This window comes from Lepisma saccharinum, chromosome 2 (assembly GCF_977018435.1).
Source record: "Lepisma saccharinum chromosome 2, izLepSacc3.1, whole genome shotgun sequence".
Lineage (NCBI taxonomy): Eukaryota > Metazoa > Arthropoda > Insecta > Zygentoma > Lepismatidae > Lepisma > Lepisma saccharinum.
The window spans coordinates 157,822,929-157,883,876 of record NC_139230.1 but is presented as its reverse complement, the minus strand read 5'-3'; the positions used below and the strand labels follow the sequence as shown (position 1 = coordinate 157,883,876).

General features: G+C 38.4%; 1 protein-coding gene across 1 annotated transcript; it reads right to left on the bottom strand.

The window, feature by feature from the left end:
• Positions 1-13,357: 13,357 nt before the first annotated feature.
• Positions 13,358-18,556, bottom strand: LOC145983724 (uncharacterized). Its single transcript, XM_083116776.1, has one exon. The coding sequence runs from the start codon at positions 18,554-18,556 to the stop codon at positions 13,358-13,360; it is 5,199 nt and encodes a 1,732-aa protein (XP_082972902.1).
• Between the last annotated feature and the right edge of the window lie 42,392 nt (positions 18,557-60,948).

Sequence of the window (60,948 nt, the reverse complement as noted above, 5' to 3'; positions counted from 1 at the left end):
AATAGATAAATTCTGCTACATTTGAGCTTGAACCGCCTTCTCAAATATGAATCTATCTCTAGTCCTATAGATGGTAATAATTACTTATAAAACAGCGAAATCAATGTTTATAAATTGTAGTATTGAGAAAGATCTGCAGGCAGGCCCGTGGTCTGGATTGGTCTATTAAACAGATTCTGTCCGGGAGAATGAAGTAACATGTATGTTTTTCATTTTAGTAGATACAAAATACATGATGATTACTGCATTTTTTGGGCGATCAGGACACATTCGTATGTTAATTAGTTTATCCATTTGATCCCCAAAATTCTCCTACAACATCACATTTCGAAGGGATCCAATCTTTTCCTTTCATGCGTTTGCTTTTATAGGTAGTGTACATCATCCTACGGTCAAATCTTTGTTGTTAGATCTTAATAATATTTTTTCTAGTAAAATGTATTTTTACCTGTGCAATTCTACTTGTGATCTCTTTCATGCATGTTCCATTCGTTCTGAGCAGATAGCAGAATTCTTCCACTTCTATAAAGCGTCCATTTCGATCTTCAGCCGAGAGATCGGGAGAAGCGTGGGGGCGGCGCTGACGGAGATGCCGACATTTGCGGCCTGTAATGCCCGCTTATTTTTATGGATATATCCAGACATCCTTTAGAGAACATTTTTTTTACTGCTACATTTTACACTTATTGTTAGCAATTCTTGTGAATTTCTTCTATTTAATTCACGATTCTGTTAAGCCCTGTAGCCAGGATTTCTTTCGGGGGGGGGGGATCATCCCTTAGCAGAGGCATCCACAGAAATATTTGCAGAGGGAGGCAGGCCATTGATAAAACCTGATTGGTGGAAATAATAATGACAATAAAAATTATTACCACTGTCATAATTGTCATTTTACAATAACTATTATAAGTTATTAAAAATAAACAAATTATATATAAAAATATTATACACTAACCTTTTTTCGATCTAATACTTAATCTTGCTAAGGAAGTAAAATTAATTACCACTATACACTATTTAAATTAGATATTTGTAGGATTTCAGGGGGGCTTCAGCCCCCTTAGCCCTCCCCCTGACTACGTGCCTGCCTTGTCTCATCTTCACATATTGTCTAAAAATTCGAGTATTGGGATGTTTGTAGGGTGCTGCCATTCAAGGGATCTAGTTTGTAGTAGCTAAATGCAAAATAGTTTCTTTTGTCTACATTAAATCCCTATACAAAAGAATGAAACACACTCTGAACCTATTACATGCTACACTATGGTACTAATTACCTCACTTGATTTGTGGTTTTGGAAAACATTATATGAAGTAAAGGCTGTTTAAAGATGAGTGCAAAACTATGGCATGAAGCCTAGAGCTCATATATTCTTGAATTGTGTATGTTTTTTAAAATAACTATTAAAAACTAGATTGAAAATAGCCATTAACATTTGTAAAAATATCAAAATTATTAATAATGCAATAAAAGGATAGTGCAAATTTTATTTTAAAAATGGAGAGCTATGACTCACGTTCTAAAATAAGAAGAAACTATACATACTGACACCCATACTCAAACACAAACAACAATTCAATATGTGTGTGTGTTTGTGTGTGTGTGTGTGTGGAGGTTGAACTTTATATCTGCCCAACCTTCTTGCTCCATTGGACAAGATTGTATGGTTTCTTAAGTTCGTCGTTTTCTTTGTGGGAAAAAAAGAAGACTGTGACTTCAGAAGTCGCAAGTGCGTGCTTCGGGCTATTATTCTCTTACTAACTGGGGTGGACGTTCATGAAAAACACCCGAAGGCTCTGGAAGAATGCAGACAAAAAAGTTAGGACACCATTCTGGCAGTGGGCACAGACGCCTGATAGAAACCGTTAAATGTGAACCGCAAGGAATGTTCCTCCATTTTGCGCTTCACTTCACATTTGAGCGAGCAGCCTTTCTAATATGATACTTATTTCAGGGTCAAGTTCTCTTTTCTCATTGACTTTTTTTTTTAGCCAGCGCCTAACCACATTAACTGGTAAGAACCTGGAAGATGATAACGAATTGTGTAATGAGAAAGTGGACGAAATCGCAAGTTGAAATCTACAGTCACAGAACGTATTTCATCACACTGATGGGAAGATTACATTTAGAGATCCCACGGCCCCTTCTCGGAATTGTCAGTCACAAACATCTTAAGGCAACAGTCAGAAAGAATTGTCGTCTCAATCGCTATGTGACACTATATTTTGGAACTATGCGAGTTAAAAGAACAGCACGACCGAGGGAGCTTTCAGACCGAAACGACAAGCGACAGGTGGCAAGCAACACGAGTCCCTTCAGTCTATAAGCAAGCATTCACCTTGAACAACAGATCGAGGTGGCAGGCGACAAGCGACACGAACCTCTCTGGTCTAACGGAGGTTTCATACCGACAGTCACGTGTCGATTGAGGATTTTACCAATCGAACGCAGGCTTGTGCTGCTTGTCATGTCGCTGCGGTGTGAAATGTTGGTGTTGATTGGTTCGTTCTCAAGCGACATGTGTCGAGTGTTGCTTCTGTCTGAAAGCTGCCTACAAGCAAACATTTGCCATGCATGTGAGAACAACAGCCCGAGGCGACACAATGCACGCCATTTAGAAAACGGCTCAATCCAAGTGACATACAAGCGACACATACAAATTGTCGTGTCGCTTCGGTTCGAAAGATTGCATTGATTACTGGGGGTTCCCTTCCAAACGACACTTGTCGCCGTCTCGTCTGGCTTGTCGTTTCGGTTTGAAATTTCCCTTTAAATAATAAATCTGGAAATTTTCGTTCATTTGTCTGTGTTGGTCAACATTCGATAACACACGAGGTGTCAATGTCGGTGGCAGAGTGGGTCGAGTGCTTGATCTCCCCAAGGACGATACCAGGTTCGAATCCTTGTCCTGGTATAGTCATGGGTGCTTTTATGTGAGTGTCAGTTCATCATTATCATTCATTCTCATCGTCGCGATATCTAAAGAGGCAGAAAAGCGAACTGCAATACAATATTACGAGCAAGTCACAAAGTTCTTGTGGGTCAATAGTAATGCTTTTGTTATATCCATCTTATGCATAAACGCTGTAGGGGATTTTAACTACAGCGAGTGATGTGGCGTAGACTATTAATTTACAAGTAGTCGACATAGCTTGCATAGTCTACGAAGATAATATATTATAGTATAGAAAAATCTACGTAGAGTACAAAACTGTATTCTACTATTAAAAAAAAACGAAATTTCATTGCCGAACATAAGTAGTTCTCTATCATCTTGTAATCTGAGTCCCAGATTCAATACTCGGTGGGGGCACATGGCGGTTCGAATCCCACTTTAAACTCTAGCTCCAGTTCCGATTTACTTATCTGTGCATACATTTTTAATATGAATTTAAATTTTGGGTGCGTCAACACTTAGGCTAATTTGCACCCGTCACATTATACGGGGTCCAGCCCCTTACTATAACTTAAATAGCATAATTTCAGTGTCGTGTTACTAAAATATTAAAATATTCTGACTTTCGTTAAAAGCTGAGGCTGTAAAGGGACACTCAGCACACACAAGGACCAAAAACAGGATAACACACACAAAATTATACTGGCCATAGTGCCAGTCGCCAGAGCCTCGTTCGTCTGCAAAATGCAGTGCAGGGTGTACTACGTAGAAGAGAGGTTGACATTTGTGTCTTCTGAAACGGTTACCCTTCACACCCTTCAACAGAAAATAATTGAGAGCTGTAAAGAAAGATGCAATATAATGAATGTATTCAATGCTATGCGATTACTGCATCAATAAATTCGAAGACCACTTCATCGAAACATATTTCTTTTATGCAGTTGCCTGCAATTTACTTGATTCTGTGACCTCATACATTCTGTATTGGCGTCAGAAGGGAGAGGCCCTCCGCTGTTGCTCCAGAATCTGCTTCTACCACAAATACTGCAGCAGTCTGTCTTTGCGTAGGCTGTCTTGTAGGTGCTGCAAGGCCGGAACTGTATTATTTCTTCCCCATGCTAGAGAGAACACTAATAATTGCGTAGCGGAACTTGTGTTTCTGGAGAGTTATTCCCACGACAATATAAACGTCTTCACAGTCTATGGTTTTTCACTCGCGTTGACAACACAATGCCTGACCTTGAGCACGTCCATCTTGGACCGGCAAGCCTCGCAATTACTGCGGTTGAAGAATTTCCTTAATCGAATGCGTTACATCAATGCGTTCTGCCCAATGGACGCTAGAGTGGTCTTCAGGTGTTCAGATGAAGGCTGAAGTTATCCTTACCAAGACATACTCTTAAGGGCGTACCGAGGGACGGCGTGTTGGGTCCGCAGACCCCAACCACACGCACACAAAATGAAAGGGCCAAAAATATGATAAAAGGGGAATATAAGAATCCAGGTATCTTGGAAAATACGAAATTAACACCTAAAATGTTTTTTTTCACAGCAAACATGTTGTTCTAATTAAATTATTCAACTTATAAATTGCTGGGAAAATTGAGGACTAAAAGTGATAAACGTTGTAAGTGTCAAAAGCGAAAGTGTTGGGAAATCGCATCGTTCCGCACATCGGCCCGTAAGAACGTGCACACTAGTGACCTCTTTACACGCCCTTTGAACTACTTAGAGGGCTACCAGCCACTTTTCACGTTTACCACATTATAAAACATGGCAGATTTCACAGTTAAACGTGGAAAACGGTGTTTGAATTATTGTGGCACTTACAGCGTTTACCAATTTTAGTCTTCAATTACTTTCTCGCAATTAACTTATTATCAACCCTTATAATTCGCATCAACCTGGTGTGTAGCTTTCTTCTGTGACAGAGTGATCGACTCACCATATAGTCATCAGATTCTGGGTTCGAGTCGTGGCCTGTGCATGGCCTTGTGAAAATTCCATCTAATAATAATTTATCCTTGTCGTCGCGATTAGCCAAAAGTAGCATAAAAACGATGCAAAATAAGAAAAATACAAAGACCTTTTTTTGTTCTACGATGTCACATTGCCGACTTTCTCTTTCACTTCAAAACTAGATTTTAAATGTTTTCCCCTCAGATAAACTTATGGAATCTCACCATCGTTATTACTTAATTTCAAATCCACAGGGGGCAAATTTATTTACACTTGAAAATTTTGCTAACGTTTAGATATGATCCGCTCCAGGTTTGGTTCCCCAAAATAAAATCCTGTCTTTGCTATTGACCTGGACGCAATCTACGGGTTGACAAAGCAACATTCATTTTTCCAATTTATTTTCCCTTTTTCTATATTTAACTTCATTATCTTTCTATGGCCTCCTCAATTGCGTAGTGGCAACGTAGTCACCTCATATTCAAAGGATCCTGGATTCGATACTCGATAAAGGCACATAAGTTGCGTGCCCAAGGGGGGTTTATTGGGGTTATAACCCCCCTTTGGCCTAGTATTCCTAAAAAAGAACGTTAAAAATAGGAAAAGATGACAAGATGAGGGCCAACTACCCAAAAATATGTGTACGTAAACCCTCCCTTTTGAAAATTCTGGGCACGCCACTGCACATAGTGGTTCGGATCCCGCTTTAAACTGTAGGTTCAGTCCCGACTACCCTATCTGTGCATAAATTGGACCTGAAAAAACCCTCAAAATTCATTATCCTTCTATTTTTATTTGGACTTGGTCACCGTATTCAATCCCCCACATGTCACGGTCTTCATATGTGCTTGACAAGTCAAACGGACGTTTCTCGTTGTCACTTCTGTATCTGCCTTCAAAACCTGGAAACACCAAATCAACAACGGAAAGCCTTGACAAAAACAATGCAATTATTTCTGGTTAAATTGGACAATATATTTCTGGTCAGTTAGCAGCGCCCATTTAGAACCTGGAGTGGGATTTTTTTTTTAAAAAAAAAAGTCACGTTTTGCCACACACGTTATTACTATTTACTTCTTCCGCCCCTTCGGGGTTTACAAGTGTATTACGCTAACCACTCCGTCACGGAGGCCGGCTGATTTGAAGATTAAGTATATAATGTAATCATAATAATGATTTAATTGAACAGTTATAAGCTGCCTCGGTATCCAAGCGCACTGAGTTGACGACTTACGATTTCGACACTAAAGGTTCGAGTGCCGACTTGAGCATGAGTATACTGTATATCCTCTGGTTTGTTTGTGATACTTAACAGATTTAATCTGATCATTCTTATTGTTGCGATTAACCTATACTCTGTCCCAGCTAACTGTGGAGCAGGCAAACGAAAACAAGTCTCTGCGCAAGTAGTGACGTGGGATGGCTCCACCAATGAACATGTAAGAGGAACGCAATTGATTGGAGTGGGGGAAAGCGGCTGCAGTTACCAGCCTTCCCAGCAGCGCGTACTGCTTCGCTCTGGCCAATAGATTTCCTTCGCTTCTCTGACGCGCGGTCTTGCTCCACAGTTAGCTGGGACAGGGTATAAAGAGTCAGAAAACCGACGTAACATAAGGAAAAATAACAGCAAGCAATTTGTCCATCATGAGGCTCATTCACTATGTTTTCCGCAACGTGAGGTTCAAGAATTGAGACAAAAACTTTAATAAGGTTGGTTTGTTGATTTGGTGTTCTAAGTCCACTTTATGCACACACAGGCTAATCGGGACTGGATCTACAGTTTCAAGTGGGATCCGAACCACTATGTGCCTCCACCGAAAAACCTTAATAAGGAGAGAACAGTGTTCCAGCATATGTAAAATTCTATTCCTAAAAGAAAAGTATGTAGGAAAAAAATAATGAAAATAGCGATGGACAGTTTGTCTACAATTAATATTACTAGTCACCGGTTGAAGGCCTGGAAATCCACTATGCAGGCTGCTGGAAGATCTAGCCTTTTCTCAGGCATAATGACGTTGCTTCCAGTTGGTTGTTGTTTCCGGCTGACCTTCAAGGCCGCGTGGCACCTTCTGCCGTAATGACACTTATCTCGCTTGTCGCTTGACTGCCTTCATTCAATTGCAGCTTTGTGGACTTGCATAATATTTTGTGCCATCTGCATTTGTATTCACGCAGGCAGAATCTTTAATTAACCTCACTTCGGTAACCCGTTACTTGTTTGGTACTTGCATTAGTAACGCCTTACAGAAATTATAAATGGTAATTGTAACTGCATTTCGTTACTTTGGTTAGTTTTATGAATTCAGAACTGGAAGATATATTTGCCAAGGCGATGTGAAGTTTAAGTCTACTTTATGCAAACAGAGACTAATCGGGACTGGACCTACAGTTTCTAAATTGGGATCCGAACCACTACATGAATCCACCGGATATCGAATCCCGGACCCCTTGATTTCAAGGCGACGACGTTTACCACTACACCGTCGGTGAGGCCATTTGCCAGGACGAAATACGCTTTGTTGTGTTGTTTTGGGGAGCTTTCAGACCGAAGGGATCACCGACATGTGTCACTCGGAAATCAACCTTCAGAAATAAGTGCAACTTTTCACACCGAAATGGCACGACTGTCTCCACATGTCGCTTGTCGCTCGGACTGGACTGTTCTTCAATATCGTGTCGGCTCGGTCTAGTGGTTGCGCATGCGCAGTGGATTTTTCTTTACATATTGAAGGTGTGCGTGAAGTTCCATATTCATTGTAGTTCATTTTACGTTGTGAAACTATAAAATACGGTGTCTTCCCGTTCCATCGCTTCCCGATCCATCGCTTCTCGAAAAGTGGGCGTGGTTTGTCCCGATCCATCGCCCCAGAATCGTCAGTTGTGTTTGCAGACTTCTTGAGACGACAAGTTTAGTATCGCTGTGTGGTGTCGTGTGTTGCAAGATTCTGTTCTCGTTGAAAGCAATTAAGTAAGTAAGCTTAATAGGCCATGGCCTATGCACGTACATATATATTTTGCGCACGCGCGCGTGTGTATATGTGTGTGAGATTCTTTCCGGTTTACTGGTTTAATAATAATAATGATAATGATGATAACAACAATAATAATAGTAATATGACCACTATGAGTATGTTGAAGGAGGAATTTGGTTAGGTTAGGTTAGGGATCACTTTTATTGTGTACGTACAGTACTGTTCATTTATATATTTATTTAAGTATTATTTGTTTATTATTTGCATATATTATTGCGAAATGCTCAGTTGTTTATTTACTTCTTTTAACATATTTATGTGTGTAACAACGTTTGTTAGTTTTGTTTGTGCGTGTGGCACAGATTTTTATATACATTCTGTAAGTGTTCATTTCCTTATTTTCGGAAGCGATGGATCGGGAACATCTGACCCGGAAAAACTACTTTCGTATCAGCGATGGATCGGGACAAACCACGCTCAGTTTTGGAGAAGCGATGAAACGGGAGTAAATCCAAAATACTCTTCCTTGAAAAGGATCTTGGCATGATAATCCAGCTTGTATTATCTTCAATTAATTAATTTGTATCGCGGGTCCCCCCGATGGCGCAGTGGTAGCGTGGTCGCGTTCCAATCAAGGGGTCCCGGGTTCGATGCATAGTGGTTCGGATCCCACTTTAAACTGTAGGTCCAGTCCCGATTAGCCTTACTGTGCATAAAGTGGACTTAAAGAACACCAAATCAATCAATCAATCAATAATTTGTATCGACACGGTACTAAAAAGAGCATTTTGTTTCTTCCAAACACGCATGGAAAACTTCTATATAATTCTTAAGTTTTGTTTGATTACATTCGAAGAGTTAAATTCTGAATTTTGAAGCAATCCAATTAAACGTTGAGAGTAACGTGAAATTAAGTTTTCTTGACACTTGTAACTGAAATGCAGTACAATTTTACCAACTCTTTACCCACTGCACAATTTACTTTGCATTGAATAGACGAGCTATGACCTTCTAAACTGCCACTGCTACTTCTGGGGTATTAGCTTTCCGTCACGACTTACAATTATTTCTCTCTATAATTAATAAGATGAAATTAATGAGAATGAAGTATTAAAATTACTTGTCACTTAAACATGTGTTGTTGTAGTAGCAAGATCTAAGGACACTAGTGTTTAAGAACTGTGTAAGGTTGGAAAGATTAATAATGAAGAATTGATGAATGAAGGTTTTTGTCCCTATATAACCATGCTTTGTACTTTTACTATTCACTATTGTGATTATTTATTGTCCATAGCTCAGAAGCTAAAATAAGAAAATAGAAACATGAATAAGTAAAATAATATGGAGAGGCGATGCACTAAAGAGGACATTTCGAAGACATGGAAGAAAAACGAAATTACTTCGTTTTCTGGCTGTTATTGCATTAATAAGGTCTCTACCGTATCATCCTTACAAGGTCCTATTACCTTTTGGAACTTAAAAACTCGTTTTATGTGTCAAGAACACAGATCTATCCCTGTTGAATCACGTTAAGCCAAAATTCATAAAAATTATCACCAATTGGAAACAGTAAATGGTGTTTTTTTTTTTTTTTAAGGACAAAAACTGATAACGATAACCGGCCGTGGAGAAATATAAGAAGCACATCAGCCAAGCCATTTCCTGTCGTAATAAAAAAACAGCATGAACCGCGGCTGTTTTCTTGAAAATTGCTACGCAACTTAAGACCATTACGTAAGACCATTATAGTCTTTAGTTAGATAAGACTGTGCGTAGACAGCAAATCCTATTCTTCCCATCCTTTAGACACGTTTAACACGTAGCTATTTTGGTTTCTAGTGTTCACAAGCCTACTCGAGCTAAAAAAAAACAATACAAACTTAAAATATTAATTAAAAATGAATGAATTCATAATGGTCAGAAAATTCTAAACGCCCACTTCCGTGTTTTATATGAAAAAGCTGTACGAGGTACGCTACTGCTGATGTTCTTGTCAGTTGAAACAACACCAACAGTTGACTCATATATGTTACATATGTTTCCAAAGTTTGTTCAGCGGGCCTAGAGTGTATCAATTGTCGGTCGTGATTCCTTCAGCTTTCCACATCAGTTATTGATGAAGCGGTCATCACCATGTTTTACTTATTCCATGATTCAAGGTCTTGATGGTACTCATCATCTTAAACAGTTCACGAACAATCATTATTCTGTACACTGGCTTGTAGTATACATATTCGTAACAGTGAACACACACTCCCACACGCACGCTAGAGACAATAATGTAGATAGTGAAAGCAGGTTGCTCATGCACTAGCTTAGCAAAATAGAAAACAACAAAATAAAAATCTGCTAATCAACCTCGTCACAGCACTGCTATACATAGTACACAGAACTACATATAGTGCCAATAATGATGATGATATTATAATCACAGCGTGTATGGCAGTACGGAAATGATAATATCCATAACGGTAGCAAGATTATGAAAGTGATTTGTACTCTAGTGTACAACATATTGATGGTATGACTAACGACATGACAAGATTACGGCAAATAACGGTAATCAAAATTATGTTATGAAGCGCTACACCTACAAACTATGCCGATAGTGTACTTGCAAACAACGTCACAGGCCACCCCGGTGGCGTAGTGGTAGCGTTGTTGCTTGTAATCAAAGGTTTGTTTGATTGATTGAGTTGGTATTTTAAGTCCACTTTATGCACAGTAAGGTTAATTGGGACTGGACCTACAGTTTAAAGTGCGATCCGAACCACTATGTGCCTCTACCGGGTATCGATCCCAGGATCCCTTGATTGCAATGCGACGACGATACCACTACGCAATCGAGGAGGCCCTTGTAATCTAGATGTCTCAGGTTCGATGCTAGGTGGAGGCACATAGTGGTTCGGATCCCTCCAGTCCCGATTAAACTCTGTACATATAGTGGACTTAAAACAAAACACTCAGTGTCACATTGATATCAGGGGGTCACGAGTTCGATTCCCGGTGAAGGCACATTCTACAGTGGTTTGGAACCCACTTATGACTCCACCGGGTATCGAGCCCGGGATCCCTGGAATACAAAGCGACCACGTTACCATTACGCCATAGGGGAAGCCCTCGTATGGGATAGAAAGAGCCGCTCTTGTTGTTTACCGTCGATGAACTTTGAAAGATTTATCAACAATCACAATTAGCTCTATTATATGAGTCAACATGTGCCACAAATAACTTCAAAACGCGTTTCTTTTTTATGCTAGATGAACGGTCACAGGTTAGATTCCCGGTGAGGGACATAGGATAGATTCATAGACTACACTAAACTATAAATCTAGTTCCTACCCTATAAAGTGGACGTATATCCAAAACAAACTAATAAAAAACATATTGCAAACTATAGAAATTGATTGTCGAGAGCTTGTAGGGTTACTTTCATCCGTATTGGTGTGCATTCTCCCAACCGACCTCCGTGGCGGAGTGGTTAGCATAGCACCCTATCCCGGCAAGGGTGTTCTTTGCGAGTTTTCCTTCATCAATTTCATCATATCATCATCACTCATCCTCCAAAAGTGGTAGAAAATCGACGCTAAATAACAAAAATGAAATATGTGTGTATTCTCTCTCTCCATTTTGAATAAAATGCATTACGAAGAGTGAAATTTAGGGGAAGGGGACAAAATAGTACTTTGGAGGAGCAGAAAGTGCCTTGCCCCTCCCAAGGTTGGCTTCTATGTTGTAGCTATTATGTTCATGAAACCTTCAAGTTCTCCGCTTAGGAATTCTCAGTAATTAGTTTCTAACAATTAGACGTATCTAATATTTGAGGTTCCGTTTATAATTTTAAACAGTAATGTGACCACTGCATCATTTCTGTCTTGTTACTTTTTTATCACGTGGTAGAGCTTAGGTTAAAAATGTCATTTGATTATATCATCTTCTCTTAATCCCAAGGAGGAAGGAGACAAAAGTGGATGGTTCTACTCAAGGCCCCTACAATAATAATTCAGGAAATGGTACAAGGTTAAGGGAGCTACAAACGTACCGTAGCATTACATCTTTTCTTTGACTCACACATTAATTATTCCAAGCTCAAATCGTCTTTTTTGATGATGCCATCTTGTTGAAGGTCAGAGCGGTAGAATAATTTATTTTATGGCTTAAATTGAGCTGAACCGTTTTTAATGTGGTATAGGTACTCTGCCTTTTTATATATAACTTTCGAGCTGCCTTGATCTCAATTGCAGGGGTTCAAACTATTATTTTTTAAGGGAGGTAACATGTGTTTCCAACTGCATAGATAAGCAGTGGCGGATTAATTACTTTCGCTTGAGGGCAGGCGGGTGGATGACCTTTTGTTAGTGGGTGGGATCTAATTTACTCACATGCTAATCGCTGATGTTTTAGTGTTAGTCGTCTCTGAGAAATATTGTTTAATTTTCGCTGTCCAGTGGAAGATCCCCTTTTTAGACATCAAAAACTCCAGTCTAACATTTTGTCAATTGTTTCGACCGGTGATTTGGCAATCCGTGTGAATAACTCAGCAATCCATTAAGTTGCATTCTGCGCTGCAAGGTGCAGAGATCCTGCGTGTTAAACAAAGGTCTGCATGGCAATCGATGCACCGTGGTGCATTATCCCAGAGGATAGTCTTGTTGCAGGACAATGTTATGGCACATACAGCTAATGTGCATACCTTGGCGAAATTCAATTGGAATATCTTGCAGCACCCTCCTTACATACCGGACCTTTCGCCATGTGACTTTCACGTGTTTAGTGAACAAAAGAGGAAGCTGGAAGGTAGCAGATTTTAAAGTAATACTGATCTGGAAACACGATTGAAACGTGTTGATGCATGATATACGAAAGGGGAGAACTTGTTGGGGTATGTTGCCAACATAGTGGCCATCTTCAAGCCATTTTGGTTTGGCAAGGTGGTCACATGATATATCAAAATGCGCTAAAATTTCACGGAAAACACTATAATGTGCTTCATTTCAAAATAATTTTAACAATTAAGCGTTTGAACGCCAAATGTTTTTTTATTACAGATGACTTGATTGGCAACTCAGGGTGGGCGATGTCAACCCTGGCCCCCTTTGGCTACGGCCCTGAATCGTTCGTTTCCCTCTTTGAATTATGGAAGTGCGATCTTCCCTTTGATATCTAAAGTGAACATCCTTGGGATATCTAAAACTAAGAGTGTTTGCGATTGCCGTAACTGTTTCACCATACTGGTTTTTGTACGGATGCAGTAGACGCTGTTTGTTGTAAATGCTATATTTGAAGAATACACATGATTACATACACAAACTAAGAAGTACAACTAGATTGTGTTCCCGCAACACACACGCACGTCTTCGTAGAATGTTCCACTGCTGCCGACTGAGACTGTCTTGAGGCAGTGTTGCCAACTGTTCACGCCGCTTCACTGGCGTGCTGCAAGTCCCACTAAAATACACTGATTAATGATTAAAACCTGAACATTCTCCCCCCTCCTTGATTTACTAAATCAACATAAAACACTACAACAAATTATTTCTCTGTTGGAAAAGGGATGAGTTTATGAATTGGTCTTTTAAATGTACCCTGAGCAGTGCGAACGTTCACTACTCTCACAAGTTTATCAGATCCTGTATAGACCTCTTCGATGACTCCAGTCCTCCATGTGAGGGGTGGAACATGGTCTTCCTTCATTAGCACCAGCATCCCTGGTCGGAGATTGGGTTTGGTTGTTGTCCATTTGGTTCTCTGCTGCAGGTTGTTGAGATAGTCCCTGGACCACCGCTGCCAGATGTGTTGATAGATCCGTTGAATCCGTTGCCACCGATCCAGACGATTTTCTGCTATATGTGTTACATCAAGCTCGGGAAAGGATGTTAGAGGACTACCTATTAGGAAATGACCTGGGGTGAGATAACTATTGTCAGTAGGATCATTGGACATAGCAGTGATAGGACGTGAATTTAAACAGGCTTCGATTTGACAAATCAAAGTTGAAAGTTCTTCAAATGTGAAGTGCTGATTCCCAGCTGCTCTTCTTAAGTGGTATTTCATTGATTTTACCGCTGCTTCCTGCAGGCCATTGAAATGGGGCGCATGTGGAGGTATGAAATGCCATATGAATTCTTCTGATGCTGCATACTTGTGTATTTCAGTCTTGAATTCTTGCGACTCAAACAGCTGACGCAATTGTTGTAGTTCTCTGTAAGCTCCAACGAAGTTTGTTCCATTATCGCTGTATAAATTTCTACATTTTCTCCTTCTTGAAGTAAATCTCCTTAGAGCTGCGATAAAGGCAGATGATGTTAGATCTGAGACTAATTCTAGATGTATAGCCTTTGTGGTGAGACAGACGAAGACTGCTACATAACGTTTTCTCGAAATCTTGCTTCTTGCGTTTCCTGATTTCACATTAAATGGACCAGCATAATCCACTCCTGCATTGAGGAACGCTCTACCTGGTTGAAGTCTTGTTGATGGTAGTTGACCCATTAGTTGCTCAGACGCAGATGATTTTAACTTGAAACAAGGTAAACAATTATGTATACTCTTCCTGATGACTTGTCTTGCTCTCGGAATCCAGTATTTTTGGCGAAGTGAGGCCAACAGTAGCTGAGAGCCCGTGTGAAGTAATCTCTGATGCTCTGCTAGTATAATGAGTCTTGTTAAATGATGCTCTGATGGCAATATGAGTTGGTGTTTGCTCTCATAGGGTATTTGAGCATTTTGTAGTCTCCCACCTACTCTAAGCATGTTGTTTTCGTCTATGAATGGATAAAGACTTCTTAATGGACTATCCCTTGCCACTTGTCCATTGCGTTGAAGCTCCTGGAATGCTTCTCTGAAAACATCTTGTTGTGTTGCCTTGATTATTGCTGCCAGGCTGAGTCTCAAATCGTTTGCTGTTATCTGCTCTGTTTTCTTGTTCTCACGATTCTTTGTGTTGTGAATGAAACGCTGGCAATAGGCAATGACTCTAACTAGTTTCGATAATGACGAAATTTTGTGGATGAAGGTCGTCGATGGAACTTGAATGACTAGTGATGTGACCCTCTTTCTCTCTTCTGTAACTTCTTCTTTTTCTGCGTGTGATGAAGAATTTGGCCATGATGAAGATTCTTCACTCAAGAATGTTGGTCCATTCCACCACAGTGTATTGTCTTGCAATGTGGCTGGTTCTACACCTCGAGATACAAGGTCCGCAGGATTGTCATGTGATGACACGTGTCTCCATTGTGAAGGACTTGTTGAATCTTGAACTTGTGCCACCCTGTTGGCGATAAAAGTTTTCCACTTGGTTGGCGGCGATGACAGCCATGCTAGGACTATCTTCGAATCTGTCCAAAAATATACTTGACTGATTGCAAGATTGAGTACCGCTAATGCTTTCTTCATTAATTTGGCAAGTAAAACTGCTCCACATAGTTCCAGACGTGGAAGTGTAACCTGTTTTACTGGAGCCACTCTTGATTTGGCGCAAAGAAGTTTAACTGCAACATCACCAGTTATGTTTGTTGACCTAACGTAGACTGCTGCACCGTAAGCCCTTGTACTGGCATCGCAGAACCCATGAAGCTGTATGTCATTGATTTTTCCTTCAATCAAGATGAATCTACTGACTCGTATATCATTGATACGTCGTAGGTTTCTATACAACTGCAACCACTGCTGCAATAACGTCGGTGGTAAGCTCTCGTCCCAATCGATGCGTTGAAACCACAACTGTTGTAGAAATGCCTTGAAACTGATGACTACAGGACTGACCAATCCAAGAGGATCGAATATTGAGGCGATCATTGACGTTACTCTTCTTTTGCTTATTTCTGCTGCGTGTGCAGATGCTGATGCTGCCTTGTTGGCGATTAAGAATTTGTCTGTGCCTGGATCCCAGAGTAGACCAAGAGTTTTGACACCTTTATCCTTATCTAACTGAAGTGGTAGCTGCACTTCTCTGTGGCTATGAGGTACTGCTTCTAAAAGTGCGGGATGGTTAGAACACCATTTTCGAAGATTGAAACCGCCACTTCGTAGAAGATGGATTAATTCTTGTTGTAATTTCAGTGCATCCTCTACACTGTCGCTGCCTGATAAACAATCATCCATGTACATATCTTCCCTTACAGCTCTTGCTCCATTCGGATGCACGTGTTGTTGCTGTTCGGCTAGCATTTGTGTACACGCTGTTGCGAGGAATGAAGCTGGTTTTGTGCCATAAGTCACCGTTAAAAGTTCATAAGTGTCTACTGGGCTGTCTGATGAGTATCTCCAGAATATTCTCTGCAATGGTAAGTCGTCTTCATGCACCATAATTTGGCGGAACATTTTCTCCGTGTCTGCCGTAAATGCTATGCTGTGTGTGCGAAATCGTAGAATGATGGAGTACAGATCTTGTTGCAGAATTGGACCTGCTAGTAAAATGTCGTTAAGTGAGTTTCCAGATGTAGTTTTGGCGCTGGCATCATAGACAACTCTAGTCTTCGTTGTGCTGCTGTCTGGCTTGAATACTGGATGATGAGGCATGTAGAATACTTGTGTGTCATCCTTGACTATGTCTGATTCTAACTTTCTCATATGTCCTAAATTCTCGTATTCCTTCATGAAGTTAGTGTAATCTTCTCTCAGATCTGGCTGCCTCTTCAATCTTCTCTCCAGTTGTTCCAATCTACTCATGGCTTGCTGAGTTGAATCTCCTAAGTGTGGATGATTTGGGCGTTTAGGTAGACGTACTATGAAACGACCAGATTTGGATTGCGTTGTATTTAATTTAAAGTGCTCTTCACATAGCTCTTCTTCCTTAGATCTGTGTGGTGACTCTATTCCTTCCAACTCCCAGAAGCGTGCAAGTTGTTTTTCCAAACTGTCATCTGTTCTTGCAAAACATGCCGTGATTGATGAGTTGCATTCTTGAGGCATGGATCCACCCAGTATCCATCCAAGTTGCGAATCTTGCAGAACAGGGTAATTGCCTTCTCTACTTAGACGTTCTGGCTTCAGTATGGAGTAGAAAAGCTCTGCGCCCAAAAGAATGTCTATCTTGCCAGGTTTGTTGAATGTGGGGTCTGCCAGTGCGATGTCCGTTGGAATATCCCATGTATCGTAGTTTATGTGCTCTGCAGGCATATCTCCAGTGATTTTTGGCAGAACTGAACAAGAGATTGTAGTTGAGAAGTCATTCGCGAGTGATGAAATGTTCACATTCACACTGAAGCGAGTTTCCGACGTTGAGTTATTTATCCCATGAATTGGAATGTACGCCATTTGTTTCTTGAGACGCAGTCTTTGAACGGTTTCCTCCGTTACGATGTTTGATTCACTTCCATTATCTAGTAAGGCACGACATGTGACCAATCTTCCGTCCTTATCCTTCACTTGTACCAAAGCAGTTGAAAGTAGAACATGCGATGTGTGTCTGGTCTTCAAACTGCAGTATGATGCTTGCGTATTCTCCCGATTGTGAGTCTCACTCTCCGCCACTGAGCCTTGGGTGTCGGTGTGTCTGTTCTGTGTTTCCCTTCGAACAGCACCGAGCTTCCGTTGATCATCGTGCAGCAAAGTGTTGTGTTTCTGTGAACATGCTCTGCAATTGCCTGATTTACAGTCCTTGCTTCGATGTGGCTTCAAACAGTTCCAACACAACTTGTTTTCACGCACACACTGTCTCCTTTGATGTACATTTGCACTGAGAAAACCTGGGCATGCATACAGAAAATGAGAAGGCTGTTGTTTACAATACAAACATGCATTTGATGAAGAAGCCAAATATGAATGTGACTGTTGTGTAGTTTTGTTTTGTTTGGTCCTTGCGTCACTGAATTTATTATCCCTAGGTGTCTGGCTTACTTGCGGTTTGATAGTTTCTAGTGCTTGACATTTATGCTCGAGAAACGTAAAGAATTCTGAGAGTGGTGGGAAGTCTTGCTCAGTGTGAGTTAATTCCCAATCACGTCTTGTTTGCATGTCTAATTGAGATACGAAGTGCTGCAATAATACTACATCCTCTAAAGGTTCCGATAACTGTAATGCCTTTAATGCCGAAAGATTGCTAGTAATGGTATTTGCGAAGTGACGCAAATCTGACGCATTTTCCCTACTAACTGAGTAAATGTGCAAGAGTTCCTTTATGTGTGTTGCCGCTATAAGCTTCTTGTGTTCATAGCGCTGAACTAGCTGTTCCCAAGCTACTGTGTAGTTGCCTTCAGTGATTGGCAAATTCTGGATTAAGCGTAGTGCCTGACCCTTCACAGCTGATTTCAAATAATGGAATTTCTGAATTGCAGATAAGGTGTCATTATTGTGCACTAAGGCTACAAATGTATCGGAAAACCCTAACCATTTGTCGTAACTACCATCAAAAGTAGGAAGAGAAATCGAAGGTAGCTTGAGCTGGTTGTCTTTATTTGTAAATTTCTGATCAGCTGATTCTTGACCCTGATTATTGATTGCAGCATGTTTAGAAATTATGTTTTGCATTTGAACCTTTATTTGAAAGTACAACTCTTCAACTTCAATGCGGTAAGTTTCATGTTCTTGTGACTCGTCGTCTTCGAGTTCCAGCTGTGTTTGCACTTCATTGAATTTTGCCCAAACATCTGATAAATACAGAGCACGGCATTTCACCTCCTCAATATTTTGAGTTTCCTCAAAATTCTGAATGAATTCTAACAAACGTGTAAGTTGCCCCTTTACAACTCCGCGCTGTCGTGTTAATTTCTTCCGTGCTTCTTGATTCATTATAAAAGGAAGGGAAAGAAACAAGAGGGAAGGAATTGAGCTTGTGTGGGTGTTGTGTTAGCAGAAATGACTGACCTTTGTACAGCTGATTGCCGCTCCTGACTCCAGACGTCAACAAGGCTGCTCGGAGCTCCGTTGTTGATAGTGGCTGCAACACGACAACACGAGAAGAATTGCTGGCCGCGACGAAATGAACTGCGCGCGAAATGTGCCACGCCCGAAATGTTCACGTAACTTTCTCAGTTCCCGTACTGAGAAATATACGTATGCTGCTATGTTCAATGTATGTAATACACAATAATGATGCTGTTCACTGTGTGTAATACACTAACCGAATGTACAGAGTGTGTTCTTGAAGCGACACGCACATAACTGTACTGCAATGACTATTTTTCACATCACAAACTACGCACTTGATAACGTCCACAATGGCATCCGGCCCGGAGGACCATAAATGTTTGCGATTGCCGTAACTGTTTCACCATACTGGTTTCTGTACGGATGCAGTAGACGCTGTTTGTTGTAAATGCTATATTTGAAGAATACACATGATTACATACACAAACTAAGAAGTACAACTAGATTGTGTTCCCGCAACACACACGCACGTCTTCGTAGAATGTTCCACTGCTGCCGACTGAGACTGTCTTGAGGCAGTGTTGCCAACTGTTCACGCCGCTTCACTGGCGTGCTGCAAGTCCCACTAAAATACACTGATTAATGATTAAAACCTGAACAAAGAGTGATTTGCGTATTAGGATAAGAGTGTATGGCGATCGCCCTAACGACGTCTAAAATTAAGAGATGAGCCCTTCGAAAAGTCTAAAACTAAGTGAGAAAGGGAGAGAGGAAGAAGGGGGTTTCGTGCTGATACTAGCCCTTCAGAACTGAACGAAAAATCCGAGTCTAATAATACAACACTTCGATAACTGCTATCTATCACCCTTGACGCTTGTTTGTTCATTTCTGTTACTGGATGTTATAGGGTATTACAACTTAACACAAGTTTTCTTTACAGTTTCCCAAAATAACTCTAGATGACATATTGCAAAACACGAATCATTGAAACATTGACGCTTTTAACAGAGATTTACTGCCGGTTATGGAAACCAGACTTGTTCAGTTGTTGTCCTTGTGGACAGGAATGCTTGAAGAACATTCAGCACGTTCTATATATCCTCTTCTATTGCATTATTTAACAGGTTTCTCGTTGAACGAACATGCAATCCAGCCATGGCATGTGCATCCTTGTTTACGAGATCTGAAAGTCGCCGCTGAGAGTAGAAGGTCTTCAGCAAGAGGGGAATAAATCTGCGAATCTTCTTAATGGAATCAGTAAGAATCTACGGATATATTGCATTGAAATTTTGGTTGAGACGAGGTAAGACGGACTAGTCTTGGCAGTGTCTCGGTCTAGTCTTGATTTATAAATACCTGTTACGTTCTCGGCCTCTATCTATCTATTTCTGTTATTTGCTTCGCATTTCTACCTCTTTGGTTAATCGTGACCATGAGGATGAAGTGATGAAAGGGTGATGGACAAACACAATGATGCATCAATGCCTTACCAGAGTTCAAACATGTAACCTCTGGATTCGTACAGGATGACCACTTTCACAGAGAACAGGGATCATTAAGAAATATTTTTACATGTAGAAGTTTCCTCTTTACAGTATTGTTTCGAGCTCACGAATAAACGGACTATATCATGAACATACACATTAGTATGTATATGATATATGTATGCAACCACGCAGCACAGATCCATAATAAACAATAATAACAGATTAACTTTGCAATTACTATAAACCAAATATATGCCTTATCTGTAAATAATGAGGTAGATATCCGCTTGGTACGTTGGAAGAAGTCGCATAGTAAAGTAAATTTGATTTTGGTAAGTTTTTAAATATCTTATAAAAGTTTCGGCCTCGTCTCGATAGCATCCTTTATATGTATATAATTTACAAGTGGAAAACAAAATTGTCCCTTCCGCCTTGATGTTCAACTTGCGAACTAGCCACCGAAGATTCCAGGTTCGATTTCTCGTCTCGACATGAGTGCTTCTATTTGAGTATTTGATCTACGTATCAATCATCCTCATCGTCACGACGAGGCATAGAAAGAATGTAAAATAAGAAAGACACGTATACAAATATTCATGAATATCACGAACAGTATATTTATATTCACATTTGTAATTTACAGCTCATCACTTACAATTTTTGGTTTTCTTTCAGGCTCGGATCTCCATCTACTAACGGGTGTTCACTGAAATGACTTTGAAGGTGACCTCAAAATATTAAATAATAGCACACAGGAAATATGACAAAATATTAAAGGAATAGCGTGACATGAGCGTGACAGTTGAAGAAGATGTATAAAGTAATATTGAAATTCCGTGGATATAATTAGCGGGTGAAGGAGGGGGTGGGGGTGGGGGAGGAGCAGACGAAATGGGAAAACGTCAGAATTTACTTCGTGGAACGAAAAGTTTAAACCATCTAGATGATCAGAGTCTGAACGGATATACCGGGTGTCCGAGAAGTTGAAAACAAAAATTAACTGTATCCGCTATATGTAACAAAGACATGAAAAAATGGTACCAAAATGTTCGGAAACTATTCACGTTTTATTGGCAATAGGAAAGAAATCAATAAATCTCCACGTGAGCACCCTTGGTAGCACGGAGTACATCTAGTCGAAATTCAACTTCTCGCCATGCATTAGCCAACATCACAGGAGGGATTGATGTGATGACTTGGGTTATCGGTTATTGCAGAGTTGGAAGATCGGATACAGGAGTTCTGTAGACATTGTCTTTCACATAACCCCATAGAAAAAATCTAAAGGGGTTATGTCGGGAGATCGTGCAGGCCATGCTGTCGGTCCATCTCGACCAATCCATTTTCCAGGAAATGTCTGTTCAAGGTAGGAACGAACCTCCAGACTCCAATGTGGCGGTGCACCGTCTTGTTGAAAGGTAACGTCTGGGTGGTATTCTAGCAATTGAGGAACAGCAAACAATTGCAACATGTCGAGATACACTCCAGATGTTACGGTGTTCTCACAGAAAAAGAATGGTCCGATTATTCTGTCATGCAGCAGCGCGCACCAAACATTCACCTTCGGGCTGCCCATGGTCGACTCCCTCATCTCATGAGGGGGCTCTTTACCCCAGATACGCACGTTGTGTCTATTCACTAAACCACTGACATGAAAGACCGCCTCGTCTGAAAAAGCAACACGTTCCAGTTGCCATTATCAGCGTCAATGCGTGATAACATTTTCAGCGCAAAGTTATACCGACGTTTGCAGTCATTGGGCAACAAAGCCTGCAGGATTTGCACTTTCTATGCACGAAACAGTAAAGGTTTGTGTAACACATCATGAACAGAACCTTTTGGCATTAGTAATTCACGTGAGGCCGTACGCACGGTTTTCTTCGGACTACGCACTCTGACATCTTCCACTCTTTCGTCTGAGGTTGATGGTTGGCCACTTCTCGGTGCGTCAGCAACAGATCCTGTGGTCTTGAATTTGTCATACCACGACTTAATGCTCCTACCATCGGGCGGCACTTTTCCGTACGATGTTTGAAACTGTCTATGCACTGTTTTTTGTGACCTGCTCTCGTGAAACCACAGAACACACTCAGCTTTTTCCTGATTTATGTACATTTCCGGTTTGCTGGACACTGGCACTGCTACACTACAGCAACGTTACAGAAATCTGTAACAAAAAAACAACAAATAAAAACTTGAATAGTTTCCGAACATTTTGGTACCATTTTTTCATGTATATGTTGCAAATAGCGGATACAGTTAATTTTTGTTTTCATACAAAGAATTCTCGGACACACAGTATATAAATCAGAGACGTAGTACATATCAATTGACTTGATGAAATTGGTGAAGGGACAATCGCCTACAAAACACCCATGCCAAGGCTGGGACTCGAACCTGAGACCTTTGGTGGTGATATTGTGACTCGACCTTTCAACGTGCTCGGCCACAGAGGTGGCTGAAAAAGATTCATAAAGCATACCTTATCTTTTCCTTCTAGTTTCCATATTGACCGACAAGACCAAACCAAACATCCTCTCACCTAACAATTTCAATTTCAGGCTCTATCTATTCCGTCGCGAGGACGCTGATAACGATAAATATGATATACATTACAACGTTACAAATCAATGTTTTACCCAGGATTAGAATCCGGGAACCTCAGTTTGAAACCTATAGATTTGTTTCAATCAGTAGCGTACGCAGGATTTTATCAAGGGGGGTTATTTCTAAAACTTTCTCCAAATTCACACTAACATTGTTTTATTATACTTTAATTAAATAATAATACTCATAATTAATTAATAATATTTATAATAAATTAATTTGCTGAATTGCTACTAATAATACTACTAATACCACTATTACTATTAAGTAGTAGGGATTTACATAAATATAGTATTTATGAAAGCAATAGAACGAAATTACTTTCTAGTCATTCGATTTTTATCAAATTCTGGGAGCATTTTTTAGTTTCTTTGTTACTAAATAATTGTCTAGTCAACGAGGTGAGACATTTTAAAGAGAGACATTCAAACGTGCCGTGGTAAACAATGGCGAGGCGGACTGGTGACTGTATTATTGTCCGCCTAGCCTTTGTCTATAAATTAGCCGCTTACAACGAACCAAGAACTTTTATTAGTTAATTATCATTGTACACACAAAAAAATACATGTTCATTGAACACTGGCGTACGTAGAGGGATGGCTGATGGGGTTACAGAAAATAAGAATTTTTAAATAAAAATCCGTTAAGAACTTTAAATCACTCTTTTAAAGCGAGTTCCGATTACCATTTTTGACTTTGAATACAATTTTAAAAGACTGAAAAGCTCCAAAATTGCGAAATATTTTATTATGCCTCCTGCCCTCCAAAATGAAGCCACATTTACCATTCCATCCCCTCCCGAGAAGAAAATCCTGCGTACACCAGTGTATTGAACATTGTTGCAATTGAGATACAAAACAACTTTTTTCTCTTTTAAATCATAGTTGCCCTCATATTTTATTTGCAAGAATTCGTGTTAATTTTCAAGGCATTCACTCTGGAAGACGCGTGTTTTTGAAATGCTGTGCCTTTCTCCGTGCTGCATGGAAATAATAATTCAAATTATTGTTATTATTATTATTAGTAGTAGTAGTTGTAGTAATAGTATTGTCGCAGATCTTTGACTGTGATAAATTGGCCATTTTGAATATTTTCTACAGCATTTTTCATAATATTTCACAAGCTCAAGGGGGGTTTAAACCCCGTAACCCCCCTTGCGTACGCCACTGGTTTCAATGTAATACTAAACTTACTCGCAATTTTCTGGTTTCAGAGGTCACTCGAGAAATACGCATGAGTATTTCCACAGAAGAGTTTGAACCAGGCACCTGGATAACAAGAGGACAGCTGTGCCAAACACTTGGCTGCTTGGAATGTGCCGTATGTTTCTCTGTTGCGCAGGATATTTACTACCTTAAATTGCTCGAAGATACATCGCAGCTTTTTTATTTCTTTATCGATCTCCAAATGTGCACATATTTCCCCTTTCACAATACACGATGCGATGCACGCTACTTAATCCTTCTCACACATTAAAGCTGTTCTTAAAATTAAAATGATCATGAGCACTATCTTTATTTTCAAATTTTTAATTTACAGCTCATCACTCATTATTTTTGCTTTCTTTGCTTTGAAGATTTCTACTCATGATCGGATGTAGAGTAGGGTGGAGGCTTCCACCCTGAGCCTCGATTTTACACATGGGTGTCTACTGGGATGAAGAAATGCCTTAGATAAATGCATACATACATACATACATGCATACATACATACACACATACACACACACATACACACACACACACATACATACATACAGTGTGTATCAGAAGTGATAGCACAAACTGAAGCGGTGAAAAATGCCGATATAAGCAAAAAAGACTCAGTAAACATGGGGTTGCAAGTGAACCCTATGCAAGATAATTGCGATTGTATGGTTACGATTAGCCACTGCCTTGATTGTTTGTACACATCGTATGCTTGTCTCCTTGCGCACTCCGAGGTTTCTTTATTTAAAACTGAACACTGTCGAACATATAACATATACCGTTCAGTACAATAGTCCTTGGTAATAAAAGCAACAGTAATGTCTAGCGAGGTAAACCTCTTAATTCTGTTATTTGTTACTAAGTAGGATTGTGGCACATCACACGTTAAAATGAAATTATCAAGTCAGTGGCGGATCGTAACCATATAGTCGCAGTTATCTCGAAAACGCCTCGTTTGAGACCCTATGTTTACTGAGACTTTTTTGCTTCCACTATCGTGTACTTTTCACCGTTTCAGTTTGGGCTATCATTTCTGGTACACCCTGTATATAGATAGATAGATATGAGAGAGAGAGAGAGCGAACGAGAGAGAGAGAGAAATGGTTCTTAAAATGGTCAGTTAATTTCTTCTTCTAGTATTTTTATTATTTTAGGTTTCTTAATCATTTGAACAAAAGGGCATCCCCCGTGGCGCAGTGGTAGCGTCGTCGCCTTGCAATCAAGGGGTCTCGAGTTCGATACCCGGTCGAGGCACATAGTGGTTCGGATCCCATTTTAAACTGTAGGTCCAGTCCCGATTAGCCATACTGTGCATAAAGTGGACTTAAAACACGCAATCAATCAAAATCATTCAAACAAAAGTTGTAATTTCTTTATTTGTACAGAAGTATGTGTTCTATTTCACGTCATTTTTCTGGCACTTTTTAGCTAATTCCAACTATGAGTATTAAAAATGTTTATGTGAACTGTAGGAATGGATAATCGCAAACAAAGAAAAAATGATTACATTTGCTGGAGCCTTGCTAGTCTGCAAAACTGCAATTTCCAGGATGTTGTACGTAGACTACGTAAAGCTGATAATCATTGTACAACACAAAATTTGTCCTTTAGTTGAGAATGTGTGTTTGAAATGTATTTGTGCATGACGAAAACGAATCTGCAATTTGTTTCCGTGTATCACGTATAATTTAGCCAAAATCACAAAATTTGAAAGTTACATAAGAAACGTAAGGTACAATAGCGGAAAATGTGTTTCTCCTGTGTTACAAAGAATGAATGCTCGAAATTATACATTGGCATTCCATTATACATTAGGATAAGATGTATGCAAGAAGGTTACATTAAATACTGTAAATACTTCCTCTGTGAGTGGGACAGTCGGGGCAGAGATAATCATTATGTCCGTAAACACTGGCCGCTACTACAGGCATCAAGAACATATCACAAGATCTAATTGAGAAGCCCCAAAATGTGGGATGCGGCAACGAGAGAGAAGTTATTTTAATATAATCCATCAACCAGAATGTATTTCTGTCCCATTACACATCAAGCTTGATTTGATGAGAATCTTCGTCAAAGCACTAGGCCGAGAAGGCCAAGCTTTCAGGTACCTCTGGACGAAATTCCCACACTTAAGTGAGGCAAAGGTTAAGGAAGGTGTGTTTGTTGGCACACAGATTACAGCCGTTTGATTCTACACTTTCTGACCCAGCAAATGCAGCATGGCAGGCATTCAAGTTGGTGTGTTCTAGTTTCCTGGGTAATGTCAAAGCGCACAAATATGAATCACTGTTCGTGACATGGTGCACTGATTCCATATCATGGGATGCCTCATGTACCTCAAATTACACTTTCTGGACTCACATGTGGGCTTTTCCCTGAAAAACCTGAGAGAAATCAGCGATGAACATGGGAAAAGTTCCACCAAAACATTGCTGTGTTTGAAAAGTGGCTGGAACGGCAGTATACTTGCTGACTATTGTTGGTCTATCATCAGAAAGACTCCCACAGATATGTACAAGCGTAAATGCTTGTGGTAAAAGCATATGGTTTTCACACTTCAATTCTGTATCCTGTGTTTAGTCACCCGCCTATAAAATCTATCTGCTCTCACTCTCTTTCTACCGTCTTTACAGAACCAGGTGAAGTCTTGCACTTCCTTAGCTCCTTTTCTTCTCATCGAGCATCTGGACCAGACAATATTCCTACTATTTTCCTTCAAAATACAGCTCACTCGCTAGCTACTCCTCTTGCAATGTTATACAATAGGTGCTTCTCTGAAGGCTGCTTTCCCACTCAATGGAAGAAAGCAAATATCATTCCTATTTTTAAATCTGGAAGTGCTAACGATACTACATGTTATAGGCTCATTTCTCTCCTTTCCACACTTGCTATTGTCTGTGAAAAAATTCTGAAAAAAAGACTTCTGAAATTCACATCCCCTTACATTAACCCAGCACAACACGGCTTTCTTCCAAATTCTTCATGCCTTACCAATCTGTCTTGTATGCAATCCTGTGCCATAAACGCAATTACTAATCGTAATCAGTTAGATGTTGTTTACTTTGATCTGTCCAAAGCTTTTGATTCAGTGGATCACCACTATTTACTGCATAAATTATCTAACAGATTTAACATAACTGGAAACACGTTAAAATTAGTGAAAGACTATCTAAGAAATAGACAACAACGCGTTATGCTTTCTGGAACTCATTCTAACTGGCTTCCTGTTATATCTGGTGTGCCGCAAGGAAGCGTTCTTGGCCCTCTGTTATTTGTATTATATCTGGATGATCTCACAGACCTCTTTAATTTCCCCATCTCAAGCACAATTCTAATGTTTGCCGATGATTGCAAGATTATGAGAGAAATAAAACAGCAATCAGACATGCAAATTCTCCAAAATGACATTAACAGATTCTCTGAATGGTGTAAGCGATGGAAACTGCCCACAAACCCTTCTAAATGCTCATACATAACAATTTCATTGAAACAAAACATTCTTGAAGGCAATTATACACTCACCGACCTCCCTCTAGCAAAAGAAGCACAACACCGAGATCTAGGTATCCTCATAGATTCAAAACTAAATTTCGATAATCACATATCAACCATCACAAAAGAGGCAATGCGTATGCTAGGCCTACTTTACAGATTCACCGAAATCAATAACCCGAAAGCACTTTCCATTTACTTCAAGATATTTGTGTCTCCCATTCTAGAATATTGTTCACCAATCTGGAACATGGCTGCCCATTCTCATACCTCCAAGATCGACAGTGTTCTCAGCTTTTTCCTCTCCATCGTTCGATATAGAGTGCCTGCCCTGAGACACCTGCCTAAGAGAGATCTGCTTGTAAAACTGCATATTAATACTCCAGAAACTCGTAGATACATTGCAGATATGAAATTGCTATATAAAATTATAAATGGAAACTTAAGATGCAGCATCCCACAACACGAACTCTCACTCAGAGTGCCTAGACATAAAACACGGAGCAAGGAAACTTTCCACTCTACAACTCCCAGGCTCTCACTCATACAACGATCACTATTCCATAAGCTACCGAAGCAGTTCAATATAATCTCAAACCAAATAGATATATTCACTTTATATTCATTTTTTATCAGCAACATAGAAAAAATTGTACATAAGTAATGCTTTTGTGAAACTGATCTATTTACCTTGGTACTTTTTTTGGCTTGTTTTATTTTTGTTTATTTTATGTTATCCGTTCTTTTGTTTTTAATCTTAGTCTATTGTTTTACTGTTGTTTATTTCTGGTTTAAAATGGCTTCTGCTGTACTGGAAATTTCAATAAATAAATAAATAAATAAATCACATGATTTCATCTAAAGGACAGAAAATGTCTTCAAATTTGATGTGCAATGTTACTTACGTATACGTGTTTATTCTCTATCTGCCCCAAAAATCTAGCCTTAAATTTCTTTACATGTAGATATATACAGGGAAAATAACCATAACGTTTTCAAGCAATAATCGTTTATTGAATTATCAATTTACACTAAAATTACTACTTTTCCTTACAACAGAAATCTTATGATCACCTTGTATCTGTAAGGTGATTGATTGATTGATGGAGTAATTGAAAATGGCACATTGTCTTTGACCTCTACTTTTCTTCAATTTGCATTCAAGGCCTTATTCCAATTCCAAGTACATCACGATACTACACATTAACTCAAGCACTTGAATATGTTGCGTCGAAGCATCTAATATACATAATGACATGGTGGAACAAAGAGTTTGTTGATGAAAAGTAAACATGAATCGGGTGTTGGAATTATGACTTCCTTCATGCCTTTATGATGCTCGCGTACATGGAACATGCACTTAAACGTTATCATAATGCAACATTAATGATATTATTCTAAATGATGGGTTAGAACATGTTCTCTTCATGCGCTTGCAGGTTTTTAAAGAACGCGAAAGTTCAAGGAAGATTTTCATGGGCAATTGGGTGAAAGTAACTGGATATAATAATGAGGTAGGCTCTTAGATATTACTAACGATGGCATTATATTTCAAGAATGCAGTCATGGATGGACTTTTTCGAGATATTTGGATATATTCGTTGCCACATTTTTTAAATGCCATGCCATTTTTCTCCTATCTTAACAGTGATGACGAAAGTTTGGCCAAAGTTTCTTTAAAAATTCACTTTACGCACGGAACATGACCGTAACCGAAACGTAGGATCTGAGCCACAGTAATTTGTTTTTCCTCTGGACGTACAACCAGTGAATCCTTCAAGGGGTTCTCTGTTCGATTCCCAGTGGAGGCATATTCGAATTCTACTTTAAACTGTAGGTAAACTCTAGATTAACCTGTATGAACTTAAAGTAGACCTAAACGAACGTTATTTTATTAAAACGCGATAGGTTGTCGCAGAAATTATACCTCGCCGACTAGATTGAGTGGATGGGTGATAGGCACTAGAGAGCACTGTCCTGGAAATTAAGGTAAAGGTACTATAAAACCTGATGTAACTCACTTGAAATATATGGGGTAGTCTTGGATATTGCTCAACTGTTATTCTCACTTCTTCAGAGAAGAGCACCATGTAACTGAAAGAAAAGTCTATTGCGATTCTTGTTGCAGGAAACAACCATTGATGTTTTATTCTGTGTCTCTTTAGCTCTTCTTTTTCTTCCTTGTTTGTAGTTTGAACCGGCGTCAACGTCGGAATGGTTAGCGTAACACACTACGAAGCCAGAGGTCCTAAATTCGAGTCACGGTTAAGGCATCGCTGTATGATTGTGTTTGTCTTATTATTTATTCCATCAGTTCATCATTCATCCCCATCGTCGTGATTAATCAAAATATGAAGAAAAACAACCCAAAATAACCGAAATAGGAAAGGAGGAGAAATGTTGTATTGTGGCTCTTTAGATCTCATTTAAAAATATTTGAAGAATTTCAGATCGGTATTTTTGTCACACAATGCAAAACATCTTTGACACAAAGTTCTACTGACAATACAATATGTATTCTAAAATCGGCAACCAGCCGCAGCTGAATTCATCAAAATTCTTATTTACACTGCGAGTTAACTTTCTGTAAAGAAATAATGCTGAAACTTCGCAGTTCTCTAAGTACTTAATTCAAATATGCTCTGAAAAAGTCTTGCATATCTACTATTATTTACCAAGCGGATACTATTTTTAAAACGTTAATATGCTTTACATGTAGCATATAGTCCAGTTTTGTAAGTGGCGTTCAAAATTTCCCTTATAAAGCAAAACAGATATGATTCGGAACTCGTAATCCCCTGTTCTGATAGCCTTGATAGGTTATTCATGAAAACAATCTATAAAAAAGTGTCCATTTCGGCCATGGTTTTGGCCATCTGTTGCGCTGTGCGCTGGCGTGGAAAAGTTTGGGAAAAGTTACTAAACAAAGAGAGAATTAATTGAGTGAATTGACTTAACTTTTGAACTGCTTGAAAAGGATCCGGTCATTCCTTATTAGTCAGTCGAAGATCCTTGTAGCAAACGCCAGCTCATCAAATATGAGTAACGAAGCGTTATCTGATAATGCCCTATAAAAGGCAGCAAGTCCGATACCTGTAACTGCACTTTTTGCTGCTTTCTGCACCTGCTTCATCTCGCGAAGACGCAGCATCATTTTCAACTACGCCTTCGGTCGAAATAAGCACGCACGACCAAGGTGAACAATCACCTCAGGCTATAATGCAAAATTCATCAACGCTGCAGGATGCTTTCTCCCACGAAATCTTCACCTACTTAGTCTCAGAAGATGTGGAAAAATGACTGCAGACCGTAGCCTGCAACCAAACCAAACTAGCTCTGTAATCTGTATTGATTTCTTATTTAAATTTCATACAGGTTATTTTTGCGCAATTTGGAATGAAACAAAGAGTGAGTTGTAGGACGAGGAAAGGCAATGCATTGCCTGTGACCTTCACCAATACCCTGCGGGATGAGGAAGTAATATTTTTCAACATGCACATTTATATGCTGAGATTTGGGAATGTTTTCCCATCATCGACAAGTATCAAGCATGTCGGTAATAGACTGCTTTCTCCCAATATCGAAATGGTGAGGATATCTGACTTCTACCATTTCACAACAGTGAACAAAGTCCCATTTTGACCACTTCTAATAACACGTTCCCATAAGCGGAATCAAATTCAATTCCAGTATGATTTTATCTCGGAAACTGCCGAATAGGTCAGGATATTTGTCCACACTTTTTTCCTTTTTAATAATATCAACTTGGCTTCAAAATTGAATTAGCATCCAATGTTAATTATTATACATTGTCTAGTGCTTTAAATTATACTTATTGTAACACTACGTTTCGAGAGAGTTGCACTACCATAGGCGTGCGCACGGGGGGGGGGGGCAAGTGTGGGCAGTTACCCTTCCTAATACTCTCACTTAGAAATTTAGAGAAATCTTATTGTCGTTATTTAACAATAGCTATTATTCTCTTTAATAAATAAAGTATTTTCAAGCCGACGAAAGTTCCAAGCAAACTAAGGCGGGTTTATTTCTTATGTAATTGAACTATCTCACTTCGATGTCCCGCAAATTACTTGTTATTAAAACTCGCGCACATTATTCGTTAGTCTACTTTTGCTACACCTATGTGGTCGAATAAATTGGTCACACATTGGAAGTGAATAAATTATGTGTAGATGTTTTTAATATGCTGTACGAAATCAAGTTTATATGTAAATTAGTCTCAACCACAGAGAAGAAAAAATAAAGGGGAAGGGAACAGAGAACGTCTGTACATACCATGGAAGCTGGAATATTTCTAATAGAGTAATTTTCGGTTGGTCGGGGCACACTATATACGCCCCTGTTTAGTATCCATCAATACAATAAAACTGTGAGATGGAATGAGGTTTTTCTTTCTTCGACTGAACTTTCATCAAGGCTTTTGCCTCCCCAACATAATCATAGGGTCTACGCACGCCTATGTGCACTACGTATGTATCTCATCTTCAGGTAAACAAATTTCTTTTGCCTGTGGTGGTAACCAAACCTACGACAGACCTGTGATTTTAATACAAATACGCTGCTATAAGTCATTTTCTCGGCGAGTTCTGAAAATCTGTGGTAAATAGTCTAGTTGGCTGCACTTTTTGACTCGCTTTGACCCTCTTTGCACCGAAGCGTCTAGTTGGTTACACGGTGCAGCACCGAGTCGTCTAGTTAATTGATTTGGAGTCAAGTAGTGTATTTGGTGTCTGCACCGTCTGCACTACCTTCCGGACCGGTGTATGTTTGGTGTATGGTCACGTGGTGCGTGCTAAATAATCAAATGACCGTTTAAAGCAGCAGACAGGCATTTGTTGAATCTTCTGAACTTGAACACCGCTTTCCGTCTAGTTGGTTGAAAGTAATTTCCTTACACCACTCTAGGGCCTCCCCGATGGCGCAGTGGTAGCGTCCTAGCCTTGTAATCAAGGGGTCCCGGGTTCGATACCCGGTGGAGGCACATAGTGGTTCGGATCCCACTTTAAACTGTAGGTCCAGTCGCGATTAGCCTTACTGTGCATAAAGTGGACTTAAAACACCAAATCAATCCAATCCTTACACCACTCTGACACTGGATACACCTGCACTGCACCGAGTGTCAAAAAGCGCAGCCAACTAGACGGGGCTAGTCTGTCATTTTATAAGGTTACGTCTTTTCCGAATATTTAATAAAATCCGTTTCATGTACTGAAAGTTGTGACTTGTGAGTTTTGTTCGATTACTCTAAGGCCTTGACCATTTCGGTTGAAAACACACGTATGACAGATACAGCCATCTAATTATTGTCCACTGCATAAACCATGTGTTAGCGCATGAGCACTTTCGCTGTCAGTGCTGTCGGTAGGAGAAAGACGGAGTCCACAGGCAGTTCGTTTCGTCAACATGCTGTCGTGGAAATTCTTGTAAGTGAAACCATTGGAGGATGCAAAAATTCATCAGCGTTTAGAGAACTTCTATGAGGATGCCTGTATGGGTTACAGTGCAGTGAAAACGTGGGTGAAACGTTTTAGAGATGGTAACACAAACATTGTTGATAAGCCTCGTAGTGGCAGACCGAAAACAGCTTCCACGCGCAACATCACGGACCGGATTGACTGGCTTATCCAAGGTGACAGGGGGATAACTGTACGAGATATTGCACATTATGTGAACATTGGACACAGTGCTACACAGGACATCATAAAGACTCTTGGTTATCACAAATGTCATTTTGGTACATGATAACTCCCGTCCCCATACAGCTGGGTGCACAGTACAGGTAATTGAATGCATGGGCAGTGAGTTAATGCCCCACCTTCCTTACAACCCAGACCTAGCCCCATCCGACTTTCACTTTTTTGCTGCGTTGAAGAACAGCATTCGGGGTACCAAGTTTGACAATGATGACGAGGTGAAGGATGAGGGTGGTCTGTGCCGAAACGGACTTCTACAAGAGTGGCATTTTCCAGCTGCCGTTAAGGTGTCGCAAATATGTTGAACGATCTGCGTGTCATGTGGAAAAGTAACAGCAAGGTCCAAATGATGTCTTACCATAGGTAGAATAAAAATAGTGGTTTCTGACTTTGAGTAATATCACTTGGCTCATTACTTTCAGTAGGTTTCCGAAGAATGAATAATTGTACGGACTTCTTAGCAATGTATTACTTTTGGAACACTACAAGAAAAAACTTAAAATGCATGCTTAGACAAGCTTAAATGTTTTACACCTGGATCTAAAAATAGCACGTTAAGTCATAGCTTCTTGTTATGTTTGTATTTTTAGAGGCGAGTGACGGCATGCACTAATAGACAGAGTTATGGCAACAACATTCACACCTTGGAAGATGAAAGCGTGCCTGTGAGCATTACAGTTAAGACTTCCACGTCTTTGAGACGTAAATTCTTAAACAAGCAAATCGAATTTCAATCAGACTTAAAAATATCTGTGGCTAGGACATTATGGATAGCAACTACACAGGGCGTTAAGTGGTTGAATTTCGTTCTCGCTACCGAAGTTTCCGGGTTCGAGTTCCGGACTGGGCATGGATGTTCTTTGTGAGTGTCCCTTCATCAATTTTATTTACTCATCACTTTTCCTCATCGCGATTATCCAAAAGTGCCAGAAACGCGAACTAGAATACCAAAAATACAATACAGCAACTTCATATTGATGAATGCTCAGTAGAATAAAAACTAGCAAACATAGAATGACTATTTCTTCTTGTCAAAGTGGATGACTACATGTCTACTATTGGTAGCCAAACTAATATTTTTATAATAAGGTCACTGAATTCTGTATCCAATGTCTTCACATCAATCATGTGTAAGGCTTGCTTATATTCTGCTCATTTCTTTTTTAACAAAATCTCATGGAAAAAAATATTTCAAGAAATTCAACTTTTGACTAAACGCACGGCCATGAAAATAGGCGGCTGGGCAGAATTGCGAAAAATATGGAAAAAGCAAAGCGAGAGCGGGACAAAAGTCGTTGGATCCCGCGCGCTGTGTGGTAACGTCAACCGTGCTGCGTTGCCTACTTCGAGTGTCAGACCGGCCTCTCTCCGGGGCACTTTTGTGTCATCCCTGACCTTTCGAGCAAATACTGTCAGTTTGTATCACATGGGTTACGAAGACCAACTCTACAATGAGATCTTTAATTCTCTTAAACCTCCGAAGATATGGGGCTGTGTTCCGACGTGGCAACAAAGCGAACTTCTGCCACCCGCCTGTGGCCGTGCGTTGAGCTCGTAAGTACACAACATGGGCAGAATGGCAATACGTGGCCTGAGTGTGCCAGGCTGTGTGTCTTGATTTGATTTGATTTATTTTACTTAGCTTTTTGTGCCACTTTTGGTTAATTTGCGAAGATGGGGATGAGTGATGATATGATGAAATTGATGAATGGACACTCACAAACACCCATGCCCAGGCCAGAATTCGAATCCGGGACCCCTGGCGTCGTAGCGCGATGTGCTAACCACTCCGCCACGGGGGCCGGCTGGCTTGTGTCTTGGCTGCCCAGCAACCAAGTGACGTTACACAACGAAAACAATAAACTGAAAATGTTTGAATTACTGCTCTCTTCAGTTCCCACCACATTCTATATATAAAAAAATAGTATACATACTGTTTGGTGGACCTTCCCAACAGTTCAGCGGTTAGTTTTGTCGCCTTGCAGCCAAGGGCTTCCAGATTCGGTTCCAGGAGAAGACACATTTGAGTTATTCGGATAACACTTCAAACTCTAAGGACAATCTCGATTAACCTATCTGTTAAGCAATTATAAACTGGAATTAAAACAATCACAGTTCATCATATTAGTTATTTATCGTTTGAAGTGATCTACTGGAAATATAATGGCAGAACATTTACTTGTTTGTTTTTAAGTTCACTTCATACGCAGAGATGCTAATCGGAACTGGACCTACAGTTGAAAGTGGGATCGAAACCACTATGCACCTCCACCATGTTTTGATCCCAGGACCCCTTGAATACGTCATCTGGGAAGCCCTACTTGCAGAGTGATCATTCGGAAATGAAACAAATAAAAGAAAAATCAACCAAAAAGAGAAAAAGAGAAAAGTAAAAGAAGGACAACTCTCAAATGAAGGCATATCAAAAATGTCTTAAGGGCATCAAGTACAGAGTGAAAATCATTGCAATGAGCGTTGCATGATACGTTGTATAATTGCTGAGAATGTATTTGTTTGTTTCAATTTATTTTTAAGTCTACTTGATATACAGAAAGGCTAATTGGGCATGGAGCTACAGTTAAAAGTGAGTCACTATGTGCCTCCACCGGGTAGTTGAGACTGTACTTTTATTATTAACATCAGCCATACAAACTCTGAAGAGATACACAAAATCTTTAAATTACAATAATCTCTTGTGTTAACAACTTGTGATAATAGTAATAATAAATTAGAATTCATAATTAGATCTGCATGAAGTGTGTGTCTGCATATACGTACATATAAAATGGAATTAATAATAAATTATATATTAACATAATGATAGCTATGTAAATGTTTCTAAAAGGGAGTTTAAAAATTCTGTGCAAACTATGCAGAAGCTTGCCGTGAATTTTACTTTCTACATTCATAACAATATATTAGATTAGCAGCACTTATTCCCAATCGCAAACACAGAATGTATTTTATTATTCTGGTGACTTTATGCTTTTATCAATAAAATTTAAATGGATCAGAGCATATATGGCTTTCATACAAGCTGACATGGCAATCCAAATATATTAACAGAAACAACTTTTTGAATTTTTTTTATTTAGTGTTATTTTTCCGCCACTTTTGGCTGATTGCGACGATGAGGATGTATGACGATTAGATGAAAGAAAGAAATTAATCCTTATTCATTTAACTTTTGTTAATCCACCGGCAAATATATCTTAATTCCCTTTGCTTTATCGGTGCTAAGAATTGAAAGCAAGCTCCAGTGAAGTAAAGAACTCCTGCTTCAACATGTACACACAGAAGAGTAAATACATCAGTTGAGACATAAAGTCTAGCTCAGTCCAAATGTTTCAGTGCATCATCAAACTGTGCATAAAAAATGCATCAATTGATGCATTAAAGCACAGCTCGACACAGAGAGAAATACTCACTTGCATCATATGATGCACTTTGGGGTTTCCTTTACAAATTATATACAAATATACATCAAACTGTAAACCTGATTCTTAGCAAACATTACACATTTTATTGCATTAACCGATGCGTTTCTGGTGTATAAAATTGATTTAATGCATTTAGTTTTCTGCGTGCAATGTTATTCCTTTACATCAATCGGCATGTAAAAGTAATGCGAATGAAAATAGCGATGCGTTGGTGGGACGAAATTTGTTTCCTATTATCTTCTTTACCGACCTCGCAACTGTAATGAGAAGCAGTGCCTGTAGACTGATTTTTGACATTATAGTAAACTAATATTTACATAATCATAAAGTTACAGTTACAGCTCAGTGTACTAGTATTCAAGTGTGTAAAGTTTATTTTATTTGTAATACCACTCAGCATCAAGTAACAATCACTCTCCTTCGTGGAACATCTCGAAAACTGTATATACTGTAGGCTGACGATCTAGGATCTAGCGACATGAATCACTTTACATATTATACATTACACATTACAGATTACAGCCTCCTCGATGTTGCCGTGGTAACAGCATCGCCATGTATTCAAAGGATCCCGGGTTCGATACCTGGAGGAGGTACTCAGTGGTTCCGATCCCCTCTTTAGACAAAGGTCTAGTCCTGATTATAACGAAAACTCAAACATGTTATTTATTTTACGTCGCTTTTCCGACAATGTTGTCTATCACGACTATGAGAATGAACGGTGAGTAGATGAAATTGATGAAAAAAACACTCCCAAAGAGTCACTCATGCCCACACCGGGCCCCGAACCTTCCATGACGAGATCGTGAAGCGACCGTTCAACGCACTCGGCCACCGAGATGGCAAGAATCACTTTTTGATATACTGTTCATCTGTCTCCCCCTTCTTGTTCCTAGATATCTCTAGCCTCAGCTTTAATCGTAGATATTTTAGAATTCATTGAAGCACTGTCTAAGCTGACAACAAGGGTTAATCATTACCATCTTCAAACACTCTGTTTTCCTCAATGGCAAATTTAACAATTGAAACAAAAAACGCCCATAAGCAAAGGGCAATCTCTACTCCGCCATTAGCACAATCCCTTTCCCTGAAAAGGTAGGATGTAGGAGAAAATGGAGATGGAGAATTTGCTAATTAGCCCAACAAAAATATAATTTTGTTCATTGCCAACGATGTTGGAACAAATACAATCTTGGTGGTTCTGAATCCAAAAATGACATTAGTTTTACTGAATTGGCTCCAGTTTTTAAGATATAGGTAACTATAAAATCATAATTTTTACCGCAATATGACCTCCAACTTTAGACCTGCGGAGTAGGGTTCGGCCTGCCCTTTTCATCTTTTAATGTTGTTTTGTCTAATCTTAACTTCAACATTATTTTACAAGTATATACATTGCATATATGTAATACTACATACGGTTGATTCTTTTGAATTCGATCGAAAAATTTCGAATTAACAAAAACATCACGTCATTAGTATTATCCAAGTTCGAATTAAAAAGTGTCCACTGTATATATTTTCCTTTTGCAGGAAAAAAGAATTACTCGCCAAGATGCTAGATAAAATTCTGCTCAATCCACTATGGAAAAGCAAATAGTAAAGCAACTTAAACTGTAAAACACTTACAGCCTGCATATTGTGGAGTGAAACGTGGAGACCAAATTAAGTATTGAGCTCTCCACAAGGTTTGTAAAAGGCCTGCAGCAGTGGACATTACTTGAACGGGAGTTGTCATATATCACCATTCACCTGTCAAGCGTCATTTTGTAAAGAGCTGTCCTAATCATGGCAACCAGCTGTTTATTATTCTTTTAAAACCTAGCAGGAAACTAGTGTTAGAGCTGTAAAAATAAACACTTTTCTAGCAGGATGACATACAATGAAATTATCGATTAAATGCAGTTAGTTATAAAAAAATTGACGGCATTTTCAAATTTATCTGTCCCATTACAACTAACTGTTTCTGCTTATGTAAGGGTGACGGCAACATGACAGCCGAGTCTTGGAAACTACTTGAGGCACTGACTGTAGAAATTCCAAGTGTCCAAGCAATTTCACTTTTCCTGGTTCCCCCCGAGGATATAACAGTACGTGAAGACTTGCTGATATTGACCTACTCCGACACCACGTCCACGTATATGCTACCTGGCTAGTCATTTCATCGCTGGAGAGCCGCTCTTGTATTGGACCTACTCTCTCTCCATAGGTTCAATAACCTGGAGTAGATTCCGATCTATTATTCAATATCGTTGAAAGCCTCTGAAGCTTTTTTGTGTGTCCCTAAGGGTACTTTCCACTGACCTACGGAAGATTCAAGCCACGAGTTCTCTAAGTCCAACGCAGATTCTAAGAAGATCCAAATAGACTTGCAACATACTTTGTTGTATAACAAAATTGAGGTCAAACGATCACAATTTCCGCTTTCCCATCAACCACTTTCAATCTTAATTTCTCTTAAGTAGTCGACGGTAAAAATATTGTGCACTGTTTAATAGCGTAAATCGTTTCTTGATGATTTTGATGATTACTTCACAAGTTTGTGTTATTTAACGTACGTCCATTACATAACAACCAAAATTCATTTTATTATACTTTGTTTTGGTTATGTTATATGTATTTTCTATTACTCCAAAATATTCGCCTCGATTAGTATAAAATAATGAAATAAACACAAATAAACTTCAATGATTTATCTGGAATTCCAACTGGGATTCTTGGACTAGAACAATGTGAACTATGGTAAATTACAAAATTATGAAAGAATTGACAGTATAATTCAAAACAAATACCCCTGTCTTTGGTGCATCATCAGGATTTACTTTTGGTGTAAATAAATACCACCGGTTGTACATTACAAGAAATTTCATGTTGGAATTATTGCACGTAGTGTAAGGCCGAGAACCCATTCGACACTTCTCGAGCCATAGTTTGGACCTCCCAAGGGACGGCAATTTCGGATGTGGTGGGTGCAGCAAGAAGAGACAGGTCGTTGCATCATCAATGCTCTTTGATCCACTGCCGACTTCCCTCCTCACTGATTTTGAACTTCCAAATACAACACAATATACGTTGAAAAGTTTTTGTTCACCCTTGGCATGAGCGTCGGACGTTTTGACGAACTCCCTCGTCATTTGTAAGATAGAAACTATTTAATGAATTCATTCTCGTTTTCGTAATTAGGGCCTCCTCGATGGCGCAGTGGTAGCGTCGTCGCCTTGTAATCAAGGGGTCCCGGTTTCGATATCCGGTGGAGGCACATAGTGGTTCGGATCCCACTTTAACTGTAGGTCCAGTTAGCCTTACTGTGCATAAAGTGGACACCAAATCAATCAAACAAAAACCAATCAATCGTTTTCGTAATTATTCTAGAACTGTATAAACATGACCCATTCGCAATACAAATACATGAAGTGGCCATTTGCTGGAAATTACAGAAAAATTAGTTTAGTTTTATAATGACAAGAAAATAAGCACATAACGTACTTTTGATTTTGTGTATTGTATAAATTCTATCCAGTCGAGTAAACGATATCAGACATATTACATTCGTAATAGTCTCAGATACCTTTTCTTTTTTTTTTAAATTAAAGAAGGAAGTGGAAAGGCACGTCGGTGAACTACAGTCTTCGAATTTTAAGTGGGGATAGTCAGGGAATTTTCATGCCTCTGGTCCCAGGTCTATATCCCATATTTACTCCTAACCGGGGAAGATTTTCCAAAACATGTAAGAAGTATATTGTTTTTACTATATATTCCTTAAATGATACATTTTTCGCTAATGTCATTGCAATGGCATAATTTGAATTGGCTTTTGTTAGGTAGGTTATAACACTTTATAAAAATACGCGTATATAAATCTGAAAGAAAAAAAATTCTGAAGATTCTCCCATTCTAAATTTAGTTCAATTCGAACACGAGTTAACTCCACTGTATGTAGAAATGTATCACAAGAGCTTCAGCAAGCACTTGATGCACAGATTACTATGTACTGCAAGGAGACGAGACGAGACTGCGCATAATTACGTTCACAATTGCATTAAACAATAATATAACCTGTCTGTAAATAAGCAGACAACCACTCCTGTGTTTGAACGAGTGGACTAGTAAAACAACTTTGACTTAGGAACAACTTCCATGTACTTTACATCCTATAGTTTACTGAAATCCCCAAACGAGAGGAAACTGTAGGAAAATCAGTGTCGGTCTCGCCTAGATTTTACAAGCGGTTGTTCCATTCTCGACAAGTTTCGAACTGTCTGATCCCGTTCTCGTTGCGATTCTTAGACAGTAATCGTGGTGTCGATACCATTCTTTTGATGCTTTGGGCTCTAGAATGTTTTTTCTCGCAGTTTTATTAAGTAGGGATGAAGGCACCCTCGTAATGGTCATACATTCGTAATTTAATCAAATTTGCTAACATAATTCCAGAACAATAATAGAGGCCTCGAACAACTAAGGCGAAGTTTGATATTATAATCCAATTAACATAGTAAGCATATCTGGATCCAGAGCAGATTGTTAATTCGATTAATGGGTGCAGATTTTAGCGTTTCAGACTCCACTTTAAACTAAGTCCAATTGCTAGGGTTAGGAAGTTGATGACTTGAAAATATTTTAAAAAATGACCAAGAGAATCACTTTAAAATTATTTTAAAATGAAATAAAAATTTTAAAAAAATAATTTTTCCTCTTAAAATGAAAGCTTGACTATTTCATAAATTTTGAGAGTAGTTGAATAATTCAATAAAACCCGTTTTTTGGCGGTTTAAACTACCGAAGTAAATGAAAAAAATAAATATATATGTATAGTTCATATATATATAATTGTTTTCTTTATTTTCACTTAAAATACACCGCAAGGTTATTCTGAATAAGTCATTCATCTCTTTTCAGAGTGGACCTTGAACGAAATTTTATTTAATTTTTTGATTTTTTTTACTTTAAAAATATAGATTAAAGCAAGAATAGTGGCCAGCAAGGAAACCTCAAAGTAGGTTTCACCCAAATTATTTTGGATCCCACTTTAAACTGTAGGCCCAGTCCCGATTGGCCTTTCTGTGCATAAAGTGGACTTAAGACCAAATTCAAACAAACAAAGAAAGTGTTTTAAGTTTTCTGGAAGAAAAAATAAATTTACCACAATTAATTATTTTTAATACATTGTCAAAGATTTCAGTTGAAAATAATATTGTGCTCTTGCATTGACCATATTTTCAATTGACGATGGCATACTTGTTATGAAATATCAATATGTAAGTTATGCTAGCAAATGCATTAAAAAATTACCACAATTAATTATTTTTAATACATTGTCAAAGATTTCAGTTGAAAATAATATTATGCTCTTGCATTGACCATATTTTCAATTGGCGATGGCATACTTGTTATGAAATATCAATATGTAAGTTATGCTAGCAAATGCATTTAAAATTCACGGAACAACAGGGAAGGAGCAAAAGAAGCCTCAAAAATGATTAAAAATGCAACAGAAACGACAAGAAATACTGAAAAATTACATAAATGCCAAAAATGACCGGAAATGTAATAAAGAATTCAAGACATAAACAATGTTTTCTGGTTCTAACTGAAGAAAAATTAACTACTATCAGGTTTAGCATTGTCTTCAAGGCCCAGAAAAAGTATGATTTTTCATCAACTTTCGATCCTTACCAATTACTACCTATCTCTGTATAAAGAGCACTTAATGAGAAACAAATCTTGGAAGCAGAGGGTAAAACAGAATCCAACGTTGAACCTCTTGATTAAAAGTAGGCTTATTTAAGAACTATGCTATAGTTAGCCACCTCGGAAGCCGAGTGAGGTAAATGATGAACATTCGGTCTCACCGCTGAAAGTCTCCGTTTCTTTTCCAGCTCTTATTATAGCTTATTCTTAACATTGCAATTAGCCAAGAGTAACAGAAAGCAAAATAAAATAACGAACATATAATGCAAGGACTGTTACGATGATCATAGTACAATTGCTCAGTATTAACACAAAAATATAAGCTTTCAAAGAAATCTACTGACAATATCATTGTCTCTAGTCATGTGTTAAACCACAAACAACGTTTCCTTTCCTATAATTCAAGGCTGAAATTTGCCTGCTGTTTGCCCGTCCTACTTTTGTGCTTGAAACTGTTAAAAACCAATAACTGAGACCGACTGGTTGAATATATGTCGTTTAGTGTTCTAATTCTCACGTAGGACTTTGGCAAGTGTGAAACATTTGTAGGAATTCATACTTCCGTTCCAAGTGGACAAGTGGCTTGTAAACTTGAAAGTGGCTACAACACACAAGTCACGAAAATAAAACAATGGATCGTCTTAGTGTTTAAAAAAAGCCAAAGAAGTAATTTGTCGAAGTTCAGCTTTTATTTCTATACCCAAGAATGCTGGCGATCCGCTTCTGTGGCAGAGAGGTATCGTCACCACATGTTCCGGGTTCGAGCCCTGGCCTGGACTTGGGTGTTCCTTTTTGGGTGTCCCTTCATAAATTGATGCTGATTGTCTTAAAATAAAAATTAAAAACAAAAAAAAAGTAAATTTAGTGTTATCAGGAACAATTCTCATCTACATTGTATTCGGTCAGTCTGACTGTTTAACATGTTTTTCCTCAGCCACTACAGGCAAATGTGTTTTCACCTCCGTCGTGGTTAACCTAATTGCACACATAAGAGATGTTAAGTAAAACCAGTGAATTATGTAAATTCGGCTAGTCAGTGTTTTGTTTGCCGGCCTCCCTGGCGAAGTGGTTAGCACAGCGCTCTACGACGCCAGGGGTCACGGGTTTGATTCCAAGCCTGGGCATGGGTGTTCCTTGTGAGTCTCCCTTCATCAATTTCATCATATCATCACTCATCCTCATCTTCGCGATTAGAAAAAAGTGGCGGAAATGTCAAGTAAAATAAACCAAATCAATCAATCAATCATTGTTTTAAGAGGATGTGTCAAGTATAACGACACATGATTTGATTGATTTTATTGATCGATTTGGTTTATTTTACATCGCTTTTCTGCCACTTTGGCTAATCGCGAAGATGAGGATGATATGATGAAATTGGTGAATGGACCAGGCCAGAATTCGGTCCCGGGATGCCTGATAAGGATACAAGGAATCAGTAATAGTTTTATATGTTGTTGCATTTACACATAATGATCATAGAAAGGAATATACTTACTGTATTACATATGTGCGAAAATACTTTCGACAAAAAGAGAAAATTATAAAAAAAACGAACCTAGAACGACGTGTGTAATGAGATTCAAGGACTCCTTACGTCGTAGCATGGTATGTTAACAACTTGACCACAGAGGTCATCAGCACTTCTTTATAATCGCCAATATAATTCACAATTTATCGGTAAGGAGAGGGGGCGGAGGAGTTAAAAAAAAGATTATATTTGTGTTATTTTTCTTAGCTTTATTCCTGTCTAGGATAATCGCGACAACGAGGATGAATGGTGAATTGCTGAAATAGATGACGGAACAAGCACAACGAACACAAACCCCTTGTCTTCGCAGAGCTAACTACTCCAATATATGGGAACGATGCACATCAGACATCGGTATCTGTATATTTTATCTCTGTACTCTGTTGGTATCAGCAACATTTCACACCAATACTGTTGGTTTGGGGCCTCCTCGATGGCTTAGTGGTAACGTCGCGCCTTGTAATCACCGGACCCCGGGCTCGATACCTCGTAGAGAAATATAGTGGTGCGGATCTCGCTTTAAACTCTAGGTTCAGTCCCTATTAGGCTATCTGAGTATAAAGTAGACTTAAAACAAACTTCAAACTCTTGTTGAACAGAGTTCTGGAAAGGTTTCCGAGCTTTCGAGAGCTAACACTCTCATCTTCAGGATAGAAGTGAGTTCTGGAAAGGTTTCCGAGCTTTCGAGAGCTAACATCACTCTTATCTTCAGGATAGAAGTGAGTTCTGGAAAGGTTTCCGAGCTTTCGAGAGCTAACACCACTCTCATCTTCAGGATAGAAGTGAATTATGGAAAGGTTTCCGAGCTTTCAAGAGCTAACACCACTCTCATCTTCAGGATAGATGTGAGTCCTGGAAAGGTTTCCGAGCTTTCGAGAGCTAACACCACTCTCATCTTCTGGATATAAGTGAGTTCTGAAAATATTTCCAAGCTTTCGAAAGCTAATATCACTCTCATCTTCAAGGTAGAAGTAACTTAGCTGAAGATGAAAGTGATGTTAGCTCTCAAAAGCTCGGAAACCTTTCCAGAAGTCACCTGGTCGATAGTCTGAGAGAATCTGATTATCATTTGTCGCCAGGACTTATTTCAAACTGTTGGTTGAGTACAGCCGGTGGCAAAAGTAAGAGCAAGCAAATTGTATATCTCCATGCTCATTCACTCCATTTTCCTCAATATGATGATTAAATAAGACACCGATAAGCATAGGGCAAGATCTGATTCCAGCATATGATGTAGAAAAATATATATACGTATATATATTGCTGTCGACAATTTGCCTACTGCTGTCTTAGCCGCCGATTGTAGTACATCGGCTGGACCTTTGGTTGACGCCAGCAAAGCCGTTTTCGAAATGTTCTCTCCTTTTGAGAAACTGCTATGAAATTCGAAAATAGGAAGAAAAAAATACATCTGCTTAGAATTATTTCTACAGTAATCACGTTAATCTTCGCGTGGTTTGCTTTCGCTATTGTCTAAATATTCACAATAGTTTCGTCGTCGTCGTCTTGTAATCAAGGGGTCCTGGGTTCGATACCCGGTGAAGGTACATGGTGGTTCGGCTCCCACTTTAAACTGACGGTCCAGTCCCGATTAGCCTATATGTGCATAAAGTGAACTTGAAACAAGAACCCAAAGATATAATTTTTGAAATGATGGAGTTCAAGCTTGATATATATATATATATATATATATATATATATATATATATATATATATATATACAGGGTGACATTTAATGAACTATATGAAATAAAACCGTCATAATTTCTGAACGGTTCGCGTGATGACGTCCAAACTGCGTGGCTGGCCACAGGGCATGATGGGAATTCGTATGCGTATGCGCACGCAACGTGTTGATGTCGGCCATTTGCAAGTAAAAATGTCCTGGAGGAGTATTTTGGGGACCGCATTCTGGCTCTGGGGTACCCAGAGGCCACTAGAAGGGGCTATGTTAAGGACAAGGTGTACAGAAATAACCCCAAAACCATTGCCGAACTGAAAACTGCCATTCAGGAGGTCATCGACAGCATCGATGTTTCGACACTTCAGCGGGTCATGCAGAATTTTGCTGTTCGTCTGTCCCACATCATCGCCAGAGATGGCAGACATATCGAACATGTCATAACCTAAATCCGAATACTACTACTACTACTACTACTACTACTACTACTATTTCAATTACTACAACTACAAATAATTAATAATAATAATAATAATAATAATAATAATAATAATAATAATAATAATAATGTTGAGGATGATGACGAGCTTTGGATACTGAAAATGCCTAAAATTGGTTAAGCGATTATCCTCTGTACTACCAACTCACTAGTTGGAATGTTAATTAAGTTTAGTTGCAGTTGCACTTCGAAAATTTATCCCGATGCTTAAAAAAGAAAAAAAAATCGAAAGCGAAAGAACGCTAATTCCTTCTCGACACCTTACCGACCAGAACAGCTTACGAAGATGCATCTGATTCCGATTTCTTCGAGGCGTACATTATGGCTGGAGAATGCAGGAGACTATTAACGTCCTTCAAAGGTCTTAGACCTCCATTATATTTCCTCCTTTTATTGCCTAGAGGTTGTTGGTGTGGTGAATCACGGGAGAAAATGTCTGCCCGGAAAATATATGCTGGTTACGTCCCACGTAGAACTGGTTTATGTGAGTGTTTCTTCTCTTTTTTTGTAAGGCCTGTAAGTTATCCAGCAGCTCACTCCCATGCCATGCCGTTAAAAGCGAGTTGGGTTTTAGTTACTAACTCATACTAGGAAGTTACCTTATTAAGATGGCTATTCGAACAGAAAAAAAAAGAACTATTCGATTTTCAGGAAAGATGGTCTCAGAAGAAAAATATACAACACAGTTCCGACAATTCTAAGTAGACGGGATGGAGATTATCTCCAATTACAAAAAACTCGGACTGTACACTATAACCTATGGAAAATCGGAAAAGGCGAAAGAAAGAACTATGTAACAACAACAACAACAACAAAAAGAAAACAATGTTTGGAAGTAACAGTTACTTTTTAAAAAGGAAGTAATTCCAACTACTTTTGAAAGTAAGTAGCCGTAACTGTAACATATAACTTTCTTGCAATAGAAGTACTTTCACAATTACTTTACGACACTTACATTGCCAAATTGAAAATTTGCAACGTGGGGGAAGAGCTAAATTTGGCAACTCTGTTTTGAACTATGCATCTTCTTTGAATGCTAAGGTGAAATGATTTTTCAATGAATTGCAGCCGAAGACTTCTGTGTTTTGTTTCTTCATTTTTTATTTGTTGTAATAATTTAAAAATATGAATACATGTTATGTAGCACAAACATAAATGAAACGCATGTAAATCTTCATATATTTATTATATTACAAATAATGATCACTGATTGTGTGTCATTTGTTTGCAAGAAAATTTTGAGAAGATAGTAACTAAAAATAACTTTTCAAGTACCAGTAACTGAAACTAAGTTGCCTTTATAAAGTAACTTTCACAGCACTTAAAAATGTACAGTATGTGAAAAATAGGATATACAGTTTTCTTTATGTAATGGATATTGTACTTAAGTTGTTCAGTACAATAGTAACAATAACATTAAGGAAACATAGTTAAACAATATTGAACTTACGGTCAAATGTCTTCTGCTTTAGGACATTGAATCGTTTCCGTTCACAAATCCACTTATCTGAGAACTTAGAGAAATCCGAATTATCGAAACTCTACTGTATATTCTTAATAAACATTTAGTTTGTGCAACCAGACTTTCTGAATTTTATATGAATTTGTATTATGTCTATACATGTATGTATACCCGCCTAGCCTAATGGCATTTTAGGACAATTCGGTGACACCGAAACCATTGTTGCAATACCACTACAGTGAGAAATATTGTCAGATGGACCAAGTTGACAGCAAAACGCTGCATGCAAATATCTTGCAGGTTCTCTTTAATTCTGCTATGTTCATCCATTATGTAATGTAGATACTGTGTATGTATAATGTAATTAAAGGAACATATAAGTAGAAAGTACAAGCATAAACTAAAGAACATCTAAAAATTAATAAAAATGGTTAGAGCTATAGCTTTTAGTGCGGACGGTCCCGGATTTTATTCTCGGTGGGAGTCCCAAAATTTTTGTGTTGACTCAGCATCGCGAGGACATTTAGAGAGCTACTTGAAAGCAATAGTAGTGAACTTCGGTCTCGAATGGCAGAAGGCAGCGGCGATAAGACACGATCCTCTGACCACGGACTAACTCAACGAAAAGCCTATCTGTGCATAAAGTGGACTCAGAGCAACGATTCAAAAAACCAAAAAAATTCTAGAGAGCACCTCTTCTATCCACTAGGACATCTTTCTTTCCTTTTCCGTAGTAAAACTAATTGATGGATGTATGCTATTCAGATTTGAATTTGAATTTGAATTTAAATTTGCATTTTTGGGTGCGTCAGCACTTAAAGCCTATTTTGCACCCATCACGTTATACGGGGTCCAGCCCCTTACCTTACCTAAATTAACTGTAATGTCGTTAACTAAAATATTAAAACATTCTGACTTCGGTTAAAAGCTGAAGCTGTAAAGGGGCACTCAGCGCACATAAGGACAAAACACAGACGCCAGAGCCTCGTTAGTCTGCAAAATGCAGTCCAGGGGCGTACTACGTGGAAGTGAGGTTGAAAATTGGGTGTCCTACGTGGAAGGATCGCCCCCTTACACCCAATATGATATTCAGATACTGCAGGAAATCTGGAAGTGTGTGGTTTCCATGTGGCCATATTACGAACGGAATAGGTATATCATCTAGGCTTTTTGGTGCATTGGGTGAGGGCTGTTTCACATTGTCCGACTATCCCATTACGTAACATTATATTACATAGGAAACTATCACTAAAACATTTTTTTGTGCATAAGACAACCTCTTAGGTTAGTTTAGGTTAGGCTGTGACCGGTATATATGTCTGCTAACCCCACGTAAAAGGTCGTGTTCGCTAACTTCAAGTAACCGAAAACTTTGGAAGAAAACAGCAGCCAATGCACGGAGAAGGATTTGTCCTCGTTTTAACCGCCCGCACACCAGAAATTAATCAGAGAGCGTGCAGTCGTTGCGGTTACGTTGGAGCAGTTTGCAACAGTTTTTGGGTTTCACGGACAGATAATAGTTTTCAATGTGGTGAGACTTTCTGCGGTTTCACGCAGTCGTTTGTTGCAAAAACTCGATAGACATATCCTCAGCTGCCTAACGGTAAGCGGTGAGGATGAATATGTATCAATATATTGGTTGCAAACCAAAGATATGTGTTATTGGATCGGAATTAAATCACGAGGGTGCCAGCAGAGATAATATATAATAAGTAGGCTCATAATATGCGTGGGTCTTATAATAAAATTATTCAATTCTTGTATTTGTTTCCTCCGTATCACTAAGTTTTAATATCATGTCATAACTATCATGTGCTTACATGCCAGTTCATTTTCTTGTAAATTACCTCAGCATTTTTAACGCATTTGCTTATAAACTAACTTTTCATATAATGATACTATTGTATAAGAACAATAAATATGACATGTGTAATGCATTTGGTAGTGTTTTGCTTGAATACGATATCAGTTATCTGTATTTACTAAAACAGTATGTCTGTTGGGAAATTTAACATAAAATATGATATGTAATAATATTTTTGCTTTTTTTACATGTGCCCCCCCTCCCAAGAACAATAAATATGACATGTGTAATGCATTTGGTAGTGTTTTGCTTGAATACGATATCAGTTATCTGTATTTACTAAAACAGTATGTCTGTTGGGAAATTTAACATAAAATATGATATGTAATAATATTTTTTGCTTTTTTTTTTACATGTGCCCCCCTCCCCCTTTAGAGTCAGCTCGCGTGAAATGCATACTTGCATATTTGCATTTTTAGTTATTTTACGGTTCTTTTCTACGTCTGTAACTTAATCAGGACATAATGAACGATGAAATGGTGAAATAGATGAAGAAACCCTCATATCTTAGCAGAATTCTGACCTACGTACAGTATAGATACTGTCCAGAACACTTACATATCTTCCTTCCCCCATTTTTACAGAATATTTTGGCACAATTCGTATGGCTTCTTGAATAAAGATGGGAAGATACCTGTCTCGTTTTCGGCATCGTCTTCATTTGTAGACACTTATGTCGTTCTCGGTCAGGTGTATAATCTCGAAACATATCACTTGTCCGTTTAATTTTGTAATTACATTAAAGAATACGCATATGGTCTGTCTTAATTGGACAATCTCCGTCTCTGAATAAGTCGTCGCTAGTGTTGCCCACGGGACGAGACGGGACAGGCTTTTAAAAATTCGAGACGAGACGAGATTGACCATGTGTCATAAGACAAACGAATATTTTCGAGACGAGACAGCATTTCCACGAGACTCCACGAGACGAGACAGGCCAAAGTCTCGTCTCGTGGGCAACACTAGTCGTCGCATAGTAAATCAAATTTGATTTATTAGAAGATGTGATTTACAGCATAGATCACAAAGTCCCATACGGGAAGAGACTCTCAGACAGAAAGTCTCGCACGTGTCTCGATTATACAAGTGTCCTTCTCGCTCTCGGTCTCGTCTTGGCAAGTTTCGAAAGGTTCTTGTCTCGGCAACATCTTTAAATTCCCATACCAAGCAGCTGAGTAGGAGCCAATGGGCATAAAGTTATACACACTCTTTGTGCTACTAATTTGGCTCACCCTCAGATACAAAACTTTAGAATTGCGCCTTACGACACGACTACCCTCAAAAGTATTTTCCATTTACGTAACAGTAAACCCCGTGTGTATATTTCGTATCAAGAAGTTGTATTCTCATAAAAATGTTCTTAACACCAAAAAGTGGACTCACTTAATCTCAGTCTCTCCCATATTTGTTTTCTTTCTTTTCCTTCTAGACCTAACAGGTTTAAAATGCAAATTAGGTCTCCGTTTTGCATTTTATTGCCAAAAACATATGTATGTCAGACGCTTACTTTGTAAATTGTAACTGAAGGAATGAACTGATTTGGTAACACGCAGTTTGATGACTTACAGTATTTTCACAGATTTCAGAACCGCCACGAGCTCAGGACCAAGTCGTGTGTGTTACAAACGTGAACAAGCGCCTGTGATTATGCCTATAAAAGTGAGAGAGACAGTAAATTACATTTACACTTGAATGCATGGACATGTAAGCAAAGATACTGTTCTTATGCATAATGTTTCGAACCAGTATATTAAACTCCAAATTGCACATGTTTGAGAACAGAAATCGATGCTATTAATAATTTTCATTGTTATTGTATTACCAAGCACAATGTATTCTGTTTAAGGCTAAGAAAAATTTTAAATACTCGGTGACGAGATACATAATCAACGATTTTTCTCCATCAGCACAATTTGTTTTAAGTTTTAAGTTCAACTTTGATTGTATTGAATTTTTGTTGTTTTGCACCGCTTCTCTACCTTACTAGATTAATCGCATCGATGAGGATGAATCATGAATTTGGTTGAAGTAAATGAAAGAGCAACGCAACAATCAGGGGCTTGAACACAGGAACTTTAGAGGCCGAGTTTGTGTTTTTAGTTCAATTTATCACTTTCATAGCCGGATATAATAAGGTTGAATTGCTTCTGAAACCAATGAAGGAAGATTCGTTACCATTGAGACGATTTGTTTGTGTTCTGTAATGCCTTGCCAAACTTAACATCATAACGGTTTAGCATTAGAAGATGGGGAACTTATGCAATGGTTCTCAACCTTCGTGAGACAGTGGCCTGGTAAATTATTTTTTAAAGTTGATCCCATCAATTTTACTCGTAAATACATTTCACATTTTAAACTTTATTCATTAATTAATAGTGCCCTTGTAATTAAATATTAACAAAAGATAAATTAAGGCATATCATAAAGATTGATAGTTCGATTATGTCTAGGCTTGTTGACAAATATACAATTATGTCAACCACTGGATCTAATGAATCTCAGACCAATATCATTACATTAATTTGCTGAGTGCTAATTTTCATTGACATGTTGAATTTTGAAGACCGAGAAATTCTAATTAATCAGAATATTTCCAGGATAAAGTATTTGTTGATGAAAATTGTTGCGCAAACTAAAATAACAAATTTCAGAAGAACCTCTCGTGGACCTATATATTTGATTTGATTTGATTTATTTTACTTCGCTTGTTTGCCACTTTTGGCTAATCGCGGATATGAGATTAAATTGATGAAGGGACACTCGCAAAGAACACCCATACACACACCTGGATTCGAACTCGGGACCACTGGCGTCGTAGTGCCTGTATATTTGATACTGGGCCGCGGCCAGGCAGGTTGAGAAACACTGTCTTATGGCATGTCTCTGGCCTTCCAGCTTTTGTTGGTACAACTGCGAACGGACAGCAAATGTTGACTTGCCGAAGCGTGGTTTATGACTGGGTAAAGAAACAAAGCGATAACACTGTTCCCAACTTTGGACCTCTCCATTTGGAGCCGGAAAATATAGCTGTGTTTTTCCATAAGTGGACCTTTACATGGCTATTACATTTGCCACCGACTGTACTGTTGAAGCAAATCTAACACTTGTTACTTTGCGTAAAGCGGCCCAAATACTAACGTCCAAATACTCGACGTAAATCCGCTGCGTATTTACTCAAGTACGTTACGCCAAGTTGCCGAGACATACACTGCGACGTGCATTTTTATCCATACACCCTTCCCTTCGAGCCCAATTCTTCCAAGCACAAGCTCAGGTAGTCACGTACTACGTGCTATCTACAACGGGGGTCCCCAGGGACCGACCTTTCAGCGGTGGTACCTCACGGATTATCGTTATTCATAATAGCTCAGTCTTAGCCGAGGGAAGAGCAGGGCAATTATCAAAGCTGGTTTCTTCCAGTCCCAACCTGCCCTTTCATCCCATTACGCATGGGAATACGCAGAAAAGTTAAGACCTCCTAAAGCACCCCAAATACTGTCGGATTTCTGCGTCGCGTTCAAAATTTAATGACTTCGACGTGTTTTTACGCAGGTGTATGGGCCACTGAGGGAGAAAAATCATAAGCGCAACCGGATTTGAATCAATGACAACATTTATGACCATAAACGAAAGATAAAGTAATACAGAATGGAGACATACAGGATGCACTATGATTTTTTTTAAAATTAATTTCAATACTTCTATTCAAGTCAAACCATTCCTGGTGCATAATTGGTAATTTCACGACAATTTAAATGCAGTTATTACCTTATCGGAATATGGCGCCTATCAACAAGCGATCGCAATGTATTCCTTCCTGGTAATTCATTTCAATTGAATGGTCACATTACTGCCTGTTGTTAGTACGAAAATGTAGCCGTAAACAGGATTACGACGTTCAAGACGGAGTTCCTAACAATGGCAGAAGTCAAATATGGCGCAATTCAGGATGGTTTATTAAACGTACCGTGCTGAGACTATTATAAAGTGCACGCACAATGCTTCGTTATGGAGAATATTGTTTCTTTTTTGTTGCACGAAAATGAACAATGAAAACAGTTGGAATAGTTTCCACCTGCAGAAGAAGAGAAATCTCTGGCGAGTTGATTGCAACGAGACTGGTTGATTTATAAAGCGAACCGTATATAAGTTCTTGAAAGCAAGGTTTATTTTGGGGCCATGAAGGAAGGGTTCACATATAAAATGGTGCTCTTTTTTTGATCATTCTAGACGGGCATATTTTCCAGAAATGTTGCTCGTAAAAAGATCTACCCATTGATCTCCACACATATATGTCCAAGGTGTAATATCAAGGCAAGACGAGAACTGTGTCCCACCCTAGTTAGCCCAGTCCGCCCCTGTACTGCCCAAAACAGACAAGAGAAGCTTAAGCCCCGCGACAGGTTAAGTTTGCAGCAGGTTTAATGTATTAATCCACACGAGAACTGTGCTAAGAATCTTTAGTACCAGTCTTGCCTCAACAGCAGAAATGTTGATATCGTAGACAGTGAGAAAATCGACAGTATTGCAGCGGAACTATATTCTGCGCGCACGTTTGTGTCTATACATGCGAAAAGTTGCTGCAAACTTAACCTGTCGCGGGGCTTAGTAAGTAAATGAACCCGTATCCTAAATACACATTTTAACTAACTGTCTGACATTCCTAAACCCGAAGGTTTATTACTGCAGCAACACAAGTCTTTGGCAAGATAAAACCACTTTTGGCCATTCCTGCCTGTTTTCTTCAGATCCACTTGTTCGATACCCGGTGGAGGCACATACTGGTTCGAATCCAACTTTAAACTGTAGTTCCAGTCCCGATTAGCCTTACTGTGTATAAAGTGGACTTAAAACACCAACTCAATCAATCAATCAATCAAAATCTTCAAATCCACTTAATGTTGATTGTCTATTTTTGTTGTTTAGTGTCGTTTTTCTGCCACGTTTGGCTAGTCGCGACTATTAGGATGAGTGATATAAAATTGATGAAGGGATATTCACAAAGAACACCTATGGCCAGTCCGGGATTCGAACCCGGGACCTCTGGTGTCGTAGCGCACCGTGTTAACCATTCCGCCATGGAGGTAGGAACACTTAATATTGTCATTCCACCTTCGTTTTTGTCTTCCTATAGCCATAGGTCTCTTACAGTTAAGTTTCCCAACAAGAATTCTATAGTTTTTTTTTCTTCTCTCTTCCATAATTTTTAAATGGCCTACCCACCGAAGTCTTCTTGACTTAATTATTCAAATATCGGAATACAATGTATGAATATACATTATGCAGTTCAGTAGTATGTAACCTTCTACACTCTTAATTTTGTGTAAGGGGCCATCAATTTATACACATATGATAATATCTATTGAATGCAGGCAGTATTTAGGAGTGGAATAAATATGACCTGACCCTTGCCCTAAAATATTCGCATTCTCCTCTAATGTTTCACTTTTTGCTATGAATCTGTTGTGGCCATGTCATATATATTTTAACGGGCTCTACCATAAGTGTAACTTGACGGTTCAAAGGAACACCCCCCCCCCCAAATTTGCAGGTTTATTAAAATTTACAAGTCACGGACCAAAGAAGCAAAGTAATTAGTAATTTTTATAATCCTGCAAATTTAACAGTTACTTAGCAAAATAGTCTTGGACGCTATTTTCATGACATAGGAACTTCTTGATTCCCCCCTCCCCCGAAGGTAAGTCCCAAGTTCGATTCTGCCCAAAAGTTAGGTCTCAAGTTACGCCCATGGGTCATACAGTTTGAAATGGGATTCTAACCTTGTGTATTTACCTGGAATCGAACGCTATACCCCTTGATTCCAGGGCGACAGTGTTAACAACTACACTATCTGGGAGAACCTCTATGTGTTGTTTTATACACAAAAATGGAAATAGATCCTCACAAAGCTGAACCTGTGGAAAAATACCAAGAAGGAAATACAGCTAGAGTGGCGTACTTACGATTTCATTCCGGGAAAGGCTAAGTTCTCTTCTTAGCAGTACTGACCAGAATACACATTGGCCTTCAGAAACAAGTTATAAAACCTAAGACCTGCTTAGCACAATAATAAACAACGAACTGGTATAATAATGATTATCTTCGCACTCAGTAATACTTCACGGGCTTCTTGATAATTTGTTTTATAGTTTCCTGGCATTATACGTACATTTTGCAGACATTTTAAAAATATTTCTTAAAATACATCTCGGAAGGTTCTCATTAGTGCACGTTATGGCATTCTAGGCGAATAATATTTTTTAGATCAAGTACTGGGAAGATGGAGGTGAATATATGAGCCAGACATTACAAAGGAAGCCCTGTAAGAAAAAAGCATTAAATCTTAGGGAATAAGGGTTTTAATGCTGGTTAGTATAAATTGTCTCTTTCTTATGTAACTTGTTTTGCAACATCGCTGTTCAACATTACTCACATTTCTCCTTTTTCCGCATTTAATATAACTACTAGTTCTTTTCTTGCCGGTATACATTTAGCACGATTGTAACTTATTATATTTCTTAAGGACAGAACATGGACTGGACACACACACATATATCATAGCTTATGGGCATTACAAGTGCCAACACAACCATTTATCAGGCTTTATCTATGTAAGCCGTGTATGCGCTAGTTCTCTATGTAAACCAATTTCTTGAGTTCGTGTTGGTCCGGTCCACGCGTTACAAAACTTAATTTGAAAATTATAGGTCCATTCTGAATTAGCCTCATTATATTAGGTCTAAGGTGGTCCAAATAGAAACCAATGCATCTTACGGTCTCATCCGTTTATAAACTTTTGCCGCATTTGCAATGCATATGCACCAACCTACGTGGCGGAGTGGTTAGCGTTAGGAATCCTCGTCAAGTCATGGACGTTTTCGTTGTGTGTGTTCCACCGTTTATTTCATCTATTCATCCTCATCGTCGCGATTAACCAAAGACAGAAAAACAACGTAATATGACCAACATAGAAATTGCAATACATACAGTACATCCATAGCCGCCGACTCGATGGGGCTTGGGGGGTTCGAGCCCCCCCGCAATGTTAACGATGTGGGGGCAGAGCCCCCAAATTATTTTGCTTTAGAGGATTTAATGTATTATTTTGCTTCTCTTGTAAAGTTTACTCTGATTTGTGCTACATGAACGTAACTTTAAATACACATTTGAAATGTTCTAGACCATCAATTTGGGGGTCTGATACCGCTAAACCATCAACTTTGGGAGGGGGGGGTATGACCAGAGACAGCAGAACCCTGAGTACATCCCCCTCCCCCCACACACGCACAAGTAGGCCTATCGTCCAAACACACATATACCAGAACAAGAAAGATTATCACAGCTATCAACATAATTTTCCAGCACAAATAAAATTAAACTGAGACTTTAAGCAACGTAAAGTATAAAATTGTATAGGTAAAACAATTTTTCATGATAATTAGAATGGCCCAGAGATTGAAAATTAAATTAAATTAAAATATGCAAATTTCAAATATTGTAAACCGCGAAGAAGGCGATACGAAAACGAAACTTATTTTGATTTCAAAATTGTGATATAGAGACATCTTATATTTGTTTTGTAAAACAATGGAAGTGTCACTATTGGAAAGAGAGGTTTTGAATTCACGTTGAAACTTATGCTACCAAATTGAATCGAACTTACTCTATTAGGAATAAGTCGTATATTTTCTCTTATAATTGTAAGGAGAATGGAACATTACTTCCCATTCGGCCTCAAGAACAAGTCAAAGGTTTTTCAAAATTCCAAAATAGAGCAGAATATTTGACGAAATATACTTGAAAAATCTTAAAGGGCCACTTCTTCCGTTGGATTTGTTTCGAGATTCCGAAGAAAAAACCCATGTTCACATACATATTATGTGATTCTCGCATATTTGCTTCGACAGTTATACAAACAATGAAATATTTTGTGTCTGGAAAATTATTCAGAAACATGAGCCCTGTATGAGGCAGTTATGTTTGTGCACATGTTTTTGCTCATATGCAAAATCTTATAGTTCAAATGACCCTTTCAAATTATTTGTACTAAATGGGAGATATTGAATTAAGAAGAGAAAACAAACTATGTGAATAAAATAAATTATTACCTCCACTACAGCCCTTATTAAAAGACAAAATATAAGTAAATAGTTGTCACAATTACCACAACCGGTGTTTTCATAATACGTACAATGGATTTGAAGAAAAACTCTGGTAAACTTTTACATTTGTTTGTCATCAGAATAATTATTGTTTCTTGAGAATTTTGTTTGCGAAATAGGGGAAGTTAGTTTTCAGAAAGCACTCGTTACCCATTATGTAGGAGTCACGGGCAGAAGTTATTTTGTAGAGTCAGAAAATTACTTTTACCTTGATTCATACATGCCGTGCATTTTATTGTTTTTCAGGAAACAAAACCGTGCAAATTTCCCGCTAATTGCAAGGATTGTGCTTCCCCGCTTCAAGGTTTTTTCCCCGTCCCGAAACATTTTTCTCCTCTCGATCTGCAGCTCGTGCTCCACTCACACTTCAATTGGATTCCATCATGGCCCTTGCGTCACCTGCGGGAACGCGTGTCTCGTTCATAACTGCGTTTTACCTTGCCCCGAGTGTGCGTCTGCCTCAGCCAACTTCTGTGGAAGAGCACCTGCTGGTTATTCCTCTCGGTGGGACATGATTCATCTTCGGATTTGCGTGTTATTTGCAAACGGATTTTCCTACAACTGGTGTCTTGACGTGTTAACTACGTCACGATTACGTGGCTTAATTAATATCGTACAGTATTTCATCCGCAGAAAGTGACGTATTTATGAATTTATTTGGGGGTTTACTCTTTATCTGGCTGTGCTCCATTCATAGCATTCAAGGATATATTTAGGAGGGGTCCAAGGGGGTCCGTACCCTCCCGAAAGACATACCAAGAACTAAGAAAAAAATAATTAAAATGTAGTTTTTAGCATTTGATGTACTACAATCGATGATCATTTATTTAATATGAGTTTGGAAGACAAGGATTATTTTATTGGAATCCTACTGCTTTGAAGGACAGTACCATAGGAGATTTATGCACACTACTGCTTATGAAAATATGCATAAAATAATAATCAGGAACATGCATTTTTTATTATTCAATAAATATTAAATTCTTTAGCTATTACCATTAATTTCCTTGTTCACATACAAATTTTGGCGATTTATGCGCAAACTAGATAATAAATACGTATGATGTTATATTTACATTCTTATACCATCTTTTTAGGTATTCATGTAATAATATTAATGCAATATTAATAAATTTACATATTATAATTAATATTTAATTATAATTAATTGTTTAAATTTAAACATTATTATTATTATTATTAAATAATAAGAAAGTTGGTGTAAACAAGATAGAGATTATTTTATAGATTTAGATCCAATGTACAGGGTGCTAAGAAAAGATGGAAATCTGTATTTAAACAAACAGAAATGTGGTGGTGGTGGTTGTCTTTTATTTATTAAAAAGAAGGTTCAGTTTATGATTTTGGAATCACCTTTTACAGAATTAGATGTAATTTGGGTAAAATTACTGTCTAATAATTCGATCCAACCATAATAGGATTGCATTACTTGCCACCTGATTTAAACTGTGACTTGTTTGCAAACTACTTTGATTGGGTAGTTCAAAATATGTTAATGAAACACAATAAAATAATTTTAGTTGGAGATTTTAATGCTGGTGGAATTGACTGGGCTACTGCAAATTTGTATCGCTCTAATTATTATGTTAAAGGGAGGGCTGAAAAAATTGTTGAAATCGCAACACTTTCAAATCTAGTTCAGCACAATGTATCGTATGACCCTTCACTGCCTTTTAATGTTTTAGATCTTCTACTCACTAACATTTCTACTTGTAACATTAGTTATTAATGAACATCCTTTATCTAAAATTGAGAAGTTTCATCCACCTTTCTCATTTTATTTTGAATTGAATAGGTCTAAAAAAGACAATACAGATACAAGCGAAAATAATATTTATAGTTATCTTAATTTCGCTAGAGGTGATTATGTGAATGTTTATAATGATTTGTTACATTTACCATATATGGTTGAAATATCTAATGCTGTACAACAATCTGTTATGGATCTGACTAGAAATGTGTATGCAATATTAAAGAACAATGTTCCTTCAAAGGTTAAAAGAACAAACAATCAACTGCCTTGGATGACAAGGAAACTAAAGAGAATGATCAATAAAAAGAGAAGGTATCATGAAAAATTTAAACTTACAAATAAGTGTGAATATTACAGTACTTATTCCCATTTAAGGAAAGATGATAAAAATGAATATTGTAATGTAAAGGAGCAATACTACTCCCCCTTAGAAAACAGTGTTAATGGTGACAAGAATGCTTTTTGTTTCACTTTAATAGAAAGAAGAGAGAAAATATTATCACTGAAATTATTTATGATAATGATGTACTGTTTAATGAATATGATATTGCTAATGCTTTTAGTGAGCTTTTTTACACATTTTTCTCAAAAAGAAGTCAAATAAATTTAAAAAATATTAATCTTCATTCATACACCAACTTAATTGATGTACCTGTTATCTTGGAAAAGGATGTAAGTGATACAATTAACAAACTAAAAGGCAGGTCTTCAATAGGTCCTGATGGCATACCTAATTTTATTTTGAAAGCAAACAAAGATGTTTTTGTACCATTGTTAACTAAAATTTACAACATGTAACTTATTTCTGAAATATTTCCAGATATCTGGAAAAATGTGTACGTACCTGTAGCTAAAAACAAAGATGGAAAAGCCAATGATCTTAATAATTATGAACCAATTCGAATTACTATATTAAATGCAATGGCAAAGATTTTTGAACACATAATTGCTGACTATTTGTCTTTTTCTTTTAAACAATATATTAATGGAAATCAGCATGGTTTTTTTTAGAAAAAGGTCTACTATTACAAATAGGCTCTCTTAAATCTAACATTAATAAGCAATCCCAGACCGATATTTTATTTATTGACTTGGCTAAAGCCTTTGATAGTGTCAGCCATCAGCTATTAATTTACAAACTCGACCAAATTGGATTATCACCACGATTTCTGAAATGGTTTTCCAACTTTTTAGTAAATAGATGTTTCTCTGTTAAGATTGGTGAATCAACTTCTAAAAAAGAAATACTTTGTGGAGTACCTCAAAGGTCGCCACTTGGCCCAATTCTGTTCGCTGCTTTTGTCAATGATGTTACATTATGTTTTAAATCTTGCACATGTTTACTATATGCAGATGATATAAACATTTTTAAGAGTATTTTAACAAATAATGATGTCGCTGAACTTCAGGCTGATCTGGAAAGAATGACATATTGGTGCAAGATTAATGAAATGGAAATTAACTTGAAAAAGTGTTAAGTTCTAAGATGTACTAAGAAAGTTCATTATATAGTCTCCAACTATTTTATTTATGAAAATAAAATCCAAGTGTGCGACAGTCATAAAGACTTAGGAATATTAATAGACTCCTCTCTCATATTTGATGAGCACATTTCAGAAATTTGTAAATGAGCAAAGATAATGCTTGGTTATATATTATTCTCATGGAAAGCTTTTAAAAAAGAAGATACCTTAATATTCCTGTATA

What these genes read in the sequence shown, in the direction of transcription:
- LOC145983724 (XM_083116776.1), bottom strand. Translation starts at nt 18,556, where the DNA reads ATGAATCAAGAAGCACGGAAGAAATTAACACGACAGCGCGGAGTTGTA.